Consider the following 71,125-nt stretch of genomic DNA (forward strand, 5'->3'; position numbering starts at 1 on the left):
AACATACATTGTGTTCACACTGCTACATGCCATTCAAATTTAGGGATACAGCCTTTTTATTTAAAATTTTTATTATATATTTGTATATCTTATATCTTATCCTAAAAATATCTTAGTCCCTAACAACATTAACATAATTATTTGCACATACATATACATATATATGTATGTCTGTATTTTTGGAATAACCACACCAATGCTATTTCTAACAACATGATTATTGAAAACAGTCAGATTTCTTTGCAGTTCTTTTTTGGCCTTAGAATATATTCCACTAGGGATGTACATTCAACTACTGTGTTTTTTTCCTCAACTATACTATGAAAAAAATCTCTTAAAATAAAGTCACCTAATTAATGTCACTTAAAATAACTCTCTGTGCAAGCCACCGATTTCATATATAATTAGGTTTATTTGTTTCACTTTGCTTTTGATTCTTAAGGATTGTATTCTTATTTTGATTGAAATTTATTTGTTTTATAATTTTGTATAACATATGCATGACTCCAAAGCCAAATACACAAAGCATGTCTAATTAATTTAAAATGAAACGAGAGCTGTCAAACTGTTTGAAGGAAATCATAGTCATAGGAGAAAGAAGAGGAAATTGCACAGCTCTTCTGGCCAATGCAGACACTCACAAACATTTGGACCTTCAATTTAAAACACAGAAATGTCAATTTAAATATTACTACCAGGACAACATATGATTAAGCAAGACTACCAACTTAAAGGAGACCCTGAAACAGTTAAGCATTGAAGGTTCAAATCCACCCAGAGGTTTCTGAGGCAAAAGGCCTGGTGATCTACTTTTGAAAGGTCACAGTTTTGAACACCCTATGGAGCAGAGTTCTACTCTGCAGCACAGGGGATCGCCATGAGTTGGAACTGACTCAACCACAACTGGTTTGGGTTTTTTTGTTTTGGACCAATTTAAAAGTTAAAAAAAAAAAAGGACATGGTTACATTTTACTAAACACAGACATCTCCGAAACGCAGCGAACTTAAAAGACTCTTCTGTTACATACAACATCCTCACCCATGTGCCTGCGCTGGGCCGGAGAGTAAGACCGGTTATCTTGTGAATGCCCTGCATTTGATGCTTTATCAGAAGAGGTGCTTCGAGCCAGCTGTATGAGGCTCTCAGGAAAGTGTCTGAACGGCTACGCTTGCAGGGGAAGAAGGAACGTCTTCTCTTTCTGAGACGCTCTTCCCTAGAAACTGTTCACCAGGATGACCTGCATTCTCAAGGCCAAGCGCTGGAAGCCCATCAGACAGCAAAGAGCGAAAAGAGAGAGCCTGAGAACTTGAACTTGGAATACAGACGGACAAGGACAAGGAGAAGCTGTAAGATTCTGCTTCTATGGTTGACAAAGAGCCAAGCTGAGGCACTTCACATCCCCAAGATACACCTCTGATCCTGCCTTTACCACCCAACCAGGCTCCTCTGTCAGCTTTTTAAAAATTCCGTCCTTCTCCAAAATCAGCCCCGAATTCAGAAGAAGCCTTTGGGAGATTTTGCACACCTGTCATCTTTGGTGCACCCCAGAAAGCCGCTAGGTGGCACCAAAGGATCTATTCTCGCACCCTGATCAAGTAACCCAAAGCCTAGCACACACAAATGCAGAGCGGATGCTGGGATTAAGTGGGTGTGATCGGTATGTCCCCAAATTTCCCAGGGTGTCTCAACAGTATGGTAAGAGCTTCTCTAGCTGTCAAGAAAAAACTTGAACTGGTGTACGTTTTGCTATGTGTATTCTCAACAACAAAAAATAAAATAAATTATTAAAATAAAAATAGAAAAAAAAGAGGCCAGGTCATCCTCCACCTCGTGAGCCTTTATTGAGACGAAGAAATGTTACTTGGGTGAGTACACATTGGCATTTGATTGTACCTTCTCAGAGTGGCTAAAGAAATGCCTATGACAGAGGCTGAAAAAGTCACTATCAACAAAAGGACTTTGTTCATACTGTTGGAAGGCCCTTGCTTATTAATAGTGATCAGGACGTGGATATTACTGATCCAATTGTAAAGGCTTACAGATTTAACAATACTTCAGATGAAACCCAAATTATTGCTGAAGCGTCCCAAGCTGGGGAATGATAAGCAGGAAAACCCCCCCCCCATGATGATAGCTAAGAGTTGTTGGAAGCTAAGAGTTGTTGTCCAGCCTAGGGGATACCCATCAACCTCAGTCCCAGGCAATCCCCAGGCAGCTTCCCAGGCTGTGGAATAGCTGGCAGGATAACATACATCCCTCTTCAGCAAGGTGCTTGTCAAAGTATTACCCAGCCTGGAAAGTGCCAGGCAGCTGAATTCATTTTTTATTAATATTTTAAGTGAGATGGGCCCAGTTGGGGTATGTGTGTGTGTGATCTGTTAGACTTTGATAACAATGCTATACTCATTACCTAAAAATAATTTAAATGATTTCTTTTATTTCCTATGCTCAGAAAAATGTTAAGGAAAATTGAGTTTCTAGTCTTTAAATGCTGATAGAATTCTTCTGTAAAACCAACTGGACCTGGTGCCATTTTTTTTTTTTTTTTTGGCTGGAGAGGGAGGGGAGCATCTCTGGGACAACCATCTGTAGTTCTTCTATGGAAATAGGTTTGTTTGGACTTTTTATCTCTATTAGGGTCAGTTTTAGTAACTTATGTTTTCCTAGGAAACTATTTCATATAGATTTTAAGGTTATGCAAAATAGTTCTATTTTTTCTGTTTTATTACCTTATTTCTTATTTTGTGTATTTGTGTTTTCTCTATTCTCAGTTTACCTAGTTTTTAAATTTTGTTGTTTTTTTCCAAAGAACAAGTTCATTTACTGATTTTGCCATTTATTAAATAATTTTAATAGAATCTTTCTTAGATACTTATAAGTAAATTTTCCCAGTCACACAGTTCTTACCAGTATTTAGATTCAGGGTGGGTTTTTTGTTGTTGGGGGGGGCTAGTATTTTGTTAAATTGTCATTTTAAATATTAATTTTAGAATTTCTGATTTAGAGTTTAGATTTCTGAGATAATTGTATCATTTTCTTCAATTACTTTCCTGAGTTTCATCAGTTTCCTTCACATTTTCCTGCTGTTTGGTCATCTTTTCTCAGTTTCAGTTGTTTTTATAGTGTCCTTTCACATCTGCATTTACTTATCTAATTATTTTTTAATTCAGGTTAGAATGTTGTGTAACAGTTTTCCTCTGCTTTGCAGTAGCTTTTTTTTTTTTTTTTTTTTTGTATGTTTGGTCTGCTAAAAAGTTTTAATTTGAATTTTCTGGTCTTGTTCTTTTCTTACAGCATCTTTGTAAGGATGTTACCGTTTTTATTGTTGTCCGTATTTGAGCATGTTAGATTTAACCTAAACAAATATTGTTGTGGTTGCTAGTCGCCATTGAGTCAATTCTGATTCATGGCGATCCCATGTGTACAGAGTACAACTGCTCCATAGGGTATACAAGGCACTGACTGACCTTTCAGAAGCAGGTCACCAGGCCTGTCTCCTGAGGTACCTCTTGTTGGGTTTGAATTGCCAACCTTTTTTTTTTTTTTGGTTAGTTAGTAGTCTAGCACTTAACCATTTGCACCACCCAGAGGATATAACGGATAAGGGATGGGGCAGCGAGAAAGTCTGGGTGGGTTTCACATTTCTCAAGGGCTCACTCTTCTGCTTCTAAAAAAAAAAAAAATGAAGGACAGATTAATACTTGGCACATTTTTGTGATCACGCTTCCTCTGGCCCTGTCTTACTTTACTAAGTCTCTTGTCACTAGCCCTTCCTTGTTCCGTTTACATCACCTCTAGCTTCCAAGGTGTCTCCCTCTCCCCTAGAAGTGGTGTCTTTCCAAGGCTGTCAGCTCTGGTCCTGTGCACTTTCCAAGCCCCTTCTTTTCCTCTTTCATTGCCAATGCTGAATCCTTATAGGTGGATGGGACGCTCTCCGGGGTGCAAAGCTTCTTTGATGATCTCTGGTTCTGCTCTTCTAGGACTCCTCCATTCTCATGGACAAGTTATTTCCTTCCCTAAGGCTTAACAGCTGCCCACCTGTACTCAGACTCCTCCCACACTCAGCCTGGTCATCCAACCAGACTCCATCTTGACTTCCCCTGGACTTTGGTCAGTTAAAATATTTGCTCTGGGCAATGTCTCCTGAATCAACAGGACCTCTGCACTCCACGTGGCTTCCTGGGCCTGGGAAAGCAGAAGGAACAGAGTGGGCAGGGAGCAGAGACAAGAACGCCTGGACCGAGCGAGCACTCATGAGTGTGAGTTGAATTGGACAATGAAAAGCAGAGGGAGAACATCATAGAAGAAAAAGAACAGAAAGGGAAACACCAGTGAGTGGGTTAGTCTATTCATGGAACTTCCCAGTGCCTGTGTTCTGACTTGAGTTGGGATGCCCACACTGGTCCTGACTGTGGCAGCTCCCAAAGGTGAGGCTCTTGGCTATGTGGCATAGTGAGGAATGAACAGAAAGGCAGAGTTGTTGGGATAGGATCCTATGCCCCTGAGGTTTGCTGGGCAAAAGAGAGAAACTCCTGGGGCTGCCCTGGCTGCCAAGGGCTGAGGGGGAGGCAGACAGGAAGGGGAAGCAAATAAGAATGAAATGTATGGTGGGTGGAGGGAGAGGCTGGAATCCCAGAAATCTCAGGGTTACCAGAATGTGTTTGAGAGATTTGCCTCAAATTTTCCTTCAAAAACTTTTGCAGATGTCTGTTTCTACTGTAGGAATGTCCCATAACGGTTTTGAGAGGAGGGACCAGCAGAGAGGCTGCTGCTAAAGTAGAGGAAGAAGTATGTGGCTTCCAGCTCAGGGTCCTCCCTTCTTCCTGAGCATAGCAGTCTTCAGGGTGGAACGGGAGGGCCCAGAAAGAAGCTAGGAATCCAGGTGTAACTGCCCGAGCCCAAAGTTCCCCTTTGATCCTATACGAATTGACCACTCCTGGACTCTGCTCTACTGCCAAGAAGTACCAGGCCTACCCTCTTTCTGGGTCTCATAATAATTACAGCTCCTAAATACTGAGCTCCTATGGGCCAGGCATTTTTCATTTGTCAATCTCACACTATGTCAATTTGTGCTTTCTATGTTTTAAGGCTCTTTTATTAGGGGCACACAGGTTAGTTTCAGGATTGCTATATCTTCCCATGATTTATTTTATTACTAAGTAAATATTCTCTACTTTTTTTTTGCTTTAAAGACTATTTTGCCTGATGTTCAGATTACTATAGCAGATAAATTGTTTGGTATTCATCTGTCTAGTTTAGCTTATCCTATCCCTTCATCTATCTTTTTATCATGTTTTTAATGTGCTTTTACAGTGTGCTGCTGTATTTTTTAAAAATCCAATCAATTTGTTTTCCTTTTTTTTTGACAGGTCAGCTTTAATCTCTTTACATTATGATTATTACTATATTTGAACTCATTTCTACTGCTTTGCTCCCTGCTCCCTTTATTATTGATTTGGCTTTCTTCCCTTTTGTGTTTGGCTTTAGACACTCTATTACTAGCGTTTTTGAGGTTACCCTCGCTGCTTTAGTATTATTTATTCAGGGAGCTTATTCCAGCTTCCTCACTTGATGAGGGCCCAGGGCCACATCTCTGGTACGTACTTGAGCATTAGAACCTGTTCCCACCCACCCCTAGGACTCATTTCTCTGTATGAAACTCCCACGGGATGGTTCAGTGTCAGCTTTTGGTTACTATTCTGGCTTTGATTTCTGTATTCATTTCTGGTATCTATGATTTTCCCTCTCTTTCAAGTTCAGCATTACAATTTTCTTGTTTTATTCAGCTTTTCTACATTTATAGCCGGAAGGGGGTCCTTCTGGGTCAGCTTAGTCTGTGTTTCCTGAAATCCTTAGGGAATTGCATTCATTACCTCATTTAACATTCCCACTGGATGAATGGAATTACTCCCATTTCCTAAGTGAAGAAATAACTGTTACACTGCTCTCATTTCATACTATTTTTTTTATTTTTCCTAGCTAACAAATCCCCCTGATCAACACAAATGGCTTTCAAATTCTTGTTTGTAACCTGTTTCAGTTAGAATAACGCTAGCTGCCGTTACAGATAAGCTCAGTGTTCTCAGGGCCTCTTGGCTCCTTCCATTTTGTAGCTCCATGCTCCTCTTGGGCCTTAGACTTCTCTCCACTCAGTGAATGAGGAAAGATTCTCTCATGGGAAATGGTGTACATCTCTTCCAACAATATTCCATTTGCCAGAAATTAAATGGGCACAGGTATAGCTGCCCAGGGAGGCTGGGAAATGTAGTTTAGCTGTGTGCCCAGGACGAAAGAAAAATATGTTTGGTAAACAGGCAGTCTCTTTGCCTATACCTTTTAATCCTCCCACGTCTTATCATTTTCTTGTAATAATTTAATATGAAATTCCCGAAATGACAGGCTTCATTTATTCACTTAATCCATTAGGTAGGCCTCTACCAAATGATCTTTGCTTATTGTATTTGCATGAACTTGACTTCTCCATTTCTTGTTTTAGCCTTCTCTGCCCACAATTTTAACATTTCATTCCTAACTTATTCCACTATCTTACCTTCCTTTGGTGAAACTGTTTCTTTCCAGAGATGCCAGCAGGGAGCAGAGAAAGAGTAAGTGGGCAGCAAGGGGTATAGCCCCTACCACTTTAGCTGGGGGGAGGTGTCCTGCTCATTTTAGGTGGTCACTCAACCTTCAAACTCAAATCTGAAGCTAAGTGGTGCCAGAGACCCACTGGATAGACTATCCCTTCCCTGTGCCATCTTTTCCTTCTGAAGTCCCACAGACAAGAGCTCTCAACTGGGCGTTGGGAGTCCATTCCTTGGCAGCTGACACCAGAACACTGGCTACAGACAGATCCACCTTCTCTCCAAGGATCATGGCAGGGTCAGAGGCACATCCAGATGTCTCTATGAGTAGGGCTACCTGACCAAGGGAAAGCCCTCAGTGTGGACTCCTGATTTGTTCCTCCCAACAGACTGAGCTACCTCAAATTCTCTTTGTTCAGATTTAATCATTCATTTACCCATCCAGTTGTTCATTCATTAAAAATCCTGTGAGCCCCTGACACCCTCCAAATTCAGCACTGGACTCGATACTCCAAGCTGAATGAAACACATTTCACAGTTTAGAAGAGACCATCTTGGAGTGCAGACAAAGCCCAAGGTATTTGGAGTGCTCTGTTAGTGATCTGTGTGAGGTGCTGAGGGACCCTGAGAGTAGCAAATCCCTGCCTAGTGCACTGGAGAAGGATCAGCAGGATTCCATAAGAACCGCACACACAGAGGTGGTCACTGAAGGTCATGGTATGTTTAATGCAAGGGGTGAGAGGTGAAACAGGGGAGCTCAAGGCTCAGCCCCACGGCCTGTCTCTCACCACAGCCTCAAATGTCCTCCTGCAGTTGCAGCCCACAGACAATCGAGTAGGTCCAGCTTTAAGCTTGTTTGGCCATGCTGTGTCCCATCTTACCTGCCGAGTCCAGGATCTTTCCCCATCACACCTCCTCAGTCAGGCTGCAGGCAGACCGGTAAGGGCTTGATCACATGACAGTCTTTTGACCTCATCTCTGCTGCTCCTCCCGTTCAGGCTATTTGATCTGCTGACCTTGGGAGAAAGACCGCCAGGCCTCTGACAGCAATTAGCAACATTCCTCTCCCTGGAACTGTGATAGGGAAACCTCTGTCACGTGGAGGTTGGCCCTGCCTTCTTCACATCTACCCTTTCATAGTAGCTCAGGCCTATCACCACCTCATCGGTCCTTGGGCCCTGCCCTGAATGGTCAATGGTTTAACTGCACAATGCCATAGGAGGTCTTGCATTCCCTTGGATGTTCTACTTTCTCCACCACCACCACTACCCCTTACTTATCCGCAGTTTCTAAGTTCTTGAGAGCTAGAGATACAGATGACTACCCGTGGTAAATTGTATGAGCAAGCAGGTTCTGTGGTGGCCTTATCAGAGGGGTGGACTGGAGGTTCCATGGGATTTACAATTGTGGATTCTGTGGCATGAAGTTAGTGACTGAGGGGCCCTCTGGGTTCAGTTCTTAGGTGTGTTGAAGAGTTAAGTCTCAGGAGCAATCTCTGTAGAAGAGAGGGGTTATTGTCCCTCTGAGATGAAATTATGGGGGTAAAGGGAATGTGAGGTTATGGTAAAACTAAAAAGGCCGGATGATTAACTCTTTTCCAATCTTTTTCTTCAAAAACCAAACCTGCTGCCGCTGAGTCGATTCCAACTCATAGCAACCCTACAGGAAAAGTAGTCACTGCCCCAATAGGGTTTCTAAGAAGCAGCTAGTGGATTTGAACTGTTGACTTTTTGATTAGCAGCCGTAGCTCTTAAGCACTGTGCCACCAGGGCTCCATTTCTTCAAAAAGGCCTGAAAATATTAGGTAGCCAACAAACTCAAGGGGACATAAATATTTGCGGGAAGGCCCTGTACAGTGGAAATGCTTCCAGCAAAGACAGCAAGGGCAAAAGCTAGGCTGCTAGTCCCATTTCTACTCATTCAGACATGGGCACGAAGCAGCCCCTAACATCAGAGTGACTCTGTACAGGCTGGTTATCTCAATGAGACGTGGGAACTATTTCCAGCTCCTGAGATTCCATGGGTGATTGTTTTTATTACATAAACATTATCTTTTAATACAGATGAAAGACCACCCCCTGCTGGGCATTCACACAATTCCTGAACAAATTCAGAAGAATAAACATCTACATGGACAATATAAATCTTAAAAACAACAACAAAAAAGGGTTCAAAATGCAGCAAGAAATAAGTCTTGTGTGTTCTGTACGTCTCTGTCTTCCTCCCCGTCTTCATTTACCGTTGCAGGGAGCTGCTAGAAAGCTGATGCCACAGCTCATCCACAGTTTCACAAAGACACTATGAGGCTACCTAAAGGTACTTCATTGCAGAAGTCCCCAGATGAACACAATTCTAATGGGTAGCTCCCAGCGTCCTTAACTCTGTTCTCCCCAGGAGAAATCCATTTCACAGCAACTGTTACCACCAGACTCTGGCTGGAATCATCTAGTACAGTTGCTGTTGTGTCCCACCGGCTGGCATGGCCCAAGGACATCGTTAGCGGGGCAGTCTCTCTGGAGCGGCCCTATGCTAAGCATGCTCTCCAGCACTGCTTCCACTGGCCCCTGTGCTCCTGCCAGATGCCTGGGTGTCCGAGGAACGTGAAGCCTGTTTTGGCAGGTGGATGGGGACGTAGATGTTGGAAGCGCAATGCTCCTTGAGGTACTCTCCTCCCCTTTCTTCATATTCTTTCCTGGTGACCCAGACTTCGTGGTTGTCTAGGTGGTCCAAGGCCCAGTCACGAGCACCATACCAGGCGTCCAGCACAGGGTTAAAGGCAAGTTGAACCTGCAGTGTGAAGAGAACATTCACCAGTAGGCATCTCCCATCAGAACTCCAGGCTCACGGAGTGTATTTAGCAGGCCCAGCTACACCCCCTACATTTTATCCCCAGAGATATAGAAATAGGAGGGGCCCACTCAATTCCCAGGCAGGGTAGGACTACCTCTGCAACTCAAAGCAAAGCTGAGCTGAAATGCCATACTTTCCAAGAGAGCACACAAGAATGCAAAGTACATCAGATATTTTAAGAACATGAGACCTGCCACCTTGGGTCAGAGAGGTGACCAGTTGCCCAACCTCCTCTCCACACTGCTGTCAAACACAAGAGCAGGTACAGGACAAGAAAGAAAGGCTTTCTTGGTCCCGTTGACCTCTATGAGACAGAGGGAAGCATAGGCTGACTCAGGTGGCTCTCGCCATAATGGTGAAAGAGCCTCAGAAGAAATGAGAGCAGGGAGGGATGACCTAGGGAGTGCTTTGTGATGCTGCCAATGCTTACTTTCCATTCCTTATTACCCTGGGGGTCAGCAGGTCTGTATGACCCTCAACTAGGCTGGCCTACCCCTTCGCGGTAACACTCTCTGTAGCTCAAATTGGGCTTCTTGGGTTTTGGGAGTCACCTGCCTGACCTCCCCTCTTCCTCTCACCTCCCTTTCTCCACCAACCACAGAGTTCCAGGTTGGAATGGTGGCCTCAGGACTCTCAAAGTAGGTGACACATGCAGAATTAGCACGCACAGGCAGAGAAGAATGAAGGAGATGAAAGTGCACGTGCAGGAATCGGACTGCCTGGGTGCCCACAGGCTAGCGACTTCTCAACAGGGACCTGACTGACCCTCTCTGGGGATCATTTCCCACCACCAAATGAGGAGGACAAGAGGCCTCACAGCTCTGCCTTCGGAGGAGTCAGTGAGAATGAATGTAAAAGCGTTTGGTATGCTGCCTGGGACATGTAAGTACTCGATAATGGTGGTTATCATTATTATTAATAAAAACTACAATAAAACAGATATTTAACAATGGAATATTAAATAGCCACTTTAAAAAAGGAAGCTTTAACTTGATCAGACATTTCACCTAAGAAGAAATACAAATGGCCAATAAGCTATAGGAAAAGATGCTCAACATCATCAGCTATTGTTGTTGTTGCTGCTGTTGTGTGCTGTCTAGTTGATTTCACTTCACAGTGATCCTACCAGACAGGGCAGAACTGTCCCATAGGGTTTCCTAGGCTGTAATCTTCATGGGAGCAGGTTGTCAGGTCTTTCCTCCCAAAGAGTGGTGGGTGGTTTCAAATCGCCTACCTTTCAGTTAGTAGCCAAGAGCTTAACTATTGCACCACCAGGACTCCTCATTAGCCATTAACCCAAACCCATTGCTGTCAAGTCCATTCTGACTCACAGTGACCCTACAGGACAGAGTAAAACTGTCCCACAGGTTTTCCACGACTATAACCTTTACAGAAGTTGACTTCCATGCTTTTCTCCCGTGAAGCAGCTAGTGGGTTCAAACTGCTGACCTTTCAGTTAGCAGCCGAGCACTTAACCACTGTGCCACCAGGACTCTTCATTAGCCATGAGGCAGAAGCAAATCAAAATCATAATGAGATATCGCTTCACATCCACTAAAATGGCTATAATTTAAAAAAACGAGAAAGCAAGTTTTGGTGAGGACATGGAGAAATAGGAACCCTCATCCATTGCCGGTGGGATTGTAAAATGGTACCACCACTATGGAAAACCGTTTGGTGGTTCCTCAAAAAGTTAAACATGAAACTACCACATAATCCAGCAATTCCACTCCTAGGCACGTACTAAAGAAATTTAAAAGCAGGAAATGGAACAGATACTTGTGCACCTGTGTTCACTGACCAACTATTCACAATAGCCAAAAGGTGAAAACAGCGTAACTGTTCATTAACAGATGAATGGATAAATAAAACACGGTACAAACACACAACAGAATATTACTTAGTCATAAAGAAAAATGAAGTTCTAATACATGCTACAACATGGATGGACCTTGAGAACATTATCATGGAATAAGTCAAATACAAAGGGACAAATATTGTATGAGTTCACTTAAATATCTAGGATAGGTAAGTGTACAGAGACCAAAGTTTATTAGTGGTTACCAATGGTAAGTAGGCAGCAGTGGAAGAAGGGGACTCACCGCTTAGGGGACACTGAGCTTCTCTTAAGGGTGATGGGAAAATTCAGAAAAGAATACAGGCAGTCCCCGACTTAAAACGTACTCAGGTGAGCACGAACCGTACTTACTACCAACCCTTTTTTTTTTGTACATCTTATGGTTAGTAATATGTACTATGTACAATGTTGCAGCATGTGATTCATTGATGTTATCATTCTCAGATATTCACTTGTTGACAAATAAAGGTTGGATTTATAAAGATACTGATAATAAAAGGCAATAACAATCAAAACTAAAAAAAAAAGAGATATTCAATTTAGAACTGACTTATAACAGAGTCACTGGAATGGTTGAACAACATGGTAAATGTAACTAATGTCACTGAATTGTAACACGTGAAGGTTGAAATAGCAACTGTGTTATTTATATATTTACCACAGTAACAACAACAAAAAATCACTGGGGGTGGGGGGGGGGCAGGTGCTTTGGAAATAAACCTATTGATGTAGAAAAACTGTCACAATAATTTGAAGAATACAGGTTACAAAACAAGTTATCAACGATCTTTTTTTGTTGTTAAAATCATATATATGTGGGAAAAAAGACCTAAAAGTAGACGTATAAAGTTGCTCACAGTGGCTAGAACTTTAATTTTTTTTCTATTTCCTTTTTTAGCTTATTTAAATTGTCTGATTTTTTTTTTCTTAGTAATAAATTTTTCAGTTTAAATAAGAAAAACAACAGAAACTTTATTTTTAAAAAACAAAAACCACCTGTGTAATAGCTGTGTGTATTGTGGGGTTCTCCACCTTCAAAAGGTCACGCAGGGCCTTAGATGGCTTGTATATTTGAGCCACTGCTGTGTATATAATCTACAATTAGCATATTGGGGATTAATTATGGTGTGACATGCACTTACGGCATTAGGAATGAAGAAGGGGGCAGGACAGGTAGAAGGTGGAGGTGGGACTGCACCAGGTGAGAGCGCACAGACAGACCTGGGAGGACGGAGCTGGAAGCAGCGCCCCGTAACTGAAACTTTCCCAACTTATGGGAAAAGCCTTGGGGTCAAGCAATGGATCTTTTTTTCTTTTTCCCTTTTCCTATTGTACTTTAGGTGAAGGCCAAGAAATAGATCTTGAAAGCCAGGTGAAGTTTTCCTCTGGATTCCTGGATCGCAAGTCAGCCCTGCCAGCGTGCACCTCTGCTCATGCTATACAACTTCACCCGCCCCCTGGCTTCGTGCCGTCGCTCCCTCCTGTTCACTGCTGTCTCTTACTGCCTCCTTCTTAGGCTCCTTCACTGGCCCCTCCATCCTCCAACTGTCCTTAAATGCTGGTGTTATTCCAGACCTAATCTTTGACTTCCTCCACTCTCCCAAACAGTGCCCGCTGGCACAGCGTGTTAGGCGATCCAAACCTACCCTTCTACTTTCTCTTGAGCTCTCATCAGCTACCTATGGGCCATCTCTTCCTGTATGTGTCCACTGGAATCTCAACTCCACCCACCTGGAAAGGGTATTTAAGCCCATTCCTCCTCCCCTATTTCCTAGCCCAGAGAATGAATGTCGTATTTATCAAGCCAGTTGTCCAACCTAGAACTTGGAGGTTTAAGTCTTACATTCCACTTCTCTCCTGATATCCAATCTATCACCAAGCCATGACAATTTTACTTCCTTAACCTCTCTCATGTCAAACCCCTCCTCTCCTCTCCCTCTGCCACTGTCTTCACCTATCCTGCACAGTGACCAGGTAACTGACACTGTGCCAAGAGCTTAGAACACGGCAATTCATAAGACACTCGCTGTCCCTGACCTAAGCAAGGTGGGTCTAGTAAGGAATACAGATAAAGATAGGGAAGAAAGAAGTACATAAGACACACTCCAATTCTGCTTCAAAAATTAAACATACGCTAAAGACCAGAGAGAAAGCCATAAAGATGTTTAATAGCAGATATTTCTGGATAACAGAATTATAAAGTAATTTTTTTATTTGTACTTTATTTTTTATTTACACTATTACTTTTGCAATCAGAAAACAAATAATTAATGCTATTTTCAAAACAGTTACATGACTAATCAGTACCTGAAAACAAGACTGGAAGGGCCTCATCTCCAACAGTTCCTTCTCAATCCTGGCTTTCATCCCAGGATACATCATGTTCCCACCAGTGAGGAACACATTCTGAACCAGCGTCTCCTGGACGTCCTTCGGATACCTAGGAGAGAAACAAGTTTTTTCTGGTCTAGTCCAACTTGAAAATTAAAAAAAGAATGTAGATTTAAAAATATATGCTCTAAGTACAAAACATTTCCTGTGTGTCTTTACAGAATGCCAGCCGAGTGTTTCCAAATATTAGTCAAAAACCTAAATTTGAATGTTCAACTCATTTCTGTTACGTGATTAGAATTTTTGCCCCTTTCTTATACTTTTTTTTTAACATCAACTTTATTGAGGATTAATTTACATACATTTTGATGAAGTTTGACAAATTTATATCCCCAGTAACCAATACAACAATCAAGATACATAACATCTTCACTACCCCCAAAAGTCCGGCCTCCTTTTGATGACCCATCCTTGATTTGTGTATGTTTTCCAGTCAGCTTTATCTTATCCCTGTTGGATCACTTTTCCACCTATTGTCAACACAAAGCTCAAAGCCACTCAAAAAAAGCAGCTGTAATCGCTTTTTCTCCTTGCTAGGTGCTGCTGGTTCTAAGAATCCTGTTACAGCCACTGGCAGCCAGTGTACTAGAAATCATGTTCCCTGCTTGTCCAACTTGAATTATGAAAACTCCCGCTGCAGGAAATGCCTGTATAAACGAGATTGGGGAGGGGAGCATTGTTATAGCTCTTAAATAAACCCTGTGTACTTTGGGGGTGATTTAAAAATCGCTGGTCTTCAATAATGTAAAATTTATATAAAAGCCAATGCGTATACGTTACCGTCTAGTTCGCACATGTAAGAAATTATGGAAGTTCCTCAAATCAACTGAGCATTTGTGTGCTCAGAAAAGAACAACAGAGTCCCAGCTATGTGCCAGGCCTGAGGCAGAGATACAAGAACACTATCTGAGCACAGCACGTCAACGAAGAGGAGCGAGAGAGGTAGATTTCCCAAGTGCCCAACCATCAAATCTACCATCAACACAAAATCCAACACAAGGGTTCAGGGAAATCGAAGGAGATGAAGTTTTGCAGTCTCACCTGTCCAGGACGTACTGAAGAGTCTCCGCTATCCCAGCCTGCTCTTCTCCGATCAGAGATGGCTGGAAAATAATTTCTGGAGCTCGAATTCTTTCTGTCCCAACAAACAGCTGATGATATGCTGCCAAGTTAAACACGGGCTTTAAAAACCCAAGGTTTAGAAGATATTTTTAGGCCATAATGACAAACATACCAGCTGCCAGTTTCCTCAAACTCCATCTCTTATTCCAATATAGCTCTTGTCCATTGTTCATGTCAGAATAGCCTTCCCCAACTCTCCTGATTTGATAATCTGGTTTTCTGCTTCCTTTCAACCTCAGAATTACAAAGACCTAGAAATTTACATCATGAAAAATGACCCAAGTCACAGGGAAAGACACTTCATGGACAGCAGCAGCTAAGAGGCCGAGTGGTGGAAGCCCAACTCTGCCCGCCCGGTGCCTGCCTTGGCACCACTGGCCCCTCCCCAGCCACGAAAGCATTTACCCAGGTGTGTCTCAGGCTCAGATCCATTTATCTGGCCGCCATTATAATGACAGAAACATAAACCCAAGTGAGAATTAAGCATAATAACGCTGGCTTAATTTTAAATGAAACCACTAAAATCTAGTCTTTGGGTCTAAAGTCATCAATTAGTTGCCCAAATGTCTCTGCCAGGAAGACTGTTTCTCACAGATTCACAGATCATGATGTCAATCACTGGGAAAAAAACCTCTGACTTCAGATGTTTAAGTATCGGTACCTCCCTTTTCTAGAAAACACAGCTGAGATTTTTTTTTTTTAATCTTCCTTGGCTAGTCTGGTCATCAGTGTCAAGTGTTTCAACACAAAACCTTGGTCTAGGCTACAGAAGTCAAACCTGGACAGTGGTAACTGGCTTCTCCACTTCAGGTGTTTCCTCTGAAAACAGGGGCTCAAAATCATTCATGCTTTCCACGTCTTCCAGGGATGGCTCCAGCTGCTCCAGGTCAGGGGTCTAAGAACAAACAAAACAAAACGGAACCTGTAACTTCAGCGAGTCTTAGCGCTCTTGGTTCAGAGTCACCAAAAAGAGCTGGGAGCTTGTCTAATATTCTAAAAGTTTACATAAAAACCTTGAAAAATTTTCTAAGCCATAAAAAAAAAAAAAAATGAACACAAGGATTAAAAGACTAAAAAGCCAGGAATGGGCTTTGCTTTTATCCTACGCCTTTTCCTGCTTATACAAGCCTCATCAACACCCACCTTCTCTCTCTGAAGCCTTCTGAAGGTGCCAGCTCCAGGCGGGGCCCAGTGGAAACTGGCTGCATGCATTATCCCTCCCCACCCCACTCAGAACTCTAGGGGAAACGGGTTTGATAGCCAGTGTCCTACAAAACAGCTTAGACTAACAGCAAAATCAGATAGATCCCTTAATAATTAATAAACACATGTGCCGACACTGATGGGCATAACAATTAGGCCCCTTAAGAACAGGTTCCACTGGGCTGGGAATGTGACTAAGGGCCCCAAGGTGGCAGAATACTTCCTATCTGTGGCATCCTGCCTGTCTACTGAACGGACAGTCCTCATGGACGATGACAAGCCTGGGTGGGGCCTGGACATGCTGGCATCATTCCCAATAGAGGGCTTAGGGCGTTTTTATTTTAATTTTCATCTGCACTAAAGAAGCTGTTTACAGAGACTCCATCAGTCTGAGACCCTAAGAACTAGACGGTGCCCAGCTACCACCGATGACTGCCCTGACAGGGAACACAACAGTGAATCCTTGATGGAGCAGGAAAACAGGGGAATGCAGATACTAATTTCTCGTAAAAAGACCAGGCTTAATGGTCTGACCGAGATCGGAGGAACCCTGACAGTCATGGTCCCCAGACCCTTTGATAGTCGAAGATTAGAATCATTCTTGAAACCAACTCTACAGACAGGGATTGGCCTAGACTATAAGATAAACAATGATGCTGGCAAAGAGTGAACTTCATGGCTCAAGTAGACACGAGACTATGTGGGCAACCCCTGTCTGGTGGCGACAGAAGGAAGAGGAGGACAGGAGCTGGCTGAATGGACACGGGGAATACAGGGTGGAGAGGAGGAACGTGCTGTCTCATTAAGGGGAGAGCAGCTGGGAGTGCACAATGGGGTGTGTACGGCTTTTTGTATGAGAGACTGACTAGATTTGTAAACGTTCACCTAAAGCACAATAAATAGAAAAATAAAAAGAAGTTGTTTAGGGGAGAGGGGTTCTAGATGACATCTTTAGCCATCTGTCATTCTGCCATGAGAAGGGCAGATGAGTCTTGCCTTTCTGGACTCAAAGGGAAGAAGTCACAGGGAGAGATATACCGTTACATCCCAAGGAAGAATGTTCTAACAATGACAGCTGCTGTAGAATGGACTGTCTCACTAGGTGGTGCCGTAGCACAAATCAAGCAGACTCAATCACCGACAGCCAAGCGTGCTTGGGAGGAGATGCCTACATGGAATATGTGTTCTCTGAGTCCCTCTTTACTCCAGGAATCTATGAAGTATGTAGATTACCAACGCAGGTCAGAGCTTTTAAATATACTTCTCTAGGACCTGTAGTATATATACTACAGATGTAAACAAGCACTCAAACTCACTCTTTTTTCCAGGCTTACTTTTAAACAAGGCAATGACCCTCAATGGCTGCCTTCACCCCCATAAAAGTCACGTGGTATGTGTGGCACGAATGGGGGACAATGCATTCTAATTTCTATCCAATGTAGGCGATTCTACTGTATTTACAGGGAATTTTCCAGGCTTGAGGGTAAGCCCTGGAAAAGAATATTTCTTCATCTGAGACTACAGGAGAAAATGGGAGGGACTGGTTTAGAAGTAGGTAATTTAAGGAAAAAAAAGGGGAGTCAGGGGATAAGATCAAAACGACCTCCTTCTCAGTGAAGGCGGCAAAAGTCATCTCGGCCAATACTGAATCAGATCCAGGGGCAGGGATGCCTGCTGTTTGCAACGCCACCCACAACTCCCCAGTCCTCACTGCAGATATTATCCTACAGTTTATGGCTGAGGAAGCTGTGGCTCAGGAAGGTTAAGTATCTTGCCCAAGGTTATATCACACTAGTAAGTGGGGGGAGCTTGCCTGAGACAAAACTGCTTAGCTCCAAAGTCTTTGCTCTGCTTTACCTGAACTTTTATAAACTATCAGTCTGAGAGTGACAGGACAGCTGGGGCTTTAGGAGTATTAAAAAGATCTAGGCCAAGCTCAGGGTGGGTAACACAGAAAGAATGGAAGACCTTATGTACGGCGGCAAAACCAGCTCAAGTGAGCGACAGGCTCCTCTGCTCAGGCAGAGGCAGTGAGAGCGTGTCAAGGGGCATTCCCATGCCGTCTGCAGTTGGTGATGTGAAAGACTCCTAACCTGTGACCCCTCCCCCCCCAAATAATAATAGGTGAAGGCAAGCACTGGGCTCCATTGAGGTCCCTCCTATCTGCCTCTCTACTCCCCACCCATCTCACCACCTTTACCCTCCATCTTCATCCCAACCTCCACTCCTCGGACCTCCCTCACCTCTATGTAAGGAACTTTCTTATGGATTCATACCTTTCTCTACCCAGCCTAGAATCCAATCACAACTGCCACCATCCCTCGACCCTGGTGATCTACTTCCAAAAGGTCACAGCCATTGAAAACCCTATGGAGCACAGTTCTACTCTGACACACATGGGGTCACCATGAGTCACAGTCTACTTGATGACTTAGCTACTTGGTAATAAAGAAGTGGACTATGCTTCCAGCGGGGCAGGAGAGGAGGAAGCCCTGTGTTGATACAAGGAAATCGTTCTGTTAGCCCTCAACTTCCTTTTGCATTCCCCACAGCAGTTGCCTTAAACCTCTTCAACACTCTTCTAAACCACCTTGTCTCAGTCCTGTGATTCTCAGCAGATCACTTGCACTGCTTCAAAGAACAAACTCCCCTATTTATTCTCCATCCCACCTCCTTATCTTTTTCCTTGTCTCAAAGGGTGAAGCATACCATCTTCTACCCTGGGCAACGCTTATCACTCATGCTGTTAAAACTCTCCCATCAATCTTCTCTGGCTTGTCTCTTTTCTAATTGTTTTTTCTCAGTCTCCTTCCTTACTTTTTTTCTTCCATCACCTGCCAAGTGGTGGCATTCCCCGGGCATTCTGCTTTTCTCACACCCCATGTTTTTCTCATGCAATTCTATGTAGTCCCATTGCTGGGTCCTAGAGGGCTCCACCTGGTGTCCCATAGAGCCTTTAAAGATAAGGTGCTCAAAACTGATCTCATTAGCTCCCCAAACACGGTCAAAGGCACGACTACCCACCCCTGCCTTTCAAGATAGCCTTAGTGTTAAAAGGGTGGAATATGGAACTGGATTGCTTGTTTGAGTCTCAGCTGTACTACTTGCAGCTGTGAGACTCTGGGCATGTTTCTTCACTCGTTTCCTTATTTGTAACATGGGAGTAGTGACAGCACCCACTCAGAGTTGTGAAAATGAATCAGGACAACACTGGCAGAAGTGCTCAGTACAGGGTCTGGCACATGTCATGTGCTCTATTGTTGTCAACCACTGCCACTGTGCTGCCACCTCTGCTTCTGAATAGCACCTAGATCTTTAGATGCTAACTCTCGAGTGCCCACCCTCTGTCCCCATGAACAATGATAAATTTCAGCTCTCTTCTGAAATCCTACATTTCTCTCCTGTCTTCCCACCTCTAGCCTTGTCTCTCCCTATAACGCATCCTCCTAACTGCCACGGATTATTTTCCTAAAATAAAATCTTATGCTATGGAAACCCTGCTGGTCTAGTGGTTAAGAGCTCAGCTGCTAACCAAATGGTCAGCAGTTCAAATCCACCAGGAGTTCCTTGGCAACCCTAAAGGGTACTTCTACGCTGTCCTTTAGAGTCACTATGAGTCGGAATCGACATGACAGCAATGGGTTTTTATGACTTCCTTGCTCAACATACTTTGAAGGCTCTGTATGTCTAACTGATAAAGACCTTTGGAGCCTGGCCTCTGCCTCCCTTCCCCACTTTATCTCCCGCCCTGGCCCCTCCTGCCCACGTGCTATATACCAAACAGGCCATCTCCTCATGCATGTGGTCCTCCCATCAAAAACCTTCTTCCTCCTTGTCTGCTGCCTGCTGAAATCCTAATAATCTTTCAGGCCCAGCCCAAATGTCTAATCCTTTCTCAAAAATATGTCCGTGTCCCACACACATATTAGATCACCATGCTTGATATACTTTATTACAGTCAGTTAACTACGGGGCTAGCACCGTATCTTCATTACCTCTGCATCTCTGGTCCCTGGCATACCACGCCCGGCATTGAGTTGTAGGCCCCTGGGATACGCCCTCAAATCTCTTTGGAAGAGGGAAGACTGTAAAACACTGTGGTTTCAAAAAGCTTCTTCAGCTGCAACAAAAATATCATCCACCTTCATCCAGCTACACTCACAAGCATGTCACTGAGCCCTGGTGGCGCAACAGTTAAGTGCTCCACTACTAACTGAAAGATTGGTGGCTTGAACCCACCCAGTGGCTCTGCAGGAGAAAGACCAGGTGATGTGCTCCCGTAAAGATTACAGCCTAGGAGACCCTACGGGGCAGTTCTACACTGACATGTGAGGTTGCTATGAGTTCAAATCTACTTGATGGCACCTAACAACAGCTTAGCTCCACTAAAAATGGTGAAAAGAATTTTTATTTATCCCAATTCATATGATTCACAGAGAAGAGCAAAGATAGTAATCCCAATGCAGAGACTGGGCATCCGCTAGGGAACAGATTTCTCTAACCTGCCGGCTTCTCTCCCTCTAGGGTTTGCCAGGGTATCCACACACACTGCGTGGCATTCAGAAACACACGTATGAACAGAACACCAGCTTGCCAATGCACTTCAGAGAAGATGCAGTGTGGGCCCCTGGAACAGCCTCAAGTAATGTAAGAACAAGCAGAGACCAACTCTGATCTTGGCTACTCAGTAAGGGAACGTTCTATATCTGGCTCACTGTGTTTTCCAACAAATGATGGTTAGCTCTTAAACTGTGTCCCTCCCCCCCAATACACACTTGTGCCATGTTTATAGTTCCAGGAAGCAAGCATCCTCTGGTTTTAAATATTTCATCAGGAATGCTAACAAAGCCCACTTCTTCACAACACCCTAGAAGGATACTTGCAGAATGGCAAGGGCTCAAACAGACTGATCTTTAGGAAAAAATGGATTTTACAAAATATTTTAAGTTTAAAATTTTAGCTATATTTCTAAACCGTACTTTAGATAAAGTTTACAAAAGAAATTAGTTTCTCATCAAACAGTTAGTACACACATTGTTCTGTGATACTGGTTAACAACCCCACGACATGTCAACACTCTCCCTTCTCAATCCTGGGTTCCCTATTACCAGCTAAAAATTTAGCTGTATTAATCTAACTCAGCCATTACTGCTTAAATGGCATTTTAAAATGAATGCTGGTACACGTAAATTTATTCTTTATCCCAATGAATTCTACTGCTAGAAAATATCATAAGTACTTTTTGAAAGGGCAACAGAAATCAGAGACTACGTCAGCCTGAAACCAGAACTACCTGGTGCCTGTCTATAACCGATGACTGCCCTGAGAGGGAACACAACAGCAAATCCCTGAAAGAGAAGGAGAGCAGTGGGATGCAGACCTCAAACTCTCGTGGAAAAAAAAAACAGACTTAATGGTCTTACTGGGACTAGAAGGACCCCAGAGGTCATGGTCCCCAGACCTTCTGTTAGCCCAAGACAGGAACCATTCCCAAAGCCAACTCTTCAGACAGGGATTAGACTGGACAATGAGATAGAAAATGATACTGGTAAGGAGTGAACTTCTTGGATTAAGTAGACACATGAGACTATGTGGGCAGCTCCTGTCTGGAGAAGAGATGAGAAGGCAGAGGGGGTCAGAACCTGGCTGAATGGATACGGAAAGAGGGTGGGGAGGAGTGTGCTGTCTCATTACAGGGAGAACAACTAGGAGTATATAGCAAGGTGTATATAAATTTTTGTACAAGAGACTGACTTGATTTGTAAACTTTCACTTAAAGCACGATAAAAATTAAAAAAAAAAAAAAAAGTATTCCAAGAATGTTACTGGAATTGACCTTAGTCACTAACAATCACCCTCAATAAATGCTGACTGACCATTACAGCTTTGGGGACAAATCGATCCATCATTTTTTATTTTATATAGAGAAACCTTTTGCAGTCCAACGTTTCCGAATCTCCCTAAGCCCAGAAACACTTGAGTGTGTGTCCCCAGGGCACAGAACTAAGTGGGTACTTAGCAAGTGCCTGCAGAACGAGGTCACGAGTGGTTCAATCACAGTATGTAATAAACGCAGGGAGAACGGACAGGGACAAGGAAAAACTAACTCCCCAACGGCTCCCCAGTCGCATCCCCACAGCCATTTGTTCGAATCTGAAATCTCTCTCCTGCGTGTGGCTTAGCGGTACGTATCTGGTATAAAGATGACATTGACACATTAAACGTGATAAAAATAAATGAGGATGAATGAAAAACAAAGACAACATGGTTCTGGATCCCAGTAAAGAACGGTTCACATCTGGAACACAGACATGGAAACTGAGAGAAACAGATTAGAAAAGGGACACTGCGTGCTGTGGGGGAGAAAGTGGCGGTAAAGGTTCCTTCTGCCAAGATAGCAGTGATCCAGGAAGGTGCACCTTGTAAGCCTGACTCAGGATCTGTTCTGGAAAACATGCGTGCTCCCGGCAGTCACTGCATATAACCTACAGCCTGGCGAGGAGGGAGCGCGGAAGGCTAGAGCAGAGGCTGCAAGGTTGAGCCTGCAGCTGGGACACAGTCACTGCAAAAGCGAGCTTCATGCTGACTCAAAGATAGCTCGGAAATCACGAAGAAGCCCCACAACACGCCTAGCATCAAACGGCACTAACTTGGATTCTTCCACAGTGTTGTTCTTTCCAACAGCATGAATAATCGACAATTTAAAAGTTGAGCTAAAAACAAAAACCAACAAGCTATATTGGTTAATCCTGCCCCAGAAGTGTCACGAGGCAATGAACAAGCCTACTAGGTGCTGTCCACCACCCGTCTATCAGTCTGTTGTATTTCAGTCTGTTGTATCGTGGTGGCTTACGTGTCGCTGTGATGCTAGAAGCTACGGCACCGGTATTCAAATACCAGCGGGGTCACCCACGATGGACAGGTTTCAGTGGAGCTTCCAGACTAACACAGACTGAGAAGAAAGGCCTGGTGATCTACTTCTGAAAAACAGCCAGTGAAAACCCCACAGATCACAACATAATACTGTCTGATACAGAGCTGTAGGAGAAATCCCCTAGGTTGGAAGGCACTCAAAATACCCAGGGGCCACAACGATGGACTTGAGCATACCAACGACTGTGAAGATGGCACAGGCTGGGCAACACTGCATTCTCATCGACAACGAAGAGCAACAATTAGTTGCTGTAAAAAAATTCAGAAGCTATGTATGAAACATGATCCCTCGGGGAACATCAAGATGGAAAGGAGGTTTAGCAAACATCAGAAGAGAGCTAATGGAGTATGTGACTAACGGACAAACCACCGTCAGAGGAGTAGGTTCAGGTTCAAGACGGGACCACGGGACCGATGTGTGACTGCTCCTCCTGCTCTAGCACACACCTCCACTCCCACATGGAGGGCCAGAGGACTACAAGGTGAAATTCCTCCTGTCACTGCACCAGCCGATACAAGGTCAGTGCCACCACTGTCCCTGCCCACGTCCATGTGACACCACTGATCACACTGCTCTCTTTTCCCACAAGTCTGGTCACAACCCCTTGACATCAGCCTTCTCAGGATCCTCCTCCAACCCCTTGGGAAGAGCTGTTCTCTCTCGATGGCCCTGTGGGATCCAAGGGAGGGCCCTCCATTACCTCTGGCTTGCTGTCTACCACATCCACCTCAAGGGTGACTTCTGCTTGAAGGATTTTCTGCTTAGCTTGCTCCACTGCTGAACTGAGCTTTTGTATGTAGGACTGCAGCTCTTCTGGAGAGTCCATATTCAGCTCTATCAGGGCTTTGTGAAACTGATCCATCTGGCCATCCTCTAGAAGTTCCTGAAACCAGAGCAGCCACAAGTCACCCTCAAAGACAAACGCTGCAATCACATACAGAAAGAGAAGACAAGTGGCTTAAAAGCCAAAGAGAGAAGACTCACAGCAGGCAAGGGCTGCAGGGCTCATCTCCTGCCCTACAAGAGTCACACCTCCACCTCCCACCACAGCTTCACCCAGGTGCCCTCCTCTCCAGCTCTTCCTAGGCTAGCATTACTTCATGGTTTCAGCATTCCCCAATTAAGCAAAACTAACCTATGGTGACAGATGTCAGAAATGTTACCTATTGGGTGGGGGCAGGTGGGAGAGTTACTGCCTGAAAGGAGACATGAGGGAGGCTTCTGGAGTACTGGCAGCATTCTGTTTCTTGATCTGGACGGCAGATACATGGCGGTATCCATTTTGTGATATAGTATTCACCTAAGTATACACAAAGACTTGTGCCCTCTGCATCACGTGCGCCATACTTACGTGCATTAGAAAGTTTAAAAAATATGATAAAGGAGGTTATAGGGCAAAAATAAACAAATCAGTAATGCCAGGGTCCAGAGCTCTTTCACTCTTTCAGAAACACCTGCTACCATGCTCCACTTAAAAAATCTCCATACTGCCAATCCACCTGGACTCCCTCCCGACCCCAAGGGTGACTTAGGTGGTCAACACGTTCTGAGGATGGAGGAGAAAACAGAGGAAGAAAACTTTCTGGGACCACCACGTTGAGCAAGACCGAGGCCCCGGCCGGCGTCTGCTCTTACTTGCACGCAGAGCAGCCTGTCCAGCCGCTCCCGATCGAGCTGCAGCTTCTCCTCCCGCCGACGGGCGTTGAGCTCCTGCAGTCTCCGGAGCTGCTGCTGCCGCCTCTCCTGCCTCTCCTCGGAGGTCAGGGTGCTGCCAAGGAGCTTGCTGGAAAACGGGAGCTGCATCTTGTGGACATTGTTCTCATAATAATCAGGGCACCGCCATTTCTGCAATTCTTCAAGGAAATTATTTCAGAAGTTATGACATGGGAACACTATTAATGCAGAAATTAAAAAATCGAGACCAGGGTTCCAGTTCTGGGTAAGAGGAGAAAGCACACCCCACCTTCTCTCTTTAACTGAACACGGCCACATAACCTGGACATAAAGGCAGCAGACCCACTCCGAAAGAACTCATAAGTAAAGTTCTACAGACAGATGGGAAATGACACCAGAAAGAAACCTGGAAGATAAGGAATGAAGGAGCAAAAGAAATAACAAAATCTGGTTAAATGTAATAGACTCGTCTTGTCCTCCGGAGTTTTTTACAATATTTTTGACAGCTGAAAGCAAAATTTATAACACTGTCTGGTGGGATTTTCAGCATATGTAAATGTAATACCTAACTACAACATACGGGGGCGGGGACAGAGGAGCCTAGATAGGGCTAACACCTCTACAATTCCACTGAAAGTGGTGAAATACGATTATAAGGAGACTGTGAAAAGTTAAACGTGTTTTTTGAAACCCCTAGAGCAACCCTGAAAAAAAGCTACAGAGATACAGTAAAAACACAATAGATAAATTAAAATGGACTACCAAAAGAAAAGAAAACAAAGTTCAAAAAAAAGCAGGGAAGGGAAATAAAAAAAAACTGGGACACTGTGGTGCAATGCATTAGTTAAAATGGCCCTTCTAGCTATGGTCCTTGTAACTCACACACAATGACTGAGTGGGACTATGCAAACAAGGTATATGGAACCTGCGATGTTTGGGGTTATGTGGAAACTTGGTTAGGCCATGATTTCCAATATTGTATGGCTATCCTCCATCTTATGTGTTTTAAATTCTAACCTCTATGTGTTAATGAGGCAGGATTGGTGTGGGATGTATCCTGAGTCACAGCCTTGTAGGAGGGCATGACTCAAGTCCCATAATTACTCAAGTTACGCCCTTCCCTGGAGTGTGACCTGCATCCAAGGTATATATGTAAGTGCCGTGGAGGGGTTCTCTCTCTCTTCTGCATCTGGATCCCATGTTCAGTTCGTGATCATCTAACCTTCGGTTCTTGGGGATTGAGCCAGTCCGACCTGCCGATTCTGGGATTCGCTGGCCTCTGCAGCCTCATGGGCCAGCAGTCTATCATCTGACCTGATGTGCCAGCTTCCACAGCCCTGTAAGGCAGCAGTCTGTGGTCTGACCTGTGGTATGGGTTCGTCAGCCCCTGCAGCCATGGGCCAGGAGAAGCCTATGCCTCACCCACGGATTTGGGACTTGACAGTCTCCAAAACCATGTGAGCCATTTCCTTGATACAGTTCGTGAGTTCTGTGAGATGTTGCAGCAAATTAGGGAACTCAAAGACAAGAGGGAGAGTGCTGAGGGGAGAGGGGTAGTTGATGTTAGAGATGATAGGGTGGTACAGCAGTTTGGAAAAATTGGACATCTTTAACCTCTGCCTCATAGGAATGAGCTTTGTGATGATCCTTATGAAAGAAATTATTCATTTAGAAGCGCAGAAAACAAATAATAAAATGGTGGACCTAAATCCAGCCATATGAATAATTACATCAATTGTAAAAGGTCTTAACATACCAATTAAAATATAGCGATCAACAGAGTGGATTTAAAAAAAGACCAAATTACATATTGTTTATATGAAATTCACTTCAAATATAATATAGGCAGATTAAAAGTAAAAAGACAGAAAAACATACCATGCAATCACTCATCAAAAGAAAGCTGAAGTGGCTATATTAACATCCAAGTCAACTCTGCAGCAAAGAAAATTACCAAGGATAAAGAGGGACACCTGGTGGATTCGAACTGCTGACCTTTTGGTTAGCAGCCATAGCACTTGAACCACTACGGCACCAGGGTTCCCAAAAGAGGAAAGGGTGCTAAAAAAAGGCAAGAGAAAAAAAGTGCACAAGCCAAAGTGACATCCTGATAACAATTTAAGGAACACCCCAAAAGCAGACAACATCTAAAAGCTTTAAGTAAACACCCTTTGCTTGAGGCTGACCTTCTCCATAATCCTCAGCGATGTAGCTGTGCTCATGCAGGATCTCCTCCATGCGGCTGAGAGTGATGGCTGCCAGGTGCCCAGGATACTTCAGCTGAAGGAGGCGCTGGAGGTAGCCAGCTGCTTGGCTTCCCCCAAGATTGATGCGTTTGCAGTTTTTAGCGTCTAACCTGCAACCCAGCAATAGAAAATGGCACTGAAATGTTTGGCAATACGGAGGACAGACCTTGGAGTGTTTTGGGGGGAAAAGGCATAATTTAATGAAGATGAATAAGGAAGAAACTGACTTGCTGGAGAAGCACAAAAACCTTACAGTTGGAAGAGACTTTAAAGGTCCTTTGGTCCAACCTCTTACTCAAGGCAGGAATTCCTAATCCACATCCGGACAGATGCCTGGCCATCTAACTTCTGACCAGAGTCTCAGAAGGAAACAAGGATCAATAGAAAGAATATGTGCTCCAGAGTCAGACTTTTATGTTTCTCATCATACATTTCTCAAACTGGAGTCCTAGGACCAAGTATCCCAGGATTATCTGGGAAACTGTTAAAAATGCCAATTCCCATGGCTTCACCCCAGAAATTCCAACTGTTTTGGTCCAAGAGGGACCTGAGAATTTGCATCTTAACAAGCTTCCCAGGTGATTCTGGTGTCGACCAGAGTTTGAGAACCTCTCCCCTAGACACTCCACCTCTACTGATGCAATCACATTAAGTAACCACACATGTATCGGTTTACAGTAATCTCCTAAAAGCACCAGATGCCACTCACATGAACCAAAGAGGAAAACAACCACAGTAACTTTTATTATGAGAAAGAGTAACACAGCATTTAAGAACTTGCTGTATGTGGAAATGTCACTGCTATACCACACCTTACCAGTAGATGCCAGCATAGAACAGAATATGCCCCAATCGGCTAATTCCTGACCTTTCCCGGAAACAATTTTCTTTCAATGTGCTTTTTAAAACTAGTGCATATTCCATAAAACAAGAACTCTACTTCAAGAATATTTGGTAATATCTAAGGATGTACTTTTTTCTTCATAAATTTTCAAAGACACTTAAAGAGAAACTCCCACTACAGGTTTCGATCAATTGAAATATTTATTTAAATACAGGTCTCAAATAAATTCGAGCATTTATTTAGCATTTGATACTGTGACTTAAATACGCAAACTGCTTTTCAGCTTAAAAAGGAGCCCTGGTGGCGCAGTGGTTAAAGTGATCGATGGCTAACCGAAAGGTCAGAGGTTGGCAACTACCAGCGGCCCTGGGGGAGAAAGATGTGGCAGTTGGCTTCTGTAGAGATTTACAGCCTTGGAAACCCTACGGGGTCGCTATAAGTCGGAATTGGCTCGACAGCAGTGGGTTTGGTTTTTTGGTTACGGTTTAAAAGGCACTGTCACCTGAATTATCTCACTTCAGCCTCAGGATAAACCCACTGTATAGAGAAATCACAGTTTCCCAAACTTGCACGTTAGTGGCGAGGTTAAACTCCTCAGCAAAGCTACAAATCCAGGCGTTCAACTCCGAAGTCAGGGCTGTCCCTCCTACTGCACACACTCTATTTACGCAGCGTGAGGAACCTTTTAAAGAGAGCACAAGGCTGGTCTAGCTTCTTATCGGACAACTACAGTCCAACTGTAAAATGAGAACAGATTTTAAATATGACAGAAACTACCCTCACCTTTTATTCGATTCAGAAATATTTAATAAGTGCCTATCATGTGCCAGGCACTATACCTGAAAAGGTCTAAACAATAGTGATTAAAGAGCTTTGAATACAAAAATGCAATCTCTTGATAACAAAGTGACTCCAGTACACAAAGACAGTCTAAATCAAACATATTTAAATAAGTTAGTCAAAACAATTTTATTGAGTGCCCACTACCTGCAGGTGTTGTGTTAGTGTCTCCCCATAAATCAGAATTATAAATTATAGAATTATGGATTTGGACCTGAGAGACCATCTACTCCAACTCCCTTCAGGTCACTAAGGAAGGAAGGTAAAGTGACTTAACCATAGTCAAACAGTGAAGTGAAGTCACAGCCAAGCTCAAGCTCAGAGGCCCAGTTCCTGGTCTAGTACTTGCTCTTTCCATTCCACCTTTAAAGTAGGCACACAATACATGTTTCCTGAACACATCTATAAATAGCACTCAAAGTGCCTAAGTGTAACTCACCTCCCTTCTAAGATGGGTAAAATATGCGTACACTGGTATCCAGATGAAATGATGAGCGCACTGGAAGTCAAGTTCTTTGGCTTATTGTGGTAGAAGCTGAAGAGACTGTCTATTCCGTAGGCAACCTTTGGTATCCCATAGCACTCAAAAAGAAGCTCGGACATCATTTGCCTTGAATACAGTGGGTTGCACACAGCTTCAGTCAAAACTACGGGATGATCAACACAGCCCTACTTTGAAAGAAAAGGGCAACTAGATGAGCGATAACAGAAGAATATTCTTTTTAAAAGCATAAAAGAAACCAAAATCCTTATTGTAGAGCTGAATTTGCTTTTGGTCCCTAATCAAATGCTTGACCAGAGGCAGCTGTAAAGCATGCACTCAGCTCTACTGGAGGTTGCTCTGGAAAATACGAAAGGAGGGTCAAACGATTTAAGGTCATTAAATCAAGCCCATCCAAGCTGTCAGCAAATTCTATTGGCTCGATCTTCCAAATATCTCCAGACTCCAAGTGCTTCTTACCACATCCCACGCAACTTCCCTTCCAAGCCACCATGACCCCTCACCTGGACCACTGCAATAGCCTCCTAACGGGTCTGGTTCCATCCTCTGCCTCAGGGCAGTCCGTGCAGCAGCCATGTTGTTGGGTGCCAGTGAGTCGATTTCGACTCATGATGACCCCACGTGACAGAGTATAAGTGCCCCACAGGGCTGTCTACACTGTAGTCTTTCTCCCATGGGGCCACTGAGTAGGCTGGAACTGCCACCCGTTTTGGTTAGCAGCCCAGCACTTAACTGTTGCACCACCAGGGCGCCTCTGTAGTAGCCAAAGTTGGTTCTTTTAAAACAAGTCATGTCCCTCTTTGGCTCAACACCCTGCAACAGCTTCCCATTTCACTTAGAGTAAAAGCCTACAAAGTCTGTGATTTGTCCCCTGGCTACCTCTCTGAATCCCTTTTCCACTTAGTACCACTCTCCCCTTCAGACTCTTAAGGTTAGTTACCAAGTCAGCTCCAACTCATGACGACCTTAGGCATAAAAGAATGAAACACTGCCCAGTCCTGTGCCATCTTTGTGATCTTTGATATGGTTGGGCCCATTGTTGTGGCTATTGTGTTAATTCATCTCATTGAGGGTTTCCCTCCTTTTCACTGACCCTCTACCAAACACGAAGTCCTTTTCTAGGGACTGGCACACTCTTGCCTCAGGACCTTTGCACTGGCTGCTGTCTGCAACACTCTTCCCTCAGACATCCACATAGCTTCCTCCTTCAATCACCTCCTTCAAGCCCTTGCTCAAATAACACCTCCTCCAGGAGACCTACCTACCTTATTAAAAAATGCAAGCCTCTCCTCTCCTTCCATCATGCCACAGAATTTACTTCTTTGTTCTACTGTTTGTTGTCTGTGCTTCCATACTACAATGTCTTTCTATACTAGCTCCATAAACACACAAATTTGGTTATGTTCACAGTTGTATTCCAACCGCCTAAAAAGTGCCTGACAAAAGGCGGCACTCAATAAATATTTGTTAAGTGAATTTATTAGCAAACGAGCACACATGCCCGAACGTACGCTGCAACAGGCAAGGAAGGGGGAGTTTGTGTTGTTCACTGCTCCACCCTAAGAGCCTAATACAAACCCTACACACGTTAGGAGCTTAATATTTGATACACCAACTGAGTGAATGACAATGACAACCAAAGTCACCGGAGGGGCTGTTACCTCTCAGGGAGAGGAATGCGCAGGGACGAGACTTCAACCCTCCCTCAAAGCAACACACCCGCGCTTCTCACCTGTGAGGAAACACCCAGGTGCTGGAAGCTGTAGTCAAACAGCAGCTCCTGCAACTCCAGATTAACCGGCACGTTGCGGTCGAAGGGCGAGCGCAGCATCCAGCGCAGCGGCTCCAGGCTGCCCAGCGCGTTGCCCACCTGCGGGCCCGGCCCGCCCCGCGCCGCCCCACGACCGCGGGCACATACCGCACGGAACTGCAGGCGCGGCTCAGGGCCAGGGTCCGGCCCGGGACACGCCCAGCCGGCACGGGCCTGGAATGACCCGTTGTCCAGCACCAGCGGCACCGGCAGCGGCCCGTATGCCAGCGGGCCGGCCTCCAGCACCGGGTCCGGCGCGGAGCGAGCGTCGCGGAACGGGAAAACGTTCGCGGCAGCTCCGACCATGCCGGCCGCCGCCATGTTAGAGCGCCCGCGCCTGGCCCCGCCCGCTCGCCGCAGCGCCGTCCAGACGGCGCAAAGCCCCGCCCCCCGCGTAACGCTGCGCGGCTGAGGTCCTAAGGCTGCTTCACTCGCTAAACCCAGCTGCCTCTGCGACTCGCTCGCCCTTGGGGCTCAAGTTGGGCTTGGGGCCGCTAGGCCTCGCTCCTCCTGTTGCTTAACCTCGCCCCATCGCCCCAGCCGGGACTGAGCCAGGAAGCCCCGCCCCAATGCGTAACTCCACGAGGTCCCGCCCCTTCCGTGCCACTAGACCTGTGCACTAAACCCCGCCTTTTGCCTAACCACGCCCATTTCCGTGACGTCACCTTCCACCGCCCTTGGCCCCGCCTTCAAGCGGTTTCCACGCCCATAGTTTAGCGACCGGAAACCTTGGTAACGCAGTAGTTAAGAGCTATGCTTCTAAGCAAAAGGTTGCAGTTCGAATCCACCAGTTTTATTGTGTCCTGTAGGGTCGCTATGAGTCGGAAGGGACCGGACGCCAATGGATTTAGTTTAGCGACCGGGCTAAATGTATAGCCCTGCTCCTCTGACCCTGTCCTCAGGCTGTCATGGAGACTCTAAACTCTGGGATCTTGATGTTTTCAATTTCTTGCCCTGGAAGTTCGTTGCACAGGTGTGTTCAATCTGAAATTTCAGGAAGCTATCCCCTGTGACTTATGCACTTTTATGCATGTACATTATTTTATAATATAATGTGAGGTTTTAAAAATTTTATTAACTCCCACACTGCCCTCTCGCTCAGACCTCAAGACCAAAAACAAAAAAAACAATTGCCCTAAAGTGAATTCCAACTCATGGTGAGCGTACGTGTGTCAGAGTAGAACTGTGCTCCATAGGGTTTTCAGTGGCTGATTTTTCAGAAGTACTTCCCCAGGTCTGTCTTCTGAGGCACCTGTGGGTGATGCCAACCACCAAGCTTTCAGTTAGCAGCCAAACTCTTAATTTTTTGCACCACCCAAGAACTCCCGCTTAGACCTCAGACACTGACAATTGTCCCCCAATATGTACAGTCTCTCTTCATTTTAGTGGCAGAACTCCCTGGTCATTTAGCTGAGTGTGATCATGTGACTAAGTTCTAACCAATGGGGGTGGGAGTGGAGGAGAAGTGACCCACTCCCAGTTTTAGCCCTAAAATGATTTGGCACCTCTCTCCCTGCCCCATTTCCCTTTTTCCGCTAGCTGAGGAGATAAGAATTAGAGCCTTCAATCTACCCTACCAGCTATGGAACTTTGAGAAATGAAAGCAAATTAATTGCAAAAGGTGGGTCTGAATACATATCCTTTGCAGAAGATGAGACCCAGACCTTTCTCAAGAGCCTCAGGGAAAGACTGACAAGCACCCAATCATCTCCCTGTGCTATTGGGAGGATTCGTTTCTAGCTTTCTTTCTGTAAGTGACAAACTCTGAGGAGCTTTGGGTTTTATGCTGAGGCATGGTTCTGACTGTCCATGACCTACGGCCAAAAGCCTTATTTCTTGTCTTCCGTAATTAAAAGGTTACTGAGGACAATAAGCCGCCCCCAGGCTAGTGCTCATGTCATTATCACTCTTGGTTGCTTGCATCTAAGCATTTCCTTTTTTTCTTTTTTTTAAGTTTAGCTCTGCCTTTAAAAGAAAAACCCAAGAAAGTCAGATTTTAATCCACCATTTTTAGATATTAGTAGTCTTCCAGGTGGTCTATTCTGCAGTATTGTTGGAACCACAAGAAGTTTGTAGTTTACACATGCTTTGTTTTTGGTTATTTTCCATGCCCACCACTTTAAATTCTGGGGTGCCCATTGCTTTTATCTGAATCTGCCTGGCGGTAAATTGGTCTCTCATAATCAGTTAATTCAAATTTCCCTGATTCTCGCTCTTACCTGCCTACTGGGGAGCTCCTACAGGCATTCAGGCATTCCTCTTCCTGCCAAAGAATCCCTGTTTCCTCGGAAGCTCCAGGGAGAACTCCCAGATGTGTTCGCAAACTACTGTGTGCCCCTTTGCTGCCTCTCACTGAGCCCTTCCGTGAGGGCACCAGAACTTCAAGGTCCCGCAGCATCTCCTCTATCTGTTGCACATTGCTATTATGGGTTGAACTGAGTCTCCCTAAAATATGTGTTGTAAATCCTAACCCTATACCCGTGGTTATAATCTCATTTGGGAATGGCATTTTTCTTATGTTAATGAGGCAGTATTAGTGTAGGGTGTGTTTTAAGTCAATTTCTTTTGAAATATAAAGAGCAGATTAAGCACACAAGCAAAAATGAAGGAAAAGATACAGGCCACGTGATCTCCATAACCTAGGAATGTTGTTGTTAAATGCAGTTGAGTTGATTCCAACTCATAGCGACCATATAGGATAGAGTAGAACTGCCCCATATAGTTTTAGGCTGTAATCTGCATAGGAGCAGATCGCCAGATCTTTTCTCCTGTGGGGCTGCTGGTGAGTTCCAACTGCCAACCTCTCAGTTAGCAGCCAAGCATTGTGCCACCCAGGGTTCCTTAACCTAGGAATAGAAGCTGAAAAGAAACAAAGACCTTCCGCCAGAGCAGACACAGAGAGAGAGCCTTCCGCTAGAGCCAGCACCCTGAATTTGGCCTTCCAGCCTCCTAAACTGTGAGAAAATAAATTTCTGTTTGTTAAAGCCACCCACTTGTAGTACTTCTCTGATAGCAGCACTAGATAACTAAGACAGAATTTGATACTGGGAGTGGAGTGCTGCTCTAACACATACCTAAAATGTGGAATTGGTTTTGTAATTGGGTAATGGACAGAAGCTGGAGAGATTTTGATGTGGTTTCATAATAAGGCCCTAGTTTGCCTTGAAGAGACTGTTAGTAGGATTATGAACATTAAGGATGATTCTGAGGAGGGCTCAGAAAGAATTGAGAGCTGTGATGAGAGTCTATCTTGCTTGAAATATTGTTGTTGTTATTAGGTGCCGTCCAGTCAGTTCCAACTCATAGTGACCTGGTGTACAACAGAACCAAGCACTGCCCAGTCCTGCACCATGCCCACAATTGTTGTTATACCTGAGCCCATTGTTGCAGCCACTGTGTCAATCCATCTTCTTAAGGGTCTTCCTCTTTTCTGCTGACCCTGTACTTTACCAAGCATGATGTCCTTCTCCAGGGACTGATCTCTCCTGACAACACGTTCAAAGTATGTAAGGCGCAGTCTCGCCATCTTTGCTTTTAAGGAGCATTCTAGTTGTACTTCTCCTAACACAGATTTGTTTGTTCTTCAACGTTCTTCTCCAACACAATTCAAAGGCATCAGTTCTTCAGTTTTCCTTATTCATTGGCTAGCTTTGCATGCATATGATACAACTGAAAATACCATGGTTTGGATCAGGCACACACTAATCTTCAAGGTGACATCTTTGCTTTTCAACACTTTAAAGAGGTCCTTTGCAGCAGATTTGCCCAATGCAATGCATCTTTTGATTTCTTGACTGCTGCTTCCATGAGTGTTGATCGTGGATCCAAGTAAAATAAAATCCTTGACAAACTCAGTCTTTTCTCCGTTTATCATGATGTTGCTTATTGGTCCAGCTGTGAGGATTTTTGTTTTATGTTGAGGTGCAATCCATACCGAAGGCTGTGGTCTTTGATCTTCATCAGTAAGTACTTGAAGTCCTCTTCACTTTCAGCAAGCAAGGTTGTATCATCTGCATAGTGCAGGTTGTTAATGAGTCTTCCTCCAATCCTGATGCCTTGTTCTTCTTCATACAGTCCAGTTCCTCAGATTATTTGCTGAGCATACAGATTGAATAGGTATGGTGAAAGGATACAACCGTGATGCATACCTTTCCTAACTTTAAACCACGCAGTAGCCCTGTGTTCTGTCTGAACAACTGCCTCTTGATCTATGTAAAGGTTCCTCGTGAGCACAATTAAGTGTTCTGGAATTCCCATTCTTTGCAATGTTACCCATAATTTGTTATGATCCACACAGTTGAATGTCTTTGCATAGTCAATAAAGCACAGGTAAACATCTTTCTGGTATTCTCTGCTTTTAGCCAAGATCCATTTGACATCAGCAGTGATATCCCTGGTTTCACGTCCTCTTCTGAATCCGGCCTGAATTTCTGGCAGTTACCTGTTGATATACTGCTGTGGCCATTTTTTAATGATCTTCAGAAAAATTTTACTTGCATGTGATATTAATGATATTGTTTGATAATTTCCACATTTGGTTAGATCACCTTTCCTGAGAATAGGCATAAATATGGATCTCTTCCAGTCAATTGGCCAGGTGGCTGTCTTCCAAATTTCTTGGCAAAGACGAGTGAGTACTCCCAGCACTGCATTGGTTTGTTCAAACATCTCAGTTGATATTCCATCAATTCCTGGACCCTTGTTTTTCACCAATTTGCCTTCAGTGAAGCTTGGACTTCTTTCTTCAGTGCCATCAGTTCAAGGTCATATGCTATGCCTTGAAACGGTTGAATGTTAACCAGTTCTTTTTGGTATAATGACTCAATGTATTGGTTCAATCTTCTTGTGATGCTTCCTGTGTCATTTAATAATTTCCCCATAGAATCCTTCAGTATTATAACTTGAGGCTTGAATTTTTTCTTCAGTTCTTTCAGCTTTAGAAATGCAGAGTGTGTTCTTCCCTTTGGTTTTCTATCTCCAGCTCTTTGCACATGTCATTATAATACTTTTCTTTGTCTTCTTGAGCCGCCCTTTGAAATCTTCTGTTCAGTTCTTTTACTTCATCATTTCTTCCTTTCACTTTAGCTACTTGATGTTTGTCTTAATCATCTAGTGCTGCTAGCTATAACAGAAATACCACAAGTGGATGGCTTTAACGAAGAGAAATTTATTCTCTCACTGTCTAGTAGGCTACAAGTCCAAAGTCAGGGAGTCAGCTCCAGGGGAAGGCTTTCTCTCTCTGTTGGCTCTGGGGGAAGGTCCTTGTCATCAGTCTTCCCTTGGTCTGGGAGCATCTCAGTCCAGGAACCTCAGGTCTGAAAGATGCGCTTTGCTCCCAGTGCTGCTTTCTTCGTGGTGTGAGGTCCCCTGTCTCTCTGCTTGCTTCGCTCTTTTATATCTCAGAAGAAATTGGCTTAAGACACTATCTAATCTTGTAGACTTCATCAATATAATTGCTGCTAATCCATCTTATTACATCCTAGTGATGGGATTTACAACACATAGGGAAGTCACATCAGATGAAAGATGGTAGACAATCATATAGTCATACAAGGGAATTATGACCTAGCCAAGTTGACAGATATTTTGGGGGGACACAATTCAATCCATGACAATGTTCAAGAACAAGCTTCAGAGTCTCTTCTGATATCCATTTTGGTCTTTTCTTGCTTTCCTGTCTTTTTAATGACCTCTTGCTTTCTTCATGTATGATGTCCTTGATGTCATTCCACAACTTGTCTGCTTCAGTCATTAGTGTTCAACATGTCAAATCTATTCTCGAGATGGTCTCTAAATTCAGGTGGGATATACTCAAGGACATACTTTGGCTCTTGTGGACTCGTTCTGATTTTCTTCAGTTTCAACTTGAACTTGCATAGGAGCAATTGATGATCTGTTCTGACTGATGATATTGAATTTTCCATCGTCTCTTTCCACAGATGTAGTTGATTTTATTCCTGTGTATTCCATCTGGCAAGGTCTAGGTGTATAGTTTATGTTGGTGCAAAAAGGTATTTGCAATGAAGAAGTCATTGGTCTTGCAAAATTCTATCAGGTGATCTCTGGCATTTTTTCTATCACCAAGGTCATATTTTCCAACTAATGATCCTTCTTCTTTGTTTCCAACTTTCACATTCCAATCTCCAGTAATTATCAATGCATCCTGATTGCATGTTCGATCAATTTCAGACTGCAGAAGTTGGTAAAAATCTTCAATTTCTTCATCTTTGGTCTCAGCAGTTGGTGCATAAATTTGAGTAATAGTCGTGTTAACTTAACTGGTCTTCCTTGTAGGTGTGTGGATATTATCCTATCACTGATAGCATTTTACTTCAGGTTAGATCTTGAAATGTTCTTTTTGACAATGAATGCAATGCCATTCCTGTCAAGTTGTCATTCCTGGCATAGTAGACCTAATGATTGTGTGATTCAAAGTGGACGGTACCAGTCCCTTTCAGCCCACTAATGCCTAGGATAGCGATGTTTACACGTTCCGTTGCTGGACATGTGGACGTTAAAGGTGCTTTCTGGTGAGATTTTAAAAGGAAATGATGAACCTGTGACTGGACACTGGGTGGAAGGTGATGCTTTTTGTTCAGTGGCAAAGAATTTGTCTGAATTATGTTCAAATATTTGGTGGAAGGTAGAACTTCTAAGTGATGAACTTGGATATTTGGCCAAGAAGATTTCTAGATAAGACCTTAAAGGGGCAGCATGGTTTCTCCTTGCCATTTACAATAGAATGCAGGAGGAATGAGATGCAAAATAAAACCAGAACTTAAAGATTTGGAAAATTCTTTCCGAACTAAGAGTATGTGTTCTAGGACTCTTAACTAAGCACATGACTCTACAGTGTTTTGTTAGAGAGATTAAGCTTGTGACTGATGGCTCTATTATACTACCTCAGCAGAAAATGCATCAGCTTAGACCAAAGGGGACAGAGACAGGACAAAATGAAGGAAAGCTGTCTGCCTCTTGGGATTCTACTCTTGCTCCTACCTGCTTACAGGGCAGGAAACAGACCAATGGAGCGACTTGGTTCCAAACATCTGATGACCTCCAAGAAAAGAGAAAGACCATCCCTGGAGCAGTTTGGAGATCAGCAGAACTGTTGGAAGGAGCACTGGAAGCACAGATGCCCCAGTTTCAAAGGTTAGAACTACCTGTCTCCTAGGTTTTAAAGGGTAGAGCCACAGCCTCCCAGGTTTCAAAGAGTCAGATCTCCACCAACTCAGTTCTGGAGTGTGGGGCTGCCGTTCAGGTGGGCCAAGAGGATGGGGTCACCCACCAAAGCTAAGGGGGTGGGGCAGCCATGCCCAAAGGGCAGAAGAACAGAGCCTACTGGGCCCAAGGGCATAGGGTTGCCACTTAGATGGACTAGAACGGGCCACCCAAAGCAGAGAGGGTGAGTTTTCCATAATAGTGTGCCTGGAAGGTGGGACCTCTATCCAGGACCAAGGGGCCTACACCCAGAATCCAGAAAGCATGGCCACCACCCATAGTCTGGAGGGCAGGGCCATTGCCCAGCTAATCTCAGAGAACAGAAGATTATTTGCAAGCCTTGAGAGCTAATGTAATTTGTTCTACTGAGTTTTGGACTTGCTTGGTGCTCCTCATCCTTCTTTCCCTCCAATTTCTCTCACATGTAATGTAAATATCTACTTGTGCCTGTTCCACCATTGTACTTTGGAAACAGGTAATTTGTATTCTAGATTCACAGATGAAGAGGAATTTTGCATCAGGACTGAATCCACCTAAAGCCTCACTCATGTTTGATTTAGACGATTCAGAAGATGAGATTTTGGACTTGGAGTTGAGTAATACTTTTGGGATGATGTGATGGGGTAGATGTGTTTTGCATGTGGGAAAGACATGAACTTGGGGGGCCAAACGGAATGTTATGGATTGAATTGTGTCCCCAAAAAATATGTATTATAAATTCTAACCCCTTTTATACTTGTGGTTAGATCTCACTTGGGAATGGGTTTTCTTTGTTATGTTAATGAGACAGTATTAAGTAACCCTGTGCCATTGAGTCAATTCTGATTCCGACTCATAGGACCCTATAGGACAGAGTTAAACTGCCCCATAGGGTTTCCAAGGAGCAGATGGTAGACTTGAACTGCCAAACTTTTGGTTAGCAGCCACACTCTTAACCACTGTGCCACCAGGGCTCCTATATTAGTATAGGGTGTGTTTTAAGTCAGCTTCTTTTGAAATATAAAAGAGCAGATTAAGCAACCAAGCAGGCAAGCATAAATGGAGGGGAAGATACAGAGCACATGATTGTCAAGGAATGGAGCAACAGAAGTTAAAAAGAGACAAGGACCTATCTGCAGAGTGGACAGAGAGAAAGCGCCTTCCCCTAGAGCCAGTGCCCTAAATTCGAACTTCTAGCCTCCTAAACTCTGAGAAAATAAATTTCTATTTGTGAAAGCCATCCACTTGTAGTATTTCTGTGATAGCAGCGCTAGATAACTACTTAAAAGGAAGAGCCCTGACACAGTATGAATGTATTAGAGGTTTTCTTGTATTAGAGATTTTTGCTAAGCAGCTTTATATTATGAAAAGCTTATTACCACTGAAGGCACACAAGGTTCTATCCTGTTGGGGGTCCTCTGAGACAGCTTGTAGAATAGACCTCAAATAATCCCACTGGGACTGGGGACAGGCATTTGTCCCCAATTGACTGATTGTTGGGGAGCTATTAACTCCCCACAATTCTCAGCTATGCTCCCAAGTATCCTAGAACGCTCTCAGGCAGAGAAGAGAGACAGATGGAGGCACTTGTGGTGGTTCACTGTCAGATTTCTGAGACACGTTCACAGATTCAGGTGACCTCAGGTGAGTCTATGGTATATGGGGCAGAGCAATGACAATTGCCATAGGTTATGTCTGCTTTGTGTACTAGTGCATCCCCAGGACCTAGAATAATCCTTAGTCCAGTGTGTGGGTTATGTCGTTGGGTGCCTTCAAGCAACCCATGTGGCAGAGTAGAACTGCCCCAAAAGGTTTTCTTGGCTGTAATATTCACACAGCAGATCACAAGGCCTTTCTCCCACGGAGCTCCTGGTTGGTCCCTGCAGACCTTTAGGTTAGCAGCTGAGCGTTTAACCATTGTGCCACCACGGCTTTTGTGTGGCTTATTAAAAAAAAAAAAAACTCGTTGCTGTCAAGTTGATCCCAACTCATAGCAATCCTATAACAACCTCATAGTGGGTATGTCATGGATTGAACTATGTCCCCCCAAAATATCTGTCAACTTGGCTAGGTCATGATTCCCAGTACTGTGTGATTGTCTACTATTTTGTCATCTGATGTGATTTTCCTGTGTGTTGTAAATCCTATCACTATGATGTTAATGAGATGGGTTGGCGGCAGCTATATTGATGAGATCTACAAGGCTAGATTGTGTCATAAGCCAATCTCTTTTGAGATATTAAAGAGAGAAGTGAGCAGAGAAATGGGGACTTCATACCACCAAGAAAGCAGCACCGGGAGCAGAGCGCATCCTTTGGACCCAGGGTCCATGCTCCTGAGAAGCTCCTTGACCAGGGGAAGATTGATGACAAGGACCTTGCTCCAGAGCTGATGCCTTTCTCCAGAGAGAGAAAGCCTTCCCCTGGAGCTGATGCCTTTAATTTGACTTGTAGCCTACTAGACTGTGAGAGAATACATTTCTTCTTGTTAAAGCCATCCACTTGTGGTATTTCTGTTTTAGCAGTGCTAGATGACTAAGACAGAGTGCTTAATCAACATAAGTAAATTCTGTGTGCCTACCGGACCTTGTGTCAGGTACCCAATAATACTAGGAATTTAACCCTTTAACTTTTCTCTCCCTTCTGACTATGTAAAGTCAGTCCCCCATCTCCTGCACCATCCCCTCAGCAGCTCCTCTTTCTTCTCCCCTGGTTTCTGTCCCAGCAGGGTCTCTGGGAGTCCCTGGAAGTATGAAGCCCATATATGGCTGGCCCTTAACACTGTTGGATCATCCTGCTGGTTTTCCTAGCCAGAGGCCCTCCCTTACCCGACCCCTCCTGGATCCCACGGATGGCAGTGGTAGCACCCACAGGATCACTGTGGAATCAGTTGTAGCCAGAGTCCTGAAAAGACTCTATCCAAACTTCTAGGGGGTAGAGCTCATCTCCCAAGCCCTACCTCACACCTAAGACCAGGGCAAGGGTGAGGCAAGTGAAGCACTTTCTTTGCCTCAAGAACAAAATTTAAGTGGGTGCCAGAAAATTCAATAATCAAGATAATGTTTTCATGCAACATTTTTGAAATATCAAAAGGCAAAAGCCTATGATAAACAAAATACAATTTGAAATAAAGACAGGATCGGTGTTACGGATTTTTCTATTTGCCTCAAACTCCAATATGGTGGATGACCCAACACTGCATTGCTACTGACCAGTGCTATCTGAATGGCACTGTTACTGATTCCGCATGGGTAACTCGGGGGGGGGGGGGGGGAGTATACTGAGGTCTGCAACTTACTTTGAAATGCACAGGCACAAAAAAGTAACATGGGTTGTCGCTTGGATAGATAACCCAAAACCCAGTGCCATCGGGATAGATGAACTATTGTAAAATGTTCACTGTTCAGACTAGGTGGTGGGTGTATGGGTATTTGTTGTAAAATTCTTTCAACTTTTTTGTATATTAGAAATTTTTCGTAATAATGGAGAAAAAAAAAGCCAAGGATACACAAGACTGGCTCCCTGGGGTCAAGCCAGCTCCACCCTTAAATCTCTGGGTGTCCATGGGCTGGTGGGGACCTCAGACCCCCTCCAGGCCTCAGTACCTACCTCACCCTCATACTCAGTGAGGACTGAGCCCTCCCCTCTGCTACCTTCTCCACCAAAGCCTCTCTCTGTCCCTTGTTTTTGAGGTCTCCCAGGAATAGCAAGGCCCAGATCCTCTCCACTTCCTCACTCATACCCACCGGGCCTATTTGACTCTCTCCCTCCCTCCAAGGCCTCTAAGCGGGGAAACATGACAGTCCCTGGGATAGGAGATGTCATTTACAAAAGGATGTTCAATAATATAAAATCCTGTTTGGAAAGGAACGACAAAAAGCCCATTTTTGAAATAATGAGGACCTAAAACAGCTTTAGAGATAAGCAATAATTTTCAACTGGGCGGGCCGGGGGAGGAGGCACGAAGCACTTAGGGATCTGGGGTGTGTGCGAAAGAAGTTACCCAAATTCTAAAGGTGGAGTACTCTCTCCCGGTGCCCTCAGCGCGCTCTCTCGCCGCTGGGGGGCGGGCTGGCCGTCTCCGGACCGTGGTCCTCCGAAGTGGCGCCGATTGCTGGATTTCTCTGGCGGCACGGGTCTTGGTGGTTCGGCGTCGAGCTCTCAGCGCGCCGGGCTGAGTGCTCCGGTGGGGACAGTTTTCCGGGATCCGCGGCGTATCGAGCCAGGACGCACCGAAAGAATTGATGAGAACCAATGCGAGCCCTGGGGACTGGCGTGGATAAACCCTCTCCTCCTCAGTTCGACCCCCGAACCGAGCCTTGGCAAGCCCTATCAGCTCCCGCGGACTCGGAGAGTGAGGAGAGCTTAGGAGTTCTTCCTTTTAGCTCCTACCCAGGGACTGAGCCAGGCACTTCCGGGGGGAGGGTGAAATTGAAGATGGTTCCCATCTATTCTTCTCCCTATTTTTCCCAGCAGCCTAATTGCAGGTCTGCGGATTGGTGTCCCACTGACGAGGGTCCGGAGTTCGCTTTGGGGCGTCCAGGGGACTGTTTCTGCTACCTCTGCCACCCTCAGGACCCACCCTTGGGGACCCCGGCTCCGGCAAGCTGAGCACAAAGCCCGGAGTGGAGCCAGGCGAGCCCGAGGAGGCGGCAGCCGCGGTCCGGGGCCTGTCTGGATTACGTTGTCCTTTTAAAGACGGGAAGGACAGAGCTGGTGCAGCGTGACGCGCCCACCTTCCCTCCCACTGCAGATGGCCGGGTTTTTTCGCAGGGCTGCAGACTGCGCTCGCACTCAGCGCGCATCCCGGGGCGATGGACCCGCTGAGAAGCGGTGGGGAGATGGGCCAGGGAGGTGACCAATCTGTCCCGCAGGACTGGGAGACATCTGTGGGCGTCGAAGGACGGAAAGCTGAAGACCCTCCGATCAGCCCCGGACCCAGAGCGCGCGAAGATACTGACAAAGGATGATGAGGCCAACAACAGTGGGCATCTCAAATGGCCTGTTTAAAACGTCAGAGCCACGGCGGCCGGGCGAGGGCGGCGGATCTTGTCCCCCCTCTCCCACTCCCGTTCTGTGGCCGCAGAACCAGGGTGGTGCGAGGTTACCGCTGTCGCATGTGCGTCACGGAGTAAGGAGTAAGCCCACACGGATCTTCTACACACAGGTCAAAGGCTCTCACACAGTATAGACGCGGCCTCCCCCCCCCCCCCCACACACATATCTTCATACAGACTCGCTCTCTCCTTCACACACCACACACACACTCAGGCCCCGTTAAGCTGGCAGTTCTCTGATTTTTTTCCTGTGCCCTGAGCGCACCTGGATAAATCATTCCAAACGTGGCGGCTCTGGCAGTGACAGAGGACCGGGAAAAGTACCCAGCTGTCCTTCACTCAGGCTCCCACCTGGAGTCTGGCCCAGACGCCCTTCCAAACCACCTCCGGCCTGGCGCTCTGGGGCTGTGGATTCTAAACAGCCAGGTCTTTGGGCAGTGGCTGTGTGAAGCCCAGCTTGGACATGAGGGGCGATTCTATGGGGTGAGAGATGCGAGAAAGGTGGGCTGGGGGGCTGGCCCCAGGTGGGAAAATACACAGCCTGCTGCTGACAACCTGTGCTTTTCAGAGCCTGCTGTCATTTTGTGGATCTCTGGGTGTCCTTGTTTATTGCCTGTGTCCCCACTACTAGACTGTAGGCTACAGGAGAGTAGGGCTGAGTTTTTTCACCTGCATTTTGCACAGTCCCAGCCCTGAGGCGCTGTCTATATATTGAACAATCGTCTAGGGCTTTGTACATAAAAGCTCTTTTTTTAGGATTGGAGTCTGACAGCCTCCACCAAATTCTCAAGTGGATCTGACCCCCGGGCAAGTTTTGGAACAAACCTTGTCTGGTGGCTGGGGGCCGAAATAGCTGCCTCACCAAAATAACTCGGCCAGCTTGTTCCTTTCCCTGCGTCCCCAGACACCTCGAGTGTGTCCCTCTTGGTGCTCGGGTGCGAACCAACCTCCGAGCTCCCTGGGGGCCCTTTAAGCACGGTCGCTGCTCCACTCGTGGAGCGCGAACTCGCCTCCCACCGCGCGGGGGTTTCCGGCCGGTGAGAAGGTGCAGAACTGACAGACGATGCCGCGCGCACCTTTGTTTCTTCTTTATTTGCGGATATAATTATGCACCGCACTCTAAATTATAGATTTTTTTTTCTGATATACATTTCATCGTATTCACCACGAGCACATCACACGCACAGTAGAACAGTTCCACAATCTGATAAATTGCACACGATGAGTTTGGATTCCTGAAAACTGGCAGGCAAGCCGGCCCCGCCGTGGCTCCTCGCCTCTCCGCTTCGTCTAAGGAAATCGCCCACCCGAAACAGATATCCTGGCCAGCCTTTCCCGCTGCACGGTTGAAATGTCTCCGGAATGCGAAGCGCTCTTGCTGGAAATGACTGGACGCTGCAGAGTCCGAGCACTGGATGGCTGCGAAATGTCCCCCCAAGGTCAAGCTCCAGCGCCTGCGAGCTGCGTCCCCTCTTCCTCCCTTCCCTGCCCCCTTTGCGGCTGGGACTGAAGTATCGAGGCCGCTCCCGGAAGGACTGAAAACCCTGCCCACAAATGCGCCCCGCCTCCTCTCCCAAACCAGGGCGTTGTGGAAAAGAAAGGGCAACAGAAACGCAGACCGGATGAATCGCGGATCCCGATCCCCCCACCCTACCCCACCCCCATCCCCAAATAATCAGAAACTAGGAACCAGAGATGTTGAAAGCTTGGCTTCCCAAGCGCGGCGGCAGGGCGCAAGGGGCTGACGAGGGTGGGCGGGGTAGGGGGATTGGTGGGGGGGGAAGTGGGGTGGGGGGGAGCAGCCAGGGGGCGCCCTTGGGCCCTAGTCCTCCGCGTTGGTTCGGTACGCCTCGATGAGGCCCTCGAGAGAGTGTATGAAGCCGGACACGCTGCAGATCCCGCCGATGACGAAGATAGCAACGTCGAAGAAGACTTGGTGCCACAACAGCTTGCGCCAGAGCAGGCGCAGGTGGAAGAGGCTGGGCAGCAGGAAGCAGAGGCCAGCGCCGGTAAGGCTGCCGGTGAGGCCCATGAGCAGCGCAAAGTGCGGCACGTAGATGGCCATGAGCAGCGTGAAGACCACGAGCGCGCAGCGCAGCGTTAGTCCCCACGACTTGAGGCGCCCGTCGCCTCCGTAGCAAGCGGGGAAGAAGGCGCGGCTGCCCTCCTGGAAGAGCGACTTCTCCAGCACCTCGACAGCAGCGAAGAAAGGCAGCGGGTAGGACAACAGCGCCTTGGCCACCAGGAATATGTTGACCACGGCGCGGATGGAGCCCGGCAGGTTATCCGTGATGACCTCCTTGGTTTCGTCGGCCCAGGTGAGGTAGGCTACGAGCGCGAAGAGACCCTTGAGGACGCAAGCGGCGATGTGCGTCCAGTTCATCATGCAGTGGAACTCGCTGGGCTGCTGCATGTTGCCCTCGAGCGAAGGCAGGAAGATCTGCGACGTGTAGCTGAACACAATGATGCCAATGGAGATGGGGAACTTCTTGACGTCGATATAGAACTTGACCTTTTCCCAGGCCCAGTCGCGCGCCCGCGATAAGCAGTAGGCGATGACCAGGATGTTGATGACGAAGTGGGCCAGAGTGCACAGCAGGCTGAACTTGGACACGGCCTTGAGGTTCTTGAGGAAGGCGCAGGGCAGCAGCACGGCCGTGGCGATGATAGACCAGGACTTCTGCGACACTGGCAGCCCCGGGAAGCTGTTGTACATGAGGTTGCCGCTCACCACCACGTACAGGATGCATGTCATGACCAGCTCGATGATCTGTGCCACATTTACCACGCGACCGCCCAGCGTAGGGAAGCGTGGCGCACAGCACGCGTTGGCAATGGCCACGTAAGAGTCCCGCACGCGCACCACCTCGCCGTCCTCGTTCTCCTCGTACAGGCACGCGATGAGGATCTTGCCGGTGTAGCAGCACACGACAGCGGCGAAGATGATGAGGAACAACCCCAAGTAGCCGCCGTGCAGGATGGCATAGGGCAGGCCCAGCACGAACATGCCCTGTGGAGCGGAGAGGCAACCAGACGGGGGCGCTCAGCGGACGCGGCATTGGAAGGGGGGCCCCGGGGGCGTGGCTTAAGGGTATGGCCGGAAGGGGGCGCTAAAGAGAGCGAGAGTTGGGCTTGCGCCTCTGGAGAGGAGGATTAAGGGTAGGCTGGAAAAAGGGTGCAGAGGGACCTAGTGGGGAGCCTGGGTGTTGAATCGCATATGGAGAGGCAGGTATTTAGGGGCAGGACTGAAAAGGAAAAGTGCGCGAATGTCTGGGAGGTGGAGAAGGCGCTGAGGGTGGCGAAGCGACCAACAGGGAAAGGAAATGAGATACTTGGAGGTAGTTCCTGGGAATGGGACCAGAAGTGAGGCCAGGGCCGAGAAGTGGAAGAGAGAAAACGGCTGGAGGGCGCTGAGAAAGGTAGAAAGCTAGGCCACTTCGGGGAGGAGGGGGGAGGGAGGAAGGGATTTAAAATGTGGCTGAAGTGGGGAGCTGTGGGGGAAACGGGGATACTCAAGACCGAGCCCGAGAAGGAAACGGTAAAGGCGGCAGTGAGGCGAAAGGAGATGGGTTAGGTAGGAAGAGGAGCTGAGCGTGGGCGGAGCCACAGGGAAGCCAGAGGAGAAGGAGACTGGGCAAACGCTTCCGTGGGGCGCCTTTTAGAAGGGGCGGGACCAGCGACGTTGGGGAGAAGCGGGGGGCAGTGTTGGCCGTAGGGAGTCTTAAGGCAAGGCCGGTGTTGGGTTGGGTTTAAGGGAAGGAGACTAAGTCAGGGTGGTAGAGGCAAACAGTTGGTGGGGTCTACGGGGGAGGGGGGAAAGGGTGAGCAGGCGCTGCGCAAAAGGCCAGGTAGAGCCTGAGGGATCTAGAGCCATAAGCGGTGGATGACTGCGGAAGATGGGCTTACAATCTACAGGGGAAGAAAAGCTAACGAAATCCGGGGTCTTGGAGGCCTAAGGGCCTCCAGTCTTCCGCCCTGGCCCCCCTCCAGGCCTACCGAACGCGGTCTTTTAAGGCGATCCGGACCACCGCGCAGGCAGCAACCAAGGCGGGTGCGGACCCCAGATCGCCGGTACCGCGTGGCCGTCTCGCGGTCGCCGGAGCTACAGGCGCCTCCAGTCAGGCCGCCTAGTCCTCAGGGCCCTGCGAAGCCCCTCTGAGCCCAGGCTCCGGAACAACCTCGCCAAGGCCTCCCGCTCCCAGAAAACCTAGTTTTGCGCCTCAACGACCGTGCGCTCCCGGGACCTGCCGGGACCAAGCCGGAGAACTCGGGGGCGCCTGGGGCTGCGGCCTCCTCCTCCCCTCGAGCCAAGGCCTTCCAGCCCCAGCCTGCACGCCGGGGTCGTTGTGCGGACTCCAAACCCGCTCCGGGCGGAGTTCGGCGCCGCTTGGTGGGGGGGTGGTGTCGTGGGAAGGGGTTGGGAGTCGAGAGGAAGGCTAGTGGGGCCCCCAGACCAGAGACCGTAATAAGCTTCGGGTGGGGGCTTGGTCAGGCTTGGTCTTGCTGCCTCTTTGCGGTGCAGCCGGGATTTCGGGCGAGAGAGGTGAGCCTGTGCGCAGGTAGTGCGGGGTGCCCCGGACTACATGTGCTAGTGTGCATGTCCCTAAAGGGCACACCTGAGGGTGCGGCTTGGGCTCTGTGGCATGAATCTGTGTGTGCGTTACGGTCAAATGCGTATATGTGTTTGGCATGTACAGGTATGTGCTTCTGTGTGTGGGGGGTGTAGGGGTGTAGCAGGTGCCTTTGGGGCTAGTTGTGTGGTCTATATATAGATGCATGTCGTGTGCACGCGTTTGTGGAGAGGGGGCCTGTGGACATGTTTGTCTGCCTATGTACGTGTGTGCGCGTGTCTGTGCGTGTGTCTCAGGGGAGGAGACTCCCAGCTCAGCAATTTCGTCCCGAAAATGCAGCTGTGAACCCATTCCGGAGACGCAGGCCATACCACTGCCTAGAATCCTGATTTTCTTTCTCCCTCAGCTCCCCCAACTCCTCCTCCGTTTCATGTTCTCCATTTTCCCTCTTTTACAGGGTCTGGGACATGTGTCTCTGGCTGCACCTCAGCCTGGCTGTCCTGCGGCAAGGGTCTTGGGAGGGGGACATGACCAGGGGCAGAGATCCCCTATCCAGCTGGGAGGGATGGGGGAAGGGGAGAGCCCAGGTACAGGAGGGGGTCCCGCGAACGAGATCACCCGGAGACTCGGTTCCGGGTAGAGCACGGCTCACAGGGTTGGAGGGCGGGATAGGGGGCCGACAGAGCTGGGAATCCCGCGGCGGGGGTGGTGCGTCCCGTGCTCACCTGGATGGCGTTGGTCACGTTCCAGCCCGCCTCCCACGCCGTGATCTTGGGCTTGTCTTGGCCCCCGAACTCGCCACCAGCCCCCACGGTCTGGTCCTTGGAGCCCGAGGGCGGCAGGGGCGCGCCGCCGCCGCGCTGGTAATGGATGTCTCCCTCGACAGGCGGCTCAGCGCCCTCGTCCCCGCAGGGCTCGCCCTCGGCTTTCAGGATGTCCATCTGCAGGCCCTGTCGGTGCTCAAAGTCGAGGTCATCGCAGTGCGCGAAGCCCACCGCCTCCTCGTCTGTGGCCGCCTGAAAGCCCATCCTGGCAAACATGCCGCTCACCTTGGCCTGGGACTTGTTGGACACGGACGTGGCCACGTTGGACAGCTTGCTGCGGAGCAGGGTGGCCATGGCGGCGGCGGGGCCTGAGGGGGCTTGGGGAAGGACAGAAGGGGCCGAGAACGCGGGGACGAAGCGGCGAGGGCCGGGCACACGAGGTCGCTATCTGGGCTCGCTCTCCCCGCGGCGCCCCGGGGCGCTCCGGCTCATGACCCTCTGGCTGGTGCTCGAGGCTCGCTTCGGGTCGGACCAGGCTGGCGGGCAAGTGGCAGGGCTGGCGGAGCGACGGCGGCGAGTGCACTGCGGAGCTGCCGCGGGGTGCGGGCTGGGCTGTTGAGGCTGGCGGCGGCGTCAGAGCTGCTACGCGAGGCTGGCGCGGCGCCCCCACCCGTGCGCAGCCCTGTGAGCTCCCGCCCCTCGGAATCGGCGGGGTGAGGGTTGCAGAGGGGGAAACACCGGGAGGCAGGGGGCATGGGGTGGGGGCGAGTAGGAGAGAAAGGGGCACGAAGGGATTCAGGAGAAGGGAGATGGGGCAGGAGAAGGGCGCCCTTGGGAAGGAGGCAGGAGGGAGTGCACGGAGAAGGAGGGGTGCGAAGGGCGGGAGTGCGGGGCCGGAGTGCTGCATTTCTGGGGGAGGTGCTAAGCTCTCATCCAGGCCCTTCCCATCTCAACGCCGCAGGGGGTGGGGAGCGGGCTGATTCTCGCGGCCGAGACCACCCCATCCAGAGTCCCGGAACCGCGCAGCCCCAGATCCTTTAGCCAAGGACTCGCCTGTGCGCCTAGGAAGCCAACACGACCGAATTGCTCGTCTCCGGCGGCGCGGGCCGTCTGGGCGTCAGTTGTCTCCCTCGCACCCATCACTGGCTCTTAAGCCTGGCCGCAAGCCCCCCTTGAGGGCAGAGGAGTCTGGCGTAGGCCACTCTCAATAATGTCCCGCCCCGGGCTCGGTCTCTGGGTCTGTCTCCGCGCGTCCAGGGACTCCGCGATGGAAGCAATTTTGCGGGTCACTCGCTCACCAACGGCTCTCCAAATGTCTGCGGAAAGGAGGCGAAAGGTTTTCTTTTAGCTTTCTTTTCGTTTCGAGGGGAAGAGAGGGAGCTGGAAGGAGGCAGGACTCGGTGAGGACACCTCTCGATCGCTTCGTGGCGGGTCTGCGAATACCCATGCGGTAGTGAGGCGCAGATGGATTCCGGCGCCGAGCAAAGACAGGCTAGCCGCGCTGCGGACCCGGGACGCAGAGGCGCGCGGTGCGCTCTCGGCCGCTGCTGCCAGGGCCGTGGGAGCCTGGGCTGTTCCTGTTGAGTGGGGTCCGTGTGTTCGCGCGCGCGACTAAGAGAGACCGAGAAACAAAGACCGATACTGCATCAGATATTGCTACGGGCTGGATCTGTGAGTGACTGCGAGGGTAAGGTTTTGTAACCATGTGTATTTTGTCAATGTGTAGTTATATGCCCTTTTGAGTCAGTGTGTTTGCCAGAAGCACATACATGTCCCTGAGCGTAGGTTGTGTGCTGAATTGCGTGTGTATATGTGTATCTGCGTTCTTGCCTGTGTGAGCCCTTTTGTAGATGTGTCTCTGTGGGGGTGCGCTGTTTCCGTGGCCCCTTCGTGTGCCCCCAGCTGGGTTCCTGCCCTGACTCCTCCGGAGCAGTAAATCGTAGCTCTTGACCAGGCAGCCCCAGCTCTAGCAGCTGTGAGTGGGCGGGGTGGGGGTGAAGGAAAGGGGAAAGGAAGGGACCCCAATGCCCCCTGCTGAGGCCTTTTCTCTCTGGGAACTCCAGTGTTCTTGCAGTATTTCTAGATTAGCTCACGTCAGCGCACAAGTAGGGCGGCCTGAGGGCTTTGACCATAGAGTTGGAGCTTCCGGGACAAGACAGGCTTCCCTGCCAGCCCCTCTCCCTCAACCCTACAGCCTCCTGGAAGCTCCTCCCTAGACAGGGAAACTCCACCGTATTGGACAGAGAGGTGTTTCTAATTCCTCCCTAGGTAGTCCCTTAAATTCCCTCTGGAGCTCAGGAAAGCCCTAACCCCAGTTTGGCAGAAACCATCCTCTTAACCTGAGGAACTCTCCCCTCCCTCCAGCCACTGCGACAAAAAAAAAAAAAAAAAAAAGTCCCCATAGAGCCCTTCTCCAAACACAGACCCTCCAAGTCAGAGAACTCAGAACAAAGACAGGACAGAGACCCCCTCCTCCCCAAATAGAGATTGCCTCCTCCAAAGAAGCTCTGAAACAAAGCTGAACTTCTATCCCAAGATTAGCCCTGTCTAGAGAGACCTCCCTCCCCAACTCCCGAACCCCCTGCCCTCCATGCTAGAGAGAGATCCTTTCCCCTACAGATTCCTGAAAACAAAGATTTGTACCCGCTAACCCCAATCTCCTCTCCTCTGTTCCTGATGAAAGTCTTTTGGCCCACAGGGACCACCTGGGCAGAGACTTGTGTCTTTATAGGGTGCCCTAGTGCCCATCTAGCCCCACACACTTCCAGACCTTGAGATGGCTATTGATACGTTCTTTGATAAGTGAATCAATGGCATATGAATCCTTTGGTCATTGTTGATTTATGTGTGGGTTTTATGAAGATCCAGGTGCTTACCCTCTCTTTCATTATCCTGAATGATGCTTATTGCTTTTGGCACCTAGGTAGGCTGTGATGCTCTTTCATCAGGGTTAAAAACCCAAAAAAAACCATTGCCGCTTAAGTAGATTCCAACTCAAAGCAACCCTTCTTCAGGGCTGGGGGTGAGAAAGGGGGTCATTTATTCATTCATGTATTCATTCATTCTCATAGCCCTTATTATGCTTGCGACTCTTCTGGCTATTGGGGGAAGCACCAAGAGAGCTCAAGCATGGCCCCTCCCTCACTCCTCACCCCAATTCTTGGGTCTGGGAGGGACCTCAGAGAGCACCCAGCAACCACTTCTTGTCCTTCCATCCCTACCCACAGGTTCTTGTTTGGCGTTTGGCCATCTCACTGTCAAGAGAGATGAAATTTAAAGACAGATTCCAGCCCCCTGGCTATGATTGGATTCTAGCAGTTGGGGGAAGGAATGCTTCTGTTTCCCTCCTTTCCTTCTGTTTACAGTAAATACTGCTTCCCACGATGAAGGTGTCAAGCTCCCAAACAACCTACCCAGTATGGGAAAATCCTGCCCATCACATACTGTGTGGCATGGGGCTAGTTACTTAACTTATCTTAACCTCCATTTCTTCGTCAGTAAAATGGGAAAATAATAGTATGGCCTCATAGAGTTATTGAGAGAATGCAATGAGATGTATATAAAATGCCTAGCACATACGTAATACATGATAGCAGTTATTATTGTTGTTATTACTGTATCTGTTGGCTATTTGTCATTTTGGGCAAAAGTGCGTTTATGAGAAAGAGCCTGTGATTGGGTCAGAGAGTTGAGATGAGTTGAAATTTAAATTCTTCTGTCTTTGCCCCACCCTCTGTCTTACCGCCTTCCTGTTGTCCTGAGCTAACCTGAATAACCAGAAGGGAAGGGAACGGAGATCAGAAGGTCAGAGGGGAGGGCACCGGACAGGCAGCCCCAGGAGACCAACAAGAGGACTTACCTAGCTTTTGCTGGTGGTTCAGACTTCAGCTCCCTTTGCCAGAGGTAACGAGCTGGGCTGTACTCTATAAAGCCATCAACCCCCAAATTCTCTTCTATAGTTCCTGTAAGCGTCCCCCAATGAAAGGAATTTGCAGCAGCCTGGCCCCCTGAGTTGAAAGGCACCACATCACACATACATACATACACACTGACAGGCCGACTGACAGATGCACAAAGACATGTGGGTCAACACACAGATTCCGCACACAGATTTATCCAGATTGACAGAACAACACACACAGGTTGAGGACAGGCTGCACACACAGACACACAGCAGCTTCGCGCAGAGATTGCCCGCCACACAAAGAAACCAGGACAGACTCACGGAGACTCATTCACGTGGGCAGAGTCACCAGACTAACAGGCTCAGACACAGCAGAGCAAGGACAGGAACACACACATGGACTGTCATACCCACACTGACAACACTCAGACACAAGAAAACACACAGTCACAAATAAACTTACACTGAGACCAATAGCCAGCACCTACAAATGCATGAACACCCCCATGTAACCACTGAAGGGGAAAGAGGAGAGAACAAAGGGAGGAAAGGGGAGGAGAGGCATGAAAAGGAATATTAAGCAAGAAGAGGAGTGGCAGGGAGACAGAGCAGGGCACACCAGCCAGAGGAGCCGGCCAGCAGGGCACAGAGAGGCAGAGGCTCCATAGCCTTCCTCTGCCAATGGTAATAGAGGCTTGGGGGGTAGTGAGTGGTGTGGTAAAGAGCAGAAACCAATGTCCAACCTGGGAGCAGGGTTGGGGGCTGCCCTCCCAGGACCACCCAAGGTCCCACCAGTCTCGGGGGACCTGGGCTGCCTAAAAGGGGCTCCCAAGACTCCTGCCAAGCCCCATGGATCAGGCACCTGGAGCCTGGGCCCAGGTGAAATACACACCCCACGTCCCTCCATACTGAGGTCAATTTCTCTTCCTCTGATGCCCTCAGTACCCAGAGAGTTAAAGGCCTGGCTAAATGAGATGGAGACCAATTTGAGGGGAATAAACAGGGTTAAATAGAGCTGGGCTTATCTCCCAGAGCAGACAGCAGCATTGGGGGGAGGGGGTGGAGCTCTTGAATTAATGACCTGGAAAGCCAACATCATGAGCATCATTTCGGGGCTGAATGGTCACAGACAGACCCCCTCTCCCCCTCCCTAGACTATGGCTCAGAGCCCTCCTTTTTCCAGAGCAAGATCTGTCCTGAGCCTCTTCCTACTGAGAGGATGGGCACTGCCTCCGTTAATCCACCTCCCCCACCAAGCATCCTAGGGCTGGGGCACTGTGAGGTTTCCCTGTGGCTGCAGGAAGCCATGCCCACCTTGCCCCAGACTAGGTCCCAACTTCCTGATGCTGTGTCCATGGGCACAAGGGAAGAGTATAGACAGCAAGGGTGAGGGCTCCAAGTGGGCAGTCCATGCACTGAGCAGAGACCCTGAGCATTCTGTCTTCTATGGGGCCCTGGAGGGCAGGGTGTAGGTGCTGTGTCTGCTAGCTCAGGGCAAAACATATTAAAATACATGCAGGACTCCATAAATGTTAAAAGTTTTCCTTGCTGAGATAGTGAGCATCCCATCTCCGGAGGAGTCCAAAGATGGTCTGTCACCCAAGGAGGCCCTACCAGGGACAGTGTCCAGAGGAGTCCTGCCTTGGGGCAAAGGAAGCTAGATTTCAGGGCTTTTAGGCTGCTAGGGTCATGGCTTCTGTGTGGATGACTCTGAGAAGGGGTCAGAAAGCAGGGGACACGGGGACCCAGGCCTTGCCCTCAATAGCCTGTGAAACCAGGAGAAGCAGTTGGGAACTTTGGGAGGAGCCCCGGGCATGACTTGGGGGGTTAGACCAGTAGTCCCTGTCCTTTCATGAGAACATAGACCCCTTATGCTGGGAGGCAGGGAGAAGGTCAGAGTTATTTCTCATGAGGTCCGCAGCACATGGTAGACACTCAATAAATACTTGTGTGATTGAATTAAATTCCTGTCCCCAAACCATTGTCCCTCCCCACCCACCATGAACTTTTAGTATAATTGGTTGAGGAAACACATACACTATGGTCAAAATAGGAGCCCTGGTAGTGCAACGGTTAAGCACTTGGCTACTAACTGAAAGGTTGGTAATTCAAGTCTACCGCTGTTCTGTGGGAGAAGGATGTGATAGTCTGCTTCCATAAAGATTAAAAAACCCCAGTGCCGTTGAGTCGATTCCGACTCATAAAGATTACAGCCTAGGAAACCCTATGGGGCAGTTCTACTATGTCCTATAGGGTCACCACGAATCGGAATTGACTCGACAGCAATGGTTTTTTTTGTTTGTTTGTTTTGTTTTGTTTTTTAATGGCCAAGATCCAGCTCTGAATTCTGAGCTCTGTAGCTCTTCTAAATGGGTTTCTTATGCCCTTATCACCATCTACATACAAGTGAAAGCCAGCCACACATACATGTGTGAGATGTGATTTTTGTACAGAGACAGTTTGGAGTGCACGCCCACATTCAGTGACTCCTGGAAAGAACACTCAGCACCCCTTCCTTAGGAATCAGCCCTACAATGGGGACCTGGGCCTCCAGGAATGCAAGGGTCTGTGGGTCTGACTCCTGGCACCCTCGAGTCTCCTGGTACAGAGCTGTTTTATGGAGTGGTCTTTACAGGTCAGGCACTGTTGAAGGCACTCTCCATGGGTTGTCTCCTCAAATTCTCCCAATCTGAAGCTTAGTCCCCCGTCATCTTAGGAGGTACAGGCAGGGCCCACAGGACTGGACAAGGAGAGATGCTACTGGATAGACATATAACCAAAAAAAACAAACCCAGTGCCGTTGAGTCGTAGGACAGAGTAGAATGTCCCATAGAGTTTCCAAGGAGCGCCTGGCGGATTCGAACTGCCAGCTCTTTGGTTAGCAGCTGTAGCACTTAACCACTACACCACCAGGCTTTCCATACTGGATAGGCATGAGCAGGGGAAAAGGGAATGTTGGGAGGAAGGACGATGGGGGTGGCAGGTGTCAGGGCATTGAGGCTAGGGGAGCTGGGGGTGATCCTTGCTTTGGTTAGAAGCCTCAAGGGTCAGCCTTTGCTAGGCAAAACCTGCCCTCACCCAGAGCTAGAATAGCCCATCTCACTGAGTGCCTCTGCCAGCCCCAGCCTTTGACCAGCACTAGTTCAGTGGCCTAAGATTTTCCTAGGTCACAACCCCTATTGAACGCTTGATGAGGCTGCACGTCCTCACTCCAGAAAAATGCTTACACACTCAGAAAATGCCACACAAGCCTTCAAATCCCTTGAAGCCCAGCCATGAGGAGCCCATGGCCTCCAGGATAAGAGCTCAATCTAAAGACTTTTCTTTCTAATTCTGTTGATACCTGGGGTCAGGTGAGATACCAATATTTTACATGTAATGACTATTAACAAAATTATGTGTATTATAATAATGAATATTAACATTTGATGAATGTTTATTCTATGCCAGGTGTGATGGACTGGATTGTGTCCCTCCAAAGTATGTGTTGGAAATCCTAACCTCTATGCCTATAGTTATAATCCCATTTGGGAATGGGTTGTCTTTGTTATGTTAAGAAGGTAGGATTGTACGGTGTGTCTTGAGTCAATCTCTTTTAAGCTATAAAAGAGATAACAAGCAAGCAAGCTGAGATGGGGGAAGAGAGATGCTGAGCCACACAGGATTCTGCCCAGGGGCAGAAGTTCAAAAGAGACAAGGACCTTCCTGCAGAGCTAGAGCCAGCACCCTGAATTCGGACTGCTAGCCTCTTAAACTGTGAGAAAATAAATTTCTGTTTGTTAAAGCCACCCATTTGTGGTATTTTTGTTATAGCAGCACTAGATAACTACGATACCAGGTTTTAGACTAAGTGCCTTAGATATATTTGTTATCTCATTGAAACCTGACAACATCCCTTATGAGCTTGGATTGGTTTTTATGTCCATTTTAAAGACAAGGACACTGGAGTCCAGAGAGGTTAATTTGCCCAAGGTCTAAAAGCTAAGTAGTAGTGAATTCTGGATTCAAACCCAGGACTGTCTGATTCCAGAGCTGTCCTTAGCACGTCTGTATTCTGGGTGAATCTGCCAGGAAGGGCTGGAGCGGGTGGGCTCCAAGGGGGACTGCAATGCAGATCTGGCTCCCACTGGTTCCATGCCCATTCTGGGGCATCTTCCCTGCACTGACTGGCGAGTATGTCCACTCTGGTGCAACTCCATCCCCCCAACTACAGGAAGGTGGGGGCGCAGGGCCAGGCACACAGTAGGAATGCACAAGGGCTTGTGGATTTCATTAATGTCTAGGCGAGGTCTGGACTCAGAAGGCTGGGTCCTCTGTCCTGGACTTTCCAGCCTCTAAAACACGTGGCTTTTTCCCATGGGATGGCTTAGGCAGCAAGCACTGCACAGCTGATAAAGGCTCCTGGGTCATTTATTGTTTCCTAGCTCGGGGTGTGTGAGCTCTCTCCCAGAATTGGCTAATTTCATATTATATTATTTTACATATAAAAAAAAACCTACTAGCAGATCCTGAATCTCCTGAATGACCAAATACCACTTTAATCATCATGGGTCTTCTGACAAAAGAACAGAGAGGGGCTGAATGCCGAAGCAGGCAAAGCCACATTCACCGTGCAAAGGGCGATTTAATTGCAACAAAACATCATCCATCACATTAAATTAATCGTGTTATTTTGAAATTTCTGATTTTGTAGCTTGGTCTGTATTGCATCGCTATATTGCCTTTCCAGTTATATGAGAACTAAAAAGATAAGAGGTTTAGACCTAGCTTTGTGTTTGTGCATATTTCAGTAAAATTGTAATAAAGATAACCTGTCAGCTGTTGGTGGGCTGTGATTTTCTTCCCCCTTTGAAAGTGGCCTGTGCATGACTCAAGTGTGAGAAGCACACGTTTAATTCATTCTGACCAAGTAGAAAATAAGCTTCACGCGTTGGTGCCCCCCACACAGCCCCTGCCACCTGGATGGGTCTCCATCCTCAGTTTGGCTCCCCCACTGCTGCCTTCGAGGGAAAATATGACAGCGTAATGAACAGTTGTACGACGTGCTATAAAAAGGCAATTAAGGGAACTATTGGACTGGGACAAGCCAGTGTGACCTGGTTAATAGCTCTGAGCAGAGCCAGGCCATGGGGAGAATGGGGTGGAGGAGGGGAAAGGGGGCTTGCTGTTACACAGTGAGGGGCTGAAGCTGTTCTGTCAACTGCCTGCCAGGGTACCCAGGCTACCCAGGCTGGCCTCGTGACCATTGGCTCCAGGGACAGGCTGAGGGAGATTTTGGTTCAGAGCTCAGCTCTGGAGTCAGTTGTGCTGCCCACTCCTGGTTCAGTGACCTTGGGCAGGCCTCTCAGGTTCAGTTTACCCATCTGTTAAATGGGAGTAAATGTCATCCTAGAACTATGCCCTACAGTGGTCAGCGGGCAGAGCGGCACCTGGAGTCCAAAGGAAGCTGTGGAAGAGGCTTTTACTTCATGTTCAAGTTGGGTCTTTCCATACAGCATGCTCCATGGCTCTGCATGTGTGTCCTCTATTGTAATCAGCTCATCCAGGCTCCTCGCCCTCTGCAGGATAAGGTTCTTCGATCAGATCCCTTGGAGTCACCCTGTGGTCACCACTCTTGTGGCCTTCACTCTCCTTTGGACCCCTTCTTTTCCTCCTCTCCCCTCAGCTCCTCAGTCCTTGTTCTCCTTCAAATGCCCTTATTTGTTAACCACCATTGGCATATGCCAATCTTTGGGAGGGGCACAGAGAAACACTTCCCACCCTATCAGAGTGCTGCTTCCCTCTACTTCACAGTGTGAGTGGGAGAGTTAATGAAACATTATGTGAAAGCACATAACACATAGTAAGTGCTCAGTAAAAACTAGCTCGTTATTATCAAGAAGTGCTGGTGGTGCAGTGGCTAAGTGCTCGGCTGCTAACCAAAAGGTCGGCGGTTCAAACCCACCAAACATTCCTCTGGAGAAATGTGTGGCAATCTGCTTCCATAAAGATTTACAGCTTTGGGGACCCTGTGGGGCAGTTCTACTCTGCCTGGAAGGTCTCTATGAGCCAGATTCGACTCAACAACAATGGGTATTGTTTATTATCATTGTCACAATTGGGAAAGCTCTGGGTTTATACTTAACACCTGGCACAGTTCCTGAGCACATAGTTGTTGTTGTTGTTATCAGGTGCCATTGAATCAGTTCCGACTCGTAATGACCCTATGTACAACAGAACGAAACACTGCCCGGTCCTGTGCCATCCTCACAATCATTGTTACGTTTAAGCCCATTGTTGCAGCCACTGTGTCAATCCATCTCATTGAAGGTCTTCCTGTTTTTCACTGACCTTCTACTTTGCCAAGCATGATGTCGTTCTCCAGGGACTGATCCCTCCTGACAGCATGTCCAAAGTATGTGAGACTCAGTCTCGCCATCCTTGCTTCTAAGGAGCATTCTGGTTGTACTTCTTCCAAGACAGACTTGTTCGTTCTTTTCGCAGTTCATGGTATAGTCTATATTCTTCACCAACGCTACAACTCAAAGGCATCATTTCTTCTTAGATGTTCTTTATTCATTGTCCAACATGCATAGGAGAAGATTGAAAACACCATGGCTTGGGTCAGGTGCACCTTAGTCTTCAAGGTGACATCTTTGCTTTTCAACACTTTGAAGAGGTCTTTTGCAGCAGATTTGCCCAACGCAATATGTCTTTTGATTTCTTGACTGCTGCTTCCATGGGTGTTGATTGTGGATTTAAGTAAAATGATATTCTTGACAACTTCAATCTTTTCCCTGTTTATCAAGATGTTGCTTGTTGGTCCAGATGTGAGGATTTTCATTTTCTTTATGTTGAGGTGTAATCCATACTGTAGGCTGTGGTCTTTGATCTTCATCAGTAAGTGCTTCAAGTTCTCTTCACTTTCAGCAAGAAAGGTTGTGTCATCTGCATAATGCAAGTTGCTAATGAGTCTTCCTCTAACCCTGATGCCCCATTTTTCTTCATATAGTCCAGCTTCTCAGATTATTTGCTCAGCATACAGATCGAATAGGTATGGTGAATGGTAACAACCCTGATGCACACCTTTCCTGACTTTAAACCACGTAGTATCCCCTTGTTCTGTTCGAATGACTGCTTCTTGATCTATGTACAGGTTCCTCATAAGCACAATTAAATGTTCTGGAGTTCCCATTCTTTGCAATGTTGTCCATAATTTGTTATGATCCACACAGTCAAATGCCTTTGCATAGTCAATAAAATACAGGTAAACATCTTTTGGTATTACCTGCTTTCAGCCAAGATCCGTCTGACATCAGCAATGATATCCCTGGTTCCGTGTCCTCTTCTGAATGAATCCAGCTTGAATTTCTGGCAGTTCCCTGTCAATATACTGCTGCAGCTGCTTTCGAATGATCTTCAGCAAAATTTTACTTGTGTGTGATATTGATATTGTTCAATAATTACCTTATTCGGTGGGATCACCTTTCTTGGGAATAGGCATAAATATGGATCTCTTCCAGTTGGTTGGCCAGGTAGCTGTCTTCCAAATTTCTTGACATAGACTAGTGAGCACCTCCAGCACTGCATCTGTTTGTTCAAACATCTTAATTGGTATTCCATCACTTCCTGGAGCCTTGTTTTTTGCCAATGCCTTCAGTGCAGCTTGGACTTCTTCCTTCCGTACCATTCGTTCCTGCTCATATTGTACCTCCTGAAATGGTTGAATGTTGACGAGTTCTTTTTGGTATAGTGGCTCTGTGTATTCCTTCCATCTTCTTTTGATGCTTCCTGAGCCATTTAATATTTTCCCCATAGAATCCTTCACTATTAAAACTCGAGGCTTGAATTTTTTCTTCAGTTCTTTCAGCTTGAGGAATGCTGAGCGTGTTCTTCCCTTTTGGTTTTCCATCTCCAGCTCTTTGCACATGTCATTATAATACTTCATCTTCTCAAGCCACCCTTTGAAATCTTCTGTTCGATTCTTTTACTTGATCATTTCTTCCTTTCTCTTTAGCTACTCAACATTCGAGAGCCAGTTTCTGAGTCTCTTCTGACATCCACTTTGAGCTTTTCTTTCTTTGCTATCTTTTTAATGACATGTATGATGTCATTCCATAACTCATCTGGTCTTGGTTACTAGTGTTCAATGCGTCAAATCTGTTCTTGAGATGGTCTCTAAATTCAGGAGGAATATACTCAAGGTTGTGCTTTGGCTCTCGTCGGCTTGTTCTAATTTTCTTCGGTTTCAACTTGAACTTGCATGTGAGTGATTGATGGTCTGTTCCACAGTCAGCCACTGGCCTTGCTCTGACTGACAATATTGAACTTTTCCATCATCTCTTCCCACAGATGTTGTCAATTTGATTCCTGTATATTCCACCTGGTGAGGTCCACATGTATAATCGCCGTTTATGTTGGTGAAAAAAGTTATTGGCAATGAAAAAGTCATTGGTCTTATAAAATTCTATCATGCAATCTCTGGCATTGTTTCTATCACCAAGGCCATATTTTCCAACTACCGATCCTTCTTCTTTGTTTCCAGAACACATAGTAGGTGCTTAATAAATGTTTGTTGAATGAATTAGTAAATGAAACCCTCAATTGGTTCTGTTTTCTACCAGCTGTTTCATTTCATACACTAGCCTCTCTCTGAGTCTCATTCATTAGCCAAATAGGAATATGATCCTGCCCCAATGACCACAGATGTGCCTCGAAAGCTGTAAAGTCCTGCCCACTGTGGGAACTGATTCTAATCACCCCCATACCTGACCCCCTCATCTGTGCCTGCCACAGCCTGCATGACATGCTCTCATCTTACAAAAGGAAACTAGTGGCACACATTGGTCTGCGTGGTCCCCGTGGCCTCCTACCCCACAGCCTCTGATGGAAGTGGTGCTGAGAGCCAGTTCAGTGACAAAGGAGCAATCAGGAGTCATTACAGCTCATTTAGGGTGGCCTTGGTGATTGGCTGAAAAGCTGCAGCCTGCTCCTCACTTAAGATGAAGAGGCTCTGAGCAAGGCTGCTGGAAATCTGGTCCTTTGGCTCCATCTCTGCAGCTGCCTGGCCCTGAGGCGGCCTGTGAAAGACATGTGGGGCTCAGGAGGAGGCCCTATCACCCAGGGCACCCTGACCCTCCAGGCCTGTGCCCTGGTGTGCCCAGCTGCTGCAGGCTGCATCTATGGACATGATGCTTACCTGGTGGAGTTCTGAAGCCAAGTCTAGCCTTCCTATCTATCATCCAACTGCCCTTGGGATGAAGTCCAAACTCTCTCCCCCCTTTTACATCCCCAGTCTGCCTCAGCAGTCTGCTAACAGCTCAACAAAGATCTCTTAGCTTTGGTACAGGGAATGATCTGCTTTCCACCCCAGTTCCCATTTACCTCATTTCTGTGGTTCAGAACACATACCTTAAAGGCAGACAGGGCTGAGTTCAAATCCAGTCTCTACCACTTTGTAGCTGTCTGACCAGGGAGACTCACTTCACCTGACAAGCCTGTTTTCTCATCTGCTCAGCAGGGGTAATGACTTTTCTCAGGGTGATGGCCCCCTGGTGACACAGTGGTTAAGAGCTACACCTGCTAACGAAAAGGTCAGCAGTTCCAAGCCACTCCTTGGAAACCCTATGGGGCAGTTCCTCTCTGCCCTATAGGGTAGCTATGAGTTGGAATCGGCTCAATGGTAATGAGTTTGGCTTGGTTTTTTGGCCTCAGGGTGGCAGAGAGGATTGAATTAAAGGAGATAAACATCTAAAGCATCTCACATGAAGTACATCCTTAAGGAATACTGGCCGTTATCATTATTCATTCTGTAAGTTACTGCTTAGATGACACCTCCTCCAGGAAGCTGTCTTTGATGCCCCAAGTCTGGGGTGGGTCCCTTCTAAGTAGTCTTACTATCCTCTGTGCATGTGGGCACGGTGCGTTTTAGTCATCTTTGTATCCTGGTGCTTAGCTCAGAGCCTGGCATGGAGGAGGCTATCTACAGGTCTGTGGACAAACCATGGTGTGGACAGGCAGGCAAGGGCCAGATGGGGATGCCAAGCACTTCTTGGAGGCCTGGCACACAAGGGTCTGGACCAGGGGTGGGGCTGAGTCCCCAAGACACCCAGCTGTATTTGTCAACAAGACCGGTCTCCTCATCCCAGCTGTCCAGCCTATTCCCCCTGCTGGAATGCCTTCCCTCCTCCTTCTGACTGCCCCAAGCCTGTCTTGTCCAAATAGTTTTTTGGAACCACCTCAGGTCACACTGACATCCAGAAAATAGAATTTGCCCTTCTGCCCTACCAAAGACTGTCTCTTAGGGTGTGTATTTGAGCTGAGTCTGTGGTTTCTTAATAATTGTAATAATCCTGTACTAAACCAAACCTGCTACTGTTGAGCTAATTCCAACTCATAGCAACCCTAAGGACAGAGTAGAACTGCTTCATAGGATTTCCAAGGCTGTAATCTTTATGGAAGCAGACTGCCACATCTTTCTCCCAAAGAATGGCTTTGGGTTCGAACCACCAACCTTTCAGTTAGCAGCCAAGCACTTTAACCATTGCACCCCAGGGCTCCTTATTGTAATAATAACCCCAAGCCCATACCCATCAAGTCGATTCTGACTCACAGCAACCCTATAGGACAGAAAAGAACTGCCCCATACAGTTTCCAAGGAGCACCTGGTGGATTCGAACTGCTGACCTTTTGGTTAACAGCCATAGCTCTTAACCACTACACCGCCAGGGTTTCAATTGTAATAATAGTGACCCCTTACTGATGATTTATTCTCTCCATGTAATATATTAAGTGCCCGTCGTATATTATCCGATTTTATCCTCCATCTCAGCCACTAGCTTAGGTCAAAAGGGGCATTTACTGGAGGGATACTGGGGTTTCAGGTAATTGTGAGAAGGGCAAGAAGCAATATGGTTTCAGAAGAGCTGGACCTGGGCCTCCTCTCTGTCCTCACTCTTGCTTCTCACAACACATTGTCTTTGTCCTCTTCTGCTGTGAACTAACTTGTTCCATGCTGAGGGAAACACGACTACCAGCAGCTCATAAGCCTCTCATCTCGTAGCTATCACCACCAGAGTGGGATTGATTGGCTGTCTTAAATTTGACTGGAAAAGTCCCAGGGAACAACTGTAGCCAGCTCTAGTCAAGTGCCTAGCCCTGGACCAACCAATTATAGTCAGAGAGTCAAGATTATATAAGATAATGGCCAACCCAAATATGGCCCTGTGGAGTGGGCTTGGAGAAAAGGGTTCTCAGGGAAAGGAGGGGCACTAAGCAGACAAGGGCATAGATGTCCACCAGATGTCATTACACTGTGCTACACACTTGAAGACTAAGGACCAGAGAGCACGGACACCTCGCTGACAGCCACACAACTACACTAGTGCCAGAACTGTGACTTGACCCCATGTCTATTTGCCAGCAAAGTCAAATTGTTTCTCAAAGGTGATCCTGAGTTCCAAAGACAATGGCAGGGAGCCTTGGTAGTACAGGGGGTTTCGGAGGAAGGGCTGAGTGGCCAAAGAATCAAGAGCCTTGTATAGCATCATTGATAAGAAAACTCATTCTGGGGTCAGACTACCTTGATTTGAACCCCAGCATGACCACTGTTGGCTGTGAGACCCAAGGGAAGTTATTTAACCTCTCTGTGCCTCTTTTCCTAATCTCTAAAATGGGTTAATAGTAGCACCTTCCTCATAGGGTTGTTGTGAGGATTAAGTGAGCTAATGTGCTTAAAATCCTGTGCCTTTCAGTAAATACTCAGTAAATGGCAGCTATGATTAATTTTGTTATTGTTGGTGTTATTATTATTATTATTACCATCTTTAGCCATGTTATGGAGCCCTGGTGGCGCAATGGCTAAGCGTTTGGCTGTTAACCAAAAGGTCAGAAGTTCAAATCCATCAGCAGCTCCTTGCAAACCCTATGGGGCAGTTCTACTCTGTCCTATAGAGTCACATGAGCAGGAATGAACTTGACAGCAACGGGTTTGGTTTTTTTTTTTTTGGCTTTAGCCATGTTCAGCCTAGGAGGATGGTGGCACTTGCAGAGGGTACATTGGCCTGGAGCCCATGAGAGAGATCTGGCTAAAAATAAGGGTCTGTTCCAAGGGAGAACAAGCTGTTCTGAGAAGGGCATTTGTGTGACCAGGAGACCATACCCCAGGCCACCTTGTCACCTCAGCCAGGACAGTGGCCAGACTTTGTGGCAGTGCTGAAAGGATAGGGCTTTCCACAAGCCCACTGGAGGCCTCCCTCTGGTCTTGATCTCTGCAACATCAACGCTACTGCCACATTTGGCTACTGTAACTGTAATCCTGTTGCCAGCTGGGTGCTCCCGGCCCCCAAAGAGCTAGGAGAAGTTCCCCATACAGGATTATTCCCACCCCAATTCCATGGCTTGTGCAAGTCTCTCTCCAAGATACTGGCTATTACGATATTTCTCAGGGAGTGGTCAGCAGGGAGGGGTGTAATGAAGGCTTTTTCCTCCTTGACCTTGGCCTCTTGTATTCAGGCCTTTGCATTTCCCTTCTATCACTTTTGCCCCTTCTCCTCTAGGATGGCCTCCCAACCCTTCAAGAGACCTTTCCTGTTGTCTTTAGCCCCAAGCAACTAATACCAGCTCTATCCCTCAGCTGTAGTAGGAGCGTGAGGAGGCTACCGACAAGAGAGATGTGGAGTTTGTCGGAACAATTTCAGAAAGCTTGAGCCTTCTGGGAATTCACCTAATGCTTTTTGGTCCCAGATCAATAATTTAGGCAATCTCCAAGCCCTTAATCAAACTGAGTCTTTGATACGATGAGGTGTAACTAGGTATTATCTAAGCATCCCCTTCCTTCCACAGGCCCCAAGCAAGGGATAACTCTTCCTCAGCCTTTTCTTGGAGCAGAAATTTCCTATATTTCTTTTTTTTAAAAAAAAATTCCACATGGTTCAGAAATTTAAAAAATATAAACTATGTATAGTGAAAAGCTTCCCTCTTACTCCTATCTCCCATCCACCCAAGCCTCCCCAATCGCTGTTATTGGTTTCTTAAATAGCCTTCGTTTGCATATGCAAGTAGAAACTTATAAACAAATATTCTTACTGTCCTCTGTATCTTTCTTTCTTTCTCCTCTCTTTTCTTTACACCGTACAGCTTGCTCCCATTAGATACGCCATTCATTCATCCATCCATCGTTCACCAATCTCCTGCTCTCTGTCAGCCCCACGCTGGGTGCTAGACATACAGGAATGAATAGGCCAAGTCCCCTGTCCTCAGGGTTCACAGGCTGGGAGGAGACAAGGCATACCCAGTGTTGTGGATTGAATTGTACCCCCCCAAAATATGTGTTGTAAAGCCTAACCCCCATACCTGTAGGGAAGTCCCTGGGTGGCGCAAGCAGTTTGCAATTGGCTACTAACCTAAGGTTTGGTGGTTTGAAAACACTCAACAGTGTCATGGAAGAAAGGCCTGACAATCTGCTTCTGTAGAGATTACAGCCAAGAAAACTCCATGAAGCAGTTCTACTCTGTAACACATGGCGTTGCCATGAGTCGGAATTGACTCGACAGCAACGGTTTTTTATTTTAACATCTGTGGATGTAATCACATTTGGGAATAGGGTTTTCTTACTTAGTGAGGCCATATCAGCGTGGGTAGTGCGTTAAACCAAGCCACTTTTGAGATGTCAAAGGGGCAGATTACTCACAGAAGCAAGGAACCACAAATAAGGGGAAAATAGAGTCCAAGTGGAGATCTTCAAGGAACACTGAGAACACTAGTGAAGCTGAGACAAGGATTTTTCCCCAAAGCAGACAGAGAGAGCCAGCACCCTGGATTTGGACTTCCAGCCTCCTAAACCATGAGAAAGTAAATCTCTGTTCGTAAAAGCCACCTACTTGTGGGGTATTTCTGTTATAGCGGCACTAGCTGAGTAAGACACCCAGAAAGGCTTGAGCAGGGAAGGGGACAGTCCCCGGCTCACTTTTGTTGTCTGTGACTGGCCTTTTGTATGTCATTGATCTGGACTGGGCTTCCTCTCTTGTCTTCTCTTTGCCACACTGTGGCCACAGCTCTCCAATTTGCCCACCTGGATGTCCAGGGGAGATCAATTTTCCCATTCTGGGGTAGAGATTTTTCAGATTGGTTGGGGAACTTTTAAGAATCTCTAGCAGGAGTGTGTCTGAGTTTTATGGAAAAAAACTCATCATTATAATTTAAGTGACTCTTCTGGGAACCAGCAAAAATTCCCATTGTTTTCTTAACACAAACAACAAAATAATACCCCACTGAGCTTGAGGGATGCAGAAGGCAGAGTGGAAGGATTCAGAATGTGCCTGAAATTTTGGTGAGTGATTTTTTTTTTATATATACTTCAGATGAAGGTTTACAGAACAAACTAGCTTCTCATTAAACAGTTAGTACTCAGATTGTTTTATGACATTGGTTAACAACCCCATGACAAGTGACATATTTCTTAGTTACTTGTGTTGTTTGTCATTTGTGTAGGGTGCAGTTACGTATGACGATTCCTGTTACACTTTATTAACCTAATGCATTTACTATTTTAGTGGATTTTATGGATTTAAAATCGTATATTATCATCTACCTTCTAAAGTGGACTCAAACATACCAACAGTCATGAAGATGGCACATGACCGGGCAACGTTTCGTTTTGTTATACATAAAGTCGCCAGGAGTCAGAGTCATCTGCGTGACAACTAACAACAGCAACAGCCCTCTAAAGTTATATGTCGTTGTTGTGTGCCTTCAAGTTGATTTCAACTCATAGCAATCCCACAGGACAGAGTAGAACTGCCTCCTCAGTTTTCCTTGGCTGAAATCTTTACTGGAACAGATCACCAGATCTTTTCTCCCACAGAGATGCTGGTGGGTTCAAACTGTTCATCTTTTGGTTGGCAGCTGAGCGCTTAACCATTGTGCCACTAGGGCTCCTTCAAATGTTACATGTTATTGTTAGGTGCCGAGAGTTGGTTCCAACTCATAACGACCCTGTGTACAGCAGAACAAAACACTGCCTAGTCCTGCATCAACCTCACAATTGTTGTTATTTTTGAGCCCATTGTTGCAGCCACTGTGTCAATTCATCTTGCTGAGGGTCTTCCTCTTTTTTGCTGACCCTCTACTTTACCAAGCACAGTGTCCTTCTCCAGGGACTGGTCCCTCTTGATAACATGTCCAAAGTATGTAAGACGAAGTCTCTCCATCCTTGCTTCTAAGGAGCATTCTGGCATTCTGGCTGTACTTCTTCTGGAAGTCCATAGTATATTCAATATTCTTCATCAACACCATAATTCAAAGGCATCCATTCTTCTTCAGTCTTCCTTATTCACTGTCCAGCTTTCACATGCATATAAGGCAATTGAAAATATCTCTCGGCTTGGATCAGGTGCACCTTAGTCCCCAAAATGACATCTTTGCTTTTTAACACTTGAAAGAGATCCTTTGCAGCAGATTTCCCCAATGCAATACATCATCTAATTTCTTGACTGCTGCTTCTGTGGGCGTTGATTGTGGATCCAGGTAAAAGCAAATTCTTGACAATTTCAGTATTTTGTCCATCTACCATGATGTTGCTTATTGATCCAGTTGTGAGGATTTTTGTTTTCTTTATGTTGAGGTGTAATCCATACCGAAGGCTGTAGTCTTTGATCTTCATCAGTAAGTGCTTGCAGTCCTCTTCCCTTTCACCAAGCAAGGTTGTGTCATCTGTTAATGAGTTGTTAATGAGTTACATAAGGTCACGTAGCTACCACTTATTGAATGCTAAACAGCAAGCACTGTCCTAGCAACCCTATGAGGTGGGTATAACCATCATCACCACTTTGCAGATGGCGACACTGAGGCACAGAGAAGTTAAGTAGCTTGCCCAGGCCCAGTGAAGAGTAAGGAATATAAATGAGTCTATGTGATCCATTCCAGAGGCTATACTCAACCATTACATTTTACCATTCCCTTAGAGCCCATTTCACCTCTCTGAGCCTCAATCTTTCTCATCTGTAAAACAGGCATAAGAAATTACATTGAAAGACAGATGTGAGGATTTAAAGACATCATACTTTTAAAGCCCATAGCACAACGCTTGGTGCATAGGCACTGCTATTAATATTACCAAAGCCCTAGTGGTGACATAGTGGTTAAGTGTTACGGTTGGTAACCAGAAGGTCGGCAGTTCAGATCCACAAGGAGCTCCCTGGAAACTCTATGGGGCAGTTCTACTCTGTCCTATAGGGTCGCTATGAGTCGGTATCAACTCGATGGCAAGGGGTTAAGTTAGGTTAGGTTAGGTTAGGTTAAGCCCTGGTGGCACAGTGGTTAAGTGCTCAGCTGCTAACTGAAAGGTTGATGGTTCATACAGACTAGCCGCTACCCGGGAGAAAAGACCTGGTGATCTGCTTCCGTCAGTGTTACAGCCTAGGAAACTCTATGGGGCAGTTCACAGTGCACAACAACAATAACAACAAGATTAATAACAGTGATACTATTATACTCATGCTGCCAGGAAGGGAACACTTCTGAGCTGGGCCTGGAAAAGACTATAGCCCACAGTGAAGGATCAGGGAAGGAGAGTGACGAGGTGTCAGGGCCAGCTCATTGTTTTAATAAACTCACCTCCGTGTCCCACCCCCTTCCTCCTGCTCCCCTGGAGCTCCTCCTCTGCTGGGCATGCCAGGGTCCCTCTGGGCAGGGGAGTCTGTTTTGGTCCCATTTCCATTACACACTTGGCTGAGCAGGGGGAAGGGGAGCCAGCAGCGCCAGGCAGTAATTAATTGCCTATTTGGCCTCCTGCTGTTGCTTGGATGGGGGATGCAGGATGGCTTCTGCCTGGGCCTGGGCTGGCTGATGGCTTCAAGGAGGAGCTTGTCTCTGCTCAGCTTGTCTTCACTGTCCCCTCTGAATCCAAGCCCAGGCTAGTTTGGGGGGAACCAAAAAAAAAAAAACTTTTTTTTTTTTTTTTTTTAATAGCACCAGTAGACGTCCCTTCAGTCCACATGATAAAAAAAGACATCCAGGCCCTCCCCAGTGTTCCTAGTTGTTGTTATTGTTAGCTGCTGTCCAGTCGGGCCCAGACTCATGGAGTAGAACTGCTCCATAGGGTATTCTTAGCTGTAACCTTTACTGAAGCAGATTGCCAGACCTTTCTTCTGTGGCACCATTGGGTGGGTTTGAACCACAAGCCTTTAGGTTTGCAGCTGATTGCAAACCACTTGTACCTCCCAGGCTCCTTAGTGTTACCAAAAACTCCTCAAAGTTCAGTTTGCTTTTTGGGGGCTCTGTTGAAGGCGGTGAGGGTCACTTTGCTTTAGTCTCTGAGCAGCAGCTCTAGTGAAGAGAAAAACATCCTCAACTCAGAGTTTTAGAAGCCTGGGTTTTAGTTCTGGGTTTTCTACTCACTGGCTGTGTGTTGGCATCCAACGCACTGAGCCTTGCTTTCCTCCTCTGGGAAATGGGGAGAGGCAATCACACTCTTGTGGGCTACTGCTTTTTTTTTTCCTTCCAGAATCCATTTCTTTGGAGAACCACCTATCCTCCATTCCATAAAAATCCTTCCCAGTCCATGTGGTATGGATGGAGCCGATTCTGCAGACCCCAGGGATGGAGATGTGGCCCAGGCCTAGACATCAGTATTCTCTCTGGGGCATTTTCTAGCATGATTAAAAAAAAAAAAAAAATTCTCTTTTACTTACAATCTAGAGTCCTAAATAGTGCAATTACCAATCCTTAAAGGTTATAGGGACAAGCTGTGGAGGCCATGTAACTGAGAGTCCTTTGTAAGCCTCAAGATAGGAGGTAAGGAGGACAGTCCTTCTGGAATAAGTGACAATTGAGCTGACGCTATCGCATGAACATAAAGGATGAAGAGTAAGACCCATCTTTCAAGGCCCAGCTCACAGATTACCTCCTTTAGAAAGCTTTCTCCAGCTTCTTCATGCAGACGCAAGTGCTCCCTCCTCTACACCCCATCTGTACTGTTTTTATGCCTAGCACATCGCTCATGTTTCTTGTCTAAGTGTCCACCAGCCCCGACAGACTGTGAGCCTTTCACAGGCTGTGGCTCTGACCCACTCACCTCTGCCCCTCTCCTCCCCAACCACTGGTGCTGGCAAAGAATTGATGCCACGAAACGTTGTTGTCAGAGTCCCATTACAGACTGATGGACGCATCTCTCTTGGCTTAGGTTGGGTTCGCCCAAAGCAAGGACTTGGGTACAAGTGGTTTATGCGAGAGGTGATCCCAAGGAGAATGGTGAGGGAGAAAGAGATAAATCTAATAAAGGGTGTGCTAACGAATTTATTGCCACTGTGGGCAACTGGGGCTCAATTCCATTGAGGACTCTCTGAGAAATCTTGTAGAATGTGCCTCACAATTGCCCCACCAAGAGATGGCGTGATGTGTCAACTTGACTAGGCTGTGATTCTCAGTGGTTTTGCAGACACTGGACTGGGTATTCTTTCATAATATAATATGATGGAATCACCTTCCATGATGTTATCTGATGTGAGCAGCCAATCAGTTGAAATGGGAGTTTCCTTGGGTGTATGGCCTGCCTCCAGTATATAAATGGATGTTCTGGCAAAGCTCACTCTCTCCCTTGACCCTGAACTCTTTCCATTACCTGACCTCCAGCTCTTGGCACATAGCCTACAGAAGCCTCCAGCCTGCTGCTTGACCTGCAGTTATGGGATTTGCCAGCTCCTTTTTTTTTTCAACCCAATGATCCAGCAGAGGTCTCCAGCCTGCTGCCTGACCCACAGATTTGGGACTTACTAACCCTGACAATTCCATGGGCCA

General features: G+C 46.9%; 2 protein-coding genes across 4 annotated transcripts; both read right to left on the reverse strand.

The window, feature by feature from the left end:
- Nucleotides 1-8,597: 8,597 nt before the first annotated feature.
- Nucleotides 8,598-31,414, reverse strand: ACTR5 (actin related protein 5). 3 transcript variants are annotated; one of them, XM_049869494.1, is made up of 9 exons: nucleotides 30,779-31,413; nucleotides 28,984-29,213; nucleotides 26,801-26,970; nucleotides 24,576-24,793; nucleotides 23,641-23,823; nucleotides 15,582-15,698; nucleotides 14,723-14,862; nucleotides 13,598-13,730; nucleotides 8,598-9,369 (listed from the first exon to the last, which is right to left on the reverse strand). In XM_049869494.1, exons 1-9 carry the CDS (start codon nucleotides 31,175-31,177, stop codon nucleotides 9,112-9,114), a joined length of 1,848 nt encoding a protein of 615 aa, XP_049725451.1. In that variant the 5' UTR covers nucleotides 31,178-31,413; the 3' UTR covers nucleotides 8,598-9,111. The 3 variants fall into 3 exon arrangements, with proteins under 3 accessions (XP_049725451.1, XP_049725452.1, XP_049725453.1); XM_049869495.1 differs by lacking the exon at nucleotides 8,598-9,369 and having other exon boundaries at nucleotides 13,637-14,328; nucleotides 30,779-31,414; XM_049869496.1 differs by lacking the exons at nucleotides 8,598-9,369; nucleotides 13,598-13,730 and having other exon boundaries at nucleotides 14,769-15,054; nucleotides 30,779-31,414.
- Nucleotides 31,415-44,934: 13,520 nt separating this feature from the next.
- SLC32A1 (solute carrier family 32 member 1) lies at nucleotides 44,935-48,801 on the reverse strand. The gene is made up of 2 exons (XM_049869744.1): nucleotides 48,409-48,801; nucleotides 44,935-46,122 (listed from the first exon to the last, which is right to left on the reverse strand). Exons 1-2 carry the CDS (start codon nucleotides 48,799-48,801, stop codon nucleotides 44,935-44,937), a joined length of 1,581 nt encoding a protein of 526 aa, XP_049725701.1.
- Nucleotides 48,802-71,125: the final 22,324 nt, after the last annotated feature.

Source organism: Elephas maximus, chromosome 25, assembly GCF_024166365.1.
Source record: "Elephas maximus indicus isolate mEleMax1 chromosome 25, mEleMax1 primary haplotype, whole genome shotgun sequence".
Classification (NCBI taxonomy): Eukaryota; Metazoa; Chordata; class Mammalia; order Proboscidea; family Elephantidae; genus Elephas; species Elephas maximus.

Excerpts from the sequence above, each read along its gene's own strand:
- ACTR5 (XM_049869494.1), bottom strand. The coding sequence starts at position 31,177 with ATGGCGGCGGCCGGCATGGTCGGAGCTGCCGCGAACGTTTTCCCGTTC. Across the intron at positions 26,971-28,983 it reads TTACCCATCTTAGAAGGGAG|GTTAGACGCTAAAAACTGCA; the intron begins GTGAGTTACACT and ends GCTGGGTTGCAG. Across the intron at positions 9,370-13,597 it reads CCTTCCAGTCTTGTTTTCAG|GTTCAACTTGCCTTTAACCC; the intron begins GTACTGATTAGT and ends TTCACACTGCAG.
- SLC32A1 (XM_049869744.1), bottom strand. The coding sequence starts at position 48,801 with ATGGCCACCCTGCTCCGCAGCAAGCTGTCCAACGTGGCCACGTCCGTG. Across the intron at positions 46,123-48,408 it reads ACGTGACCAACGCCATCCAG|GGCATGTTCGTGCTGGGCCT; the intron begins GTGAGCACGGGA and ends TCCGCTCCACAG.